Source organism: Vicia villosa, unplaced genomic scaffold (genome assembly GCF_029867415.1).
Source record: "Vicia villosa cultivar HV-30 ecotype Madison, WI unplaced genomic scaffold, Vvil1.0 ctg.003080F_1_1, whole genome shotgun sequence".
NCBI classification, from domain to species: domain Eukaryota; kingdom Viridiplantae; phylum Streptophyta; class Magnoliopsida; order Fabales; family Fabaceae; genus Vicia; species Vicia villosa.
In genome coordinates, this window is record NW_026706109.1 from 108,550 (window position 1) to 180,177 (window position 71,628).

The 71,628-nt window shown below is 35.5% G+C and overlaps 6 protein-coding genes and 1 non-coding gene across 8 annotated transcripts; 3 read left to right on the forward strand and 4 right to left on the reverse strand.

Moving 5' to 3' along the window:
• The first annotated feature begins 10,089 nt into the window (after positions 1–10,089).
• On the forward strand, positions 10,090–12,906 carry LOC131640373 (probable protein phosphatase 2C 49). The gene is made up of 4 exons (XM_058910774.1): positions 10,090–10,461; positions 11,216–11,401; positions 11,482–11,717; positions 12,075–12,906. Exons 1-4 carry the CDS (start codon positions 10,306–10,308, stop codon positions 12,649–12,651), a joined length of 1,155 nt encoding a protein of 384 aa, XP_058766757.1. The 5' UTR covers positions 10,090–10,305; the 3' UTR covers positions 12,652–12,906.
• Positions 12,907–13,053: 147 nt separating this feature from the next.
• Positions 13,054–17,501, reverse strand: LOC131640374 (uncharacterized). Its single transcript, XM_058910775.1, has 7 exons — positions 17,092–17,501; positions 16,402–16,501; positions 15,597–15,692; positions 15,453–15,505; positions 14,342–14,390; positions 13,843–13,890; positions 13,054–13,494 (listed from the first exon to the last, which is right to left on the reverse strand). The coding sequence occupies exons 1-7, from the start codon at positions 17,319–17,321 to the stop codon at positions 13,417–13,419; spliced, it is 654 nt and encodes a 217-aa protein (XP_058766758.1). The 5' UTR covers positions 17,322–17,501; the 3' UTR covers positions 13,054–13,416.
• A 7,222-nt stretch (positions 17,502–24,723) lies between these two features.
• Positions 24,724–26,667, forward strand: LOC131640365 (uncharacterized). The gene is made up of 8 exons (XM_058910766.1): positions 24,724–25,214; positions 25,294–25,327; positions 25,435–25,620; positions 25,699–25,788; positions 25,896–25,961; positions 26,048–26,139; positions 26,225–26,272; positions 26,374–26,667. Exons 1-8 carry the CDS (start codon positions 24,883–24,885, stop codon positions 26,489–26,491), a joined length of 966 nt encoding a protein of 321 aa, XP_058766749.1. The 5' UTR covers positions 24,724–24,882; the 3' UTR covers positions 26,492–26,667.
• A 517-nt stretch (positions 26,668–27,184) lies between these two features.
• Positions 27,185–28,244, reverse strand: LOC131640370 (peroxidase 5-like). The gene has a single exon (XM_058910772.1). The coding sequence runs from the start codon at positions 28,181–28,183 to the stop codon at positions 27,185–27,187; it is 999 nt and encodes a 332-aa protein (XP_058766755.1). The 5' UTR covers positions 28,184–28,244.
• Positions 28,245–38,269: 10,025 nt separating this feature from the next.
• Positions 38,270–39,530, reverse strand: LOC131640369 (autophagy-related protein 8i-like). The gene is made up of 5 exons (XM_058910771.1): positions 39,180–39,530; positions 39,049–39,104; positions 38,892–38,944; positions 38,651–38,769; positions 38,270–38,549 (listed from the first exon to the last, which is right to left on the reverse strand). The coding sequence occupies exons 1-5, from the start codon at positions 39,217–39,219 to the stop codon at positions 38,452–38,454; spliced, it is 366 nt and encodes a 121-aa protein (XP_058766754.1). The 5' UTR covers positions 39,220–39,530; the 3' UTR covers positions 38,270–38,451.
• On the forward strand, positions 39,385–39,457 carry TRNAF-GAA (transfer RNA phenylalanine (anticodon GAA)). The gene has a single exon. It is a non-coding gene; the product is annotated as a tRNA-Phe (tRNA).
• Positions 39,531–40,112: 582 nt separating the features above from the next.
• On the reverse strand, positions 40,113–47,245 carry LOC131640368 (squamosa promoter-binding-like protein 1). Of its 2 annotated transcripts, none has more exons than XM_058910769.1 (12): positions 47,213–47,245; positions 46,661–46,755; positions 45,653–46,577; positions 45,307–45,488; positions 43,580–44,163; positions 43,136–43,210; positions 42,942–43,049; positions 42,721–42,838; positions 42,477–42,618; positions 42,169–42,313; positions 41,240–41,875; positions 40,113–40,806 (listed from the first exon to the last, which is right to left on the reverse strand). In XM_058910769.1, the coding sequence occupies exons 3-12, from the start codon at positions 46,261–46,263 to the stop codon at positions 40,357–40,359; spliced, it is 3,051 nt and encodes a 1,016-aa protein (XP_058766752.1). In that variant the 5' UTR covers positions 46,264–46,577; positions 46,661–46,755; positions 47,213–47,245; the 3' UTR covers positions 40,113–40,356. The 2 variants fall into 2 exon arrangements, with proteins under 2 accessions (XP_058766752.1, XP_058766753.1); XM_058910770.1 differs by lacking the exon at positions 47,213–47,245 and adding an exon at positions 46,976–47,158.
• Positions 47,246–71,628: the final 24,383 nt, after the last annotated feature.

Here is a 71,628-nt window from a genome sequence, read left to right on the forward strand (position 1 = left end):
ACCCAATTCTCGCTTCTTAAATCTTCCCGCTTCATGAATCTTCCCGCTTCAATAATATGGTCCAAGTCTTCATGTGTATCAATCATACTTGATCCCACTGATTTCTTGAATGATGAATTGTCCAAAGATTAAGAAGAACTCATATACCTTGTCTATAGGCTTCCACACATCACAACCAGGGTTAGCTTGGAGAGAATTGTTAGAACAAGATTTGTTCTGATCAATTATCTTAGTTTTGATGATAACAATAATATGAATTTTGCTTAAGATAATATGGTACTCTAATCCAATGCAATTTCCTTTTCAGGAAATATATAAAGAGTACGCATAATTCAGCGCTCAGAAGCTTTGTCTCAAAGGGTTCAGCATGCAACATCAGAACATGGTCTGGCAAGACATCAGAAGATGGTCGAAGCAGAATCAGAACATGGGTCTATGGAAGCATCAGAAGAACATGAGATCAGAAGCACTGAAGTTCTGATGGTATCACGCTCAGAAGCACTTCAAGGTCAGAAGATCAGAAGATGCTTTGCACCAAGCTGTTTGACTCTGATGATATTCAAACGTTGTATTCACAAACATCAGATCAGAAGGAAGTACAAGTGGCAAGCTACGCTGACTGACAAAAGGAACGTTAAAAGCTATTATAGGCAACGTCAGTAGACACAGCGTGAACAAGGCTCGAGGTAGTTGACAAAAGCGTATAACATTAAATGCGATGCTGTACGGAACACGCAAAGCATAAAATGCACTCAACGGTCATCTTCTCCAACGCCTATAAATATGAAGTTCTGATGAGAAGCAAGGTTAACGATTCTGCACAAAACAACTCATATTAACTTGCTGAAACTCTGTTCTATTCAAAGCTCAGAATCTTCATCTTCATCAAAGCTCACTACATTGCTGTTGTAATATATTAGTGAGATTAAGCTTAAACGTTAAGAGAAATATCACAGTTTGTGATTATAGCTTTTAAGAAGCAATTGTAATACTCTTAGAATTGATTACATTAAGTTGTAAGGAACTAGAGTGATCGTGTGGATCAGAATACTCTAGGAAGTCTTAGAGGTTATCTAAGCAGGTTGTAACTAGAGTGATCGTGTGGATCAGAATACTCTAGAAAGTCTTAGAGGGTATCTAAGCAGTTGTTCCTGGAGTGATCAGTGTGTGATCAGAAGACTCTGGAAGACTTAGTTGCTGACTAAGTGGAGAACCATTGTAATCCGTGCGATTAGTGGATTAAATCCTCAGTTGAGGTAAATCATCTCTGCGGGGGTGGACTGGAGTAGTTTAGTTAACAACGAACCAGGATAAAAATAACTGTGCAATTTATTTTTATCTGTCAAGTTTTTAAAGCTACACTTATTCAAACCCCCCCCCCCCTTTCTAAGTGTTTTTCTATCCTTCAAGAATAACATCTTTCTTTTCACTGAAATTTGTCACTACCAATCACAATAACCATAATCTTGCAAGCTTCCTAAAATCTTTACCAAACCTTCAAGAACGTTTAGTTTTAAGACACGTCTCCCTCAACAACTACAAATCTCCATGATCAAGATCTGAAATCAAACTAGTGGTTGAAGGTGAAAGAAATTTCATTTGCAAGAGTTTTTTAGTTTAAAAAAATGAGAGGTTGTTGATTTCAAAAAATCACAATATTGATTATGAAATTACTTTTAAAATTAAGATTACAAAATGAATTTATGTGTTGGAGATTGTGAATAAAAATAGGTGAAAATGGTTATTAGATTCGAGTCAAGAGCATTTCTGATTTTAGTCAAATGAGTAAATAGAGTGGAACGAGATCAACATAAATAAAAATGACCCATTTCCTTTCATCCGAGTCATGTTGTATCTATGAATCGAGTCATGAAGGCTCATGATTTGAGTCATTTACAAAGCTTGACTCGAGTCAAATTGGTCAAAACCAAACAGGAAAAAGTGAAACAACTTGTGATTCGAGTCATGTGGGATGTGTGATTTGAGTGAAATGAGGCAGTGGCTAACCTGGGATATTTGATTTAAATCATGTGCAACTTGTGATTTGAGTCACAGTGTTGTGTAATTTGAATCATGTGCAAATTGTGAATTGAGTCACGAACACCAGAGTTTTCATGTTCTCCTCTATTTGATTTGATTCGAATCATAGATTTTGAGTGACTCGAGTCACACACAATAAATCAAATTTTCAAGTTTTTCAAAATAGCTTGAGATTTCACTTCCCACACAACTTGAACCAACCTCAAATATGGTTCTTATTTCATTAACTCAAGCAATTGGCTGAAAACATAATGATCATACTCAAATACAAACAATTTAACTATGTATGCTAAAACAAATGATGTGCAATTGTGAAGGAGACTCAATAAACAATGATAAACGATAAGAAATCTTAGAAGACAAACAACAAAATGGTATTAGAGTTCTCCCCTGAATATAATAGAGACATGCAACTTCAAATTATACTTGTAATTAGAAAATTAAATGACATAATCTAATTGATTTTCTTATTAGATTTCCTACACATTCATTTTACATTCATGAAGTTTTACTATTGTTCACAAACCAACTATATAATGTGTATCCTTAGTAAAGTCATTAGTTGTTGTGGCGGGAACAATTGAGGGTTGCTCGGAAAATAATAAAGTCGCCATCAAAGTTTGTTAAAAGAGGAAAAACGTTGATAAAACCCTTTTAAAATAAAAAATGGCCTTTGAAACCAAATTTAGGTTCGAAAATTGATTATGCGTATGGAAGTTATTAGCACCCTACAACAGTTGTTTTAAGAAAATAGTTACCTCTAATTGATTTTTCAAGAAGATATTGTTAACCTTATTATATTTATTTTCTCCTACTCATCGAATAAGAAATATAACATATTGTTTGTTGACTGATTTTAAAGAAAAAAGGTTTGATCGCATAAAAGAGGAAAAATTGTCGATTTGTTGTGATTGTTTTTAGGAGGAAGACAAGTGTTAGAACAAGAAAGCGGTGCAACTTGTGTCTGAACACTCGAGGATAAAAAAAAGATGTACATCAAGTTAACCCCTTTTTAATACAATTTTATTTTAAAGAGAAATGACTTAAAACGAATCGAGTTGTGATATTTTAAAGAAAGATAACCATAAGAAAAAGCAAATTTTACGACTTCTGTTCGAACACTTGAGGATAAAAAGGATGTACATCAGCTTAATCATTTTTTTATCTAATAAAAGGATGAGCTCAAAATGATCAAGTTGTTATATTTTAGAAAGCAAGACAAGCGTTAGAACAAGCAAGCAGTACAACTTGTGTCTATACACTTTATGATAAAAAAGATGTACATCTGATTAATATCTTTTTAAACCAATTTTGTTTATGAAAAGATGAGATTCAAAGCGATCAAGTTATACAACTTACGTCTTGAAAACTCGATGATTAAGATAGATGTACATATATTTAACCATTTTCCAAAGGTTTTTGGTTTTATTATTTTCCTAAAGAACGAAATTTAAAAATGGCCAAATTATTGTTGGAACAAGTTTGGTTCGTCAACTAATCCTCGAACTTTTGATGATAACAAGTGCTTTGTATGAAGAAAAATTTTGTACTCTGAAGGTTTGTTTAAAGTGTGCAGATTTTACTCACAGATTCTGGACTCTGAGTATGCAAGTTATAGACTCTGGACAAGTGGAGTTCTAGATTATGAACAAAGCAACTCTCGACTACTGGCAATCAAAACGCATTCTGAACCATTGAAGAAAGAAGTGTTTACCGCGACACATCTGCTTCTACAAAGCATCCAGTCATCTACTGAACAGATATTATCCAGATCGACTCTGATAGCTCAAGTCTAGACATTTCTCAAAACACAAAAGACTTACTCTATCTAAACTTCACCAAATTCTATTAGAAGCCTCTGTCTGAAAGAGATTACTATGAAGGAAGATATTGTAAAAATATTAAAATAATACAAATCATCATCATTTCCACTACCTTGTAAAAGAGGACAAAATGACTATTGTTAGTACCATCTTTTGCAAAACGTCCCATCCCCATCTTCCATTATGCTGCTACCGCCACTCTACTATTGTAATACCCAACGTCTCCATGCAAATTGTGGTTTATGAAATTCCAACTTCACCCTCCAACAGATCTATTCTCATCTATTTAAGGGAGTGTTTGAAGCCATGGAAAAATGACGAATTAATTTGAAGTAGAACAATAACGTGAAATGCAAAAATTATATTTAAAGAAGTTAAGAGAAACTCTTAGAAAACGTCGAGCATCAACATAAAGAAGAAAGCTGTTATTTCATTGAAAGCTTCATAACTTTCATTCTTTGTAAATCTAATTGTATTATAATTGTGTGTATCAACTTTTCAAGAAGCACTTTTTAAACACATCACTTTGTAACTTAACCAGGTTGGTTAATATTCCTTGGGGGACTACAGGTTTATTCAAGATCCTCGAGAAGTCTTTGACGGGTAGTCATTGAGGTTGTAATCAAAGGGTATTTGATTAGTGGATTAAGTTCTTGTTGATAAGGAAAAATCACCGGGGTAGGGTGGACTAGAGTTAGCCTACTTAACGGTGAACTAGAATAAAATCTTGTGTTCTTTATCCTTCTGCCATTTTTCAGTTTATGTTTGGGTGTTCGAAAAAGCTTTCAATATTGAAATCCATACCAATCCCCCATTTCTTGTGTTTCATTGAACCTTCAATTTGCATCAGAACTCCGGTTCTAGTATTAATTATTATCAAAACAATTGTGTCAGATAAAGATCTGGTACTTAAAGCACAATGGAAAAAGTTCCACCAGTAAATACCAACAACAGCAAAAATCATTTTGCAGTTAAACCACCAGTCTTTGATGGTTAAAAGTTTGACTATTAGAAGGATAGAATTGAAACTTTATTCCTTGGATTTGTTATTGATATATGGGATATGGTAACTGATGGTTACACACATCCTGTGAATGTCAATAGTGTCAAACTCGATAGTTATGAATGATCAAAAAAAATGGATAACAAAATCCATCAGAGATCTAGAACCATTATGTTAAATGTCGTCTCATACACTGAGTATGAAAAGATAACAAATAGAGACTTTGCGAAGTCTATATTTGATTCTCTTAGGATGATTCATGAAGGAAATGAGCAACTCAAAGAAACCAAGGCCTTAGCCTTGATTCAGAAGTATGAATCATTCAAGATGAAAGATGATGAAACTATTGAGAGAATGTTCTCCATTCCAAGGGAAGACCATCCTCTTTAGTTTGATTTTCATCCTTTTTATTTTTAGAGTCGTTGGCTTCCTCTTCGTCAGATTTTATCAATTCAGGTTGATCAATTCCTTCTTCGGCATCATTGAGTATGTCTTTTGAAGATACACTTACATCATGAAAAGGAGTACCTTTTCCAACATTTCTCGGATAAGACTAATCAAAAGTGACATGTACCGACTCTTCAAAAATAATTAATCTCTTATTAAACACTCTATAGGCTTTGCTTGATTGAGAGTATCCAAGGAAGATACCTTCATCAGCTTTCGCGTCAAATTTTCCAAGGTTATCCTTACCATTGTTAAAGAGAAAACATGTGCATTCGAAAACATGAAGATGTGATAAATTTGGTTTTCTATCTTTTAAAAGTGCATAGGGTGTTTTGTTTAAGATATGATGTATAAGTATCCTATTTAAAACTTAACATGTCGTTCCAATGGCATCGGCCCAAAAATACTTAGGTAGACAATTATCATTGAGCATAGTTCTTGCCAACTCCTCAAAAATACGGTTTTTGCGCTCCACAACATTGTTTTGTTGTGGAGTCCTTGGAGCAGAAAAATTTATGTTCAATACCATATTTATCACAACATTCCTCAAAGAGGTGGTTTTCAAATTCACCTCCATGATCGCTTCGAATAGCAACTATATTTGAATTCAACTTGTTTTGAGATAACTTTGCAAAACGTGTGAAAACCAAAAAGGTCTCATCTTTACTACGCAAGAAGATAGTCCAACAAAATCTAGAGTAATTGTCTACAATAACAAAACCGTAGTAGTTACCATCTATGCTTTTGGTCTCTGAGGGACCAAGGTGATCCATATGGAGAAGCTCAAGAGGTCTCGTAATTGAAACAATGTTTTTAGACTTAAAAGAGACTCTTGTTTGCTTACCCATTCGGCATGCATCACTGAGGTGGTCTTTTGAAAACTTTATTTTAGGTAGACCAATTATTAGATCTTTAGAGACCACTTTGTTTATTAAATTAAAGTTGACATGGGCCAAGCGTCTATGCCATAACCATGAGGCTTCACTCATTGTTACTAAACACTTAGGACTAGTCAAATACACATGATTCAAGTCAAGCATATAGATGTTGTTTACCCTTAAGCCATTAAACATGTAATCCTTCTTTTCATTATGTATAATAATGCAACTAGTTTTTGCAAAAGAAACTTTAAATCCATTGTCGCATAGCTGACTAATGCTAAGAAGATTATGTTTAAGACCTTCAACTAACATAACATCAAAGGTAATAGTAGATGAGAGATTACCTAAGCTACCTTTTCCAAGTATTGCACCTTTATTGTTGTCTCCATAGGATACACAACCTTTTTTCTTCGCCACAAAGTTGATGAATAGGAAAATGTCGCCCATCATATTCCTTGAGCATCCACTATCGAGAATCCATATTCTCTCCATGGAGCCAAGACATTCAATCTACAAGATTAAACAAAAGTGATAGGTACCCAATTTTCATTGGGTCCTTGAGACTGAGTGAAAACATGGTTGTATTTGGGAAACCTTTGAAAAGCATCTTTATAAATCAAATGACTCTTAAATTTTCATTTTTCAAAGGTATGACCTTTCTTGAAACAATAGCGACAAGTCAAAGTATGAGAAGATTTTCTTTTTCTATTTGTATCCTTCTTAACAAAGTTATACTTTTGGATAGTTTATTTGAAGAATTTTTTAATAAAATTTGAGGGATCGATAACAAATGTAGCCTTGAGTTGTAATGTCTTGTCCAATTTTGCATTAGGAGAGATAACCTTATTTTGCCGAATGTGACAAGTTTCACAACCGAACCATGATTGTTCTTCATTCTCATTCTTAAATTTTTAAACATGCACTATATATTGCTTTAGAGCTTCCATTTTTAAATACTGGCACTAGCAATACATGTCACTACTGATGTCCCAACATCAGAACCTGATGTCAAGAAAGATGTTACAACATCTATTGATAGACAGAACATAATAAACCACACCATACTGTAGATATGTAGATTTAAACTACATAATGATGAACATCACAGAGACAAGTTCAGACATATGTCTCAATACAAAACCATAATGTCAGGACAAATGTCTTGACATCATCTGCTGACATAACACATTTAACCAAACAGAAATCATGCAGAATTACTTTGTAGAATGGTAAATAACACAGTTAATTGTTAACCCAATTCAGTGCAACACCACCTAATTTGGGGGCTACCAAGCCAAGAAAGAAATCCACTATAATAGTATTAGTTCAAAGACTAAGCAGTCACAGTTTACAACTTCTCTCTTAATCACTATCCCATGCAACTTCTACCTAGAAATCACTATCTAGATATGAGAAATCACCATCTTACTTCCAATCACCATAGTGAAAAACTTAGCCATAAACCTTATGACAGGAATCAAAAGAACCCAATAGAAAGATTACACTTTCAAATATACAGTACTTAGTTTTGCTTCAAAGCTTCAACTAAGAACAATACTTAATTTTGCTTAAAAATTTCAACCAAGAACAATACTCAACTCTATGCTTAAAAGTTTTAAGAGTGAGAACAACAACTTTACAATCAGTCAAGTGACAAATAGTCTTCCACACTGTATCAAAAGATACGTGAGTGACTTAAAACACAAGAGACTCTCAAAACCTAAGACTTATAACTTTCCCCCATAAATTCATATAATTATTTAATATTCAGCAAAGTTCTCCATATCTAAAATAATGTCATGATATCAATCATATTATTTATTTGACGATCTCTTAACCTCATGAACACTACGATAATATTATCATATATGAATGCAAGTTTAACAATAAGACAAATTATAATATATTTTGCACAAAAACATCTCAATAGAGTCAAATATGAGAAACGTGAGTTTACCACTAATTCAACATGTCTAAATTTCAAACCGCGACTCTTAAATGAATTCAAGGTTAAAGATAAAATGAATAACTTATGCATCCATCAATCTAAAATCTAATTCACCTAAATTTTCTCTAACCGGAAAAATACTTCCATGAAACACAAGTTTACCATTAATTCAACCTTCAATTCAACCTTTTATTAATGTGACCATTATTCAATTTACCATTTACTCTATCGGTGGCCCTCATGGGAGGCTGCCATGACGGTGTTTGGGCGTGGGGTAACTTTGGCATCTCGCGTTCCTTCCCGAACAGTCAAACATCGCCTGCTGTTTTGCCCATTGCATCGGCTCAAACGCAGCATGGCTTGTCCGCGAGCAGCATCTTTGCTGATATGCTGGAGCGGCTGAAGCAGGATCTTCTTGGTGTTGAACTCGACCCAAACAGTGTCGACAAGGTGATTTGGCTTCATGAGCAGGATGGTAAGTTTTCAGTTAAAAGTTGTTATAGTATTTTAAACACAATGTGCATTCCCTGCGGTCCGTCGGGTAAGTTTGATATAGCTTTAGCGATTATTTGGAAGACGGAGGTTCCGATGAAAATTATAGCTTTTGGATGGCGTAGCTTTATTAATAAACTTCCGACGAGAGACGCACTATTTCATAAAGGTATTTTTCCTTATTCCAATTCTTCTTGTGTCTACTGCTGCTGTAAAGAAGAAGATTTGGCCCATAAGTTTCTGTTATATCAAAATGTTAATTTAGTTTGGAGGGATATAGCCGATTGGATTGGATTCGACAACTATAAAGCAGGGGACATCAAGGAAAGCTTTATGAGGTGGTACAATTTCGGAAAGAAGGCTAAATTCGAAAGGGAAAGGAGGGTGTGGTGTGGTTGGCGGTGATTTGGCAACTATGAACGGTTCGTAATGGTATCATTTTTAGGGGGATACATGGAATATCTCTGACATTGTTTGGGGGCAAAAGCCTTGGTTTAGCGTTGGTCTTTTGTTGGGAAAATTATACAATCCAATTGTAATTTTTACGAATTTAGTAGGAATCCTCTTCTCTATTTGTCTTAAGGCCCAATTGGCGTATAATTTTCTTCTGACAGTACTCAATCTGTGTTTTTTGTAACAAATTTTGAAAACTTGAATTCTCTTTTCAATATACCTCTTTGCTTAAAAAAAAAAATTACGAAGTGTTATACTTTCCTATTCTATTTACATCTTTTTTATTACGATTTAAACTCATTTTAATACCCGTATAAAAAACCATTTTAGTAAATACTAAATACCCACTCCAAAATAATTTTGATCTAAATGATTCAAACACTATAAATTATAAAAAAAATCATTTTTTAATTAAAATATTAAAATATAAACCCTATTACATTTAATTAATTTTATACTAAAATTCATTCATGCAAATTTTATTTTTATCATTACATAACAAAAATAATCTTATTGAATTGAAATCAACTATACACTCATTAAACTTCCCACTTTACTTTTACCACTAAAATTGAAAAAAAAAAAAAAGAAAAAAGAAATAAGAATAAATTAAAGCGTAGGTGAAGCCATGTCACACGTCACCAGTAGTGGTGAAAATGAGAAACGCGTCAGCAAGTCTGAACACAAGAGCAGATTAAGATCCTCGGTCGGCGCCATTCCAATTCCCATATTACCCCTATCTCATCTTTAACCTAACCCTACACAAAGTCAAATCTCCAACATACACCTATAAGGGCAATTCCGTCTTTCCATCATAACAACTTCCAACACGTCAAAAGTCACGCGTCAGCCTGAAAGTACATCCACGCGTCACCTCATCGCGTGCATGACAAACGCTTCTCAAGAATCCTATGGTTCACAAAACTACACGTGTCCCACATCCGAAGAAGTTTACCGGTAGCCGCCAGTACCTACCATAGCCACTTATATTGTTTTTCAACACAAGCGTTGTGGAAACTATTGATCATTATTTTTCCATCGAAATAGAAACCGCGAGAAAATTCGCAAGAAAACCTCAACAGAAAAAAAAAACAAGATAATAAAAATCGTTAGCGTCGAATCTTTTCTACAATTGACAGCATTCAGCTCTGTGAAACGTTGAAAATTCAATCGGTTTTCGTTTGGTAAAGAACACGGAGGTTGTTAGAAGAAGAGAAAATGGTGGCTGAAGCAGAGGTTGTGTGTCAACAAAGCGTGGGGGTGTTGGATGTGAAGTATTTTCCGAATAAAGGAAGCAATATTCATGAGATCGGTGATGCAGATCGAGTTCGTGCTTCTGAATCAGTTTCCGCTGAGTTGCTTACTACAAAAGAAGTTAGTTTTTTTATTTAGACCCTTTTGATGATTTCTTCTTTTTCTCGTGATTTTGTGTTGTTGGGTTGTGTAGATGCTGATTGGGTTTGATGGGTTTCTTTTTTTCTTCGGTTGTGATGTGAATTCTTTGACTTCTCTTTCGGATCGAGGTTCTAAGTTCTAACAGAAATAAAAAGAAGCAAAATTGAATTTTTTTTTTTGGATCAGTAATCTGCTTATGTATTGAATTATTGATTGATTGATCTTAGGAGATGCCTGATTTTTATAATTCTTATGGTTTGTTTACTTTTTTGTTACTTGTTTTTGATTTGGGAAGTTTTAGTCCAATCGGTTTTTATGATGATCCCAATTTTTTGTGAAACTCTCTTTCAATTGTGTGTGATTGATCTTATAGTCGTTGATACCGAGAATTGACCAAATCGTCCATTAAGATGTTAGTGATTTTGCATTAAACTTTAGAAATTGTGATTTTGATACGATTGTGCCTTCACTGTTGAGATTATGTGCAGTCAAAATGTTTGTAATTGTTCATGCATGGAAAACTAACTGCTCTGCAATGTCTCTTGAGAGCTTAAGGATAGCCATTCTTATTGAATAAGAACTCTGTTAGTTGTATAGCTTGCATCAAACATCTCATGTGGTAGTTTGAGTATTGTTTTTTCTGTGTATTGGCCAAGTTATACAGTATAGTGCATTTAGTCTTTTGATACACTGGTTCTCGTTTTCTGATTTGTATTTTGTTGTTCTGGTGTAGGATGTTAAGACTGCAGACATAATCTCAGAAGCCGCAGTTCTGCAATTTGTACCCTGCATACGTTCTGGTAGTTTTTCCGACATTGGGCCACGAAGATACATGGAAGATGAACATATAAGGATAGATGATTTGACTTCTCATCTAGGATCACTATATAAATTTCCTAAGCCAAGTGCCTTTTATGGGGTAATTATCTTTTTCTCCTAGGTTCCTTGTTTTTAGTTAATCTCATTCTAAATCTAATTGAGCTTTGGCAAATATCTCAGGTGTTTGATGGTCATGGAGGACCTGAAGCAGCAGCTTATATAAGAAAAAATGTTATAAAATTCTTCTTTGAGGATGTCAATTTCCCTCAGACATCTGAAGTTGATAACATATTTTTACAAGACGTAGAGAATTCCCTCAGAAAGGCTTTTCTTTTGGCGGACTCGGCTATGGCTGATGATTGCAGTGTGAACACTTCTTCAGGGACCACAGCTCTTACTGCTATGATATTTGGAAGGTAGGTCCATCTATCTTTTCAATCCACTATCTTATGTTTGTCTCTTTTCTACATTTGTTATAGCTCTAATGTATGGTTGCTATTAGCTTGATATGTTGGTGCAAGAATTTGGAAGTTGAAAGAGGATAGCAAAAGCTATATCTCAAACCTTTAAGAAGAATTTGAGTTTAATGAATTTCACTACACTAAACATGTTTCATTAGATATGATTCATGTAGGATATTATGACATTGTATGACCTAGGTAGTAAATCCCACTTAATCGAAAAAGAACAAAATTTTATTGTTGCATTAGCTATGGAGACGAGACAGCCTTCCTGAATATTTGCTTGACTGATTTCTAATATGTTTTTTTCAGACTTCTAATGGTGGCTAATGCTGGTGACTGTCGAGCAGTTCTCAGTCGAAAAGGAGAGGCCATTGATATGTCTCAAGATCACCGGCCTATTTATCCATCAGAGCGGAGACGAGTTGAAGAATTGGGCGGCTATGTAGAAGATGGTTACCTAAATGGTGTTTTATCAGTTACCAGAGCATTAGGGGACTGGGACATGAAGTTACCTAGGGGTGTTCCCTCACCATTGATTGCAGAGCCCGAGTTCCGTCAAATGGTTCTAACAGACGACGACGAATTCCTCATCATAGGATGTGATGGCATCTGGGATGTGATGTCAAGCCAGCATGCCGTTAGCCTTGTACGTAAAGGTTTGAGGAGGCACGATGACCCAGATAAGTGCGCCAGGGATCTAGTTATGGAGGCATTACGACTCAATACATTTGACAATCTTACAGTGATCATAATATGTCTCTCTTCCATTGACCATGGGGAGTCAGACCCATCCCCACCCCCCCAACGGAAACTGAGATGCTGCAGCCTCTCTGCAGAGGCTCTTTGTAGCTTGAGAAATTTGCTGGAAGGAAGTGCTAGCAAGTGAATGTATATACAGTTCATTAAATAAAGTGTTGTGGAGGTTACATACGCTGTTTTCGACTGCTTCAGTTTAGGCGTAGGAAAAAGCAGCCATCATTTTTTCACGTTGTCTGTTGATGTACATAGCTCAGGGTTAGAGGATGGTGGTGTAGATATGTTGTAATATTTTTACATTATTATTTTGTACTAGTCATTTTTTCCCACTATGACCGCCACATTCATATCATATTCTTGTGTCTCAATAAAATTTTGTTCTGAATATATTAGTCTATATCGCATTCTTTATATTTACAGCCATTGCATGATAAAAGGGTATTTATTAAGATTCATTTGCATTATTGTATAGAAAAACATGATGTACAATTAGTATGGGCACATGACTTAAAGGAGCTGACAAAGGTAGATCTAAATCTAAAAAGTGTAAGAAATGCATGCATTACTAAGTACAAAAAATACAGAGAAATAACCCTACCCCTTGAAGGGTAGCAGATCCAGATAGTGTATCTGAATTTATAGCAGTACCACGAGGTTGGGGGAATTGTAAGGTTTAAGAACAGCTCATCTGCATTATGTTGATGTGTTTGTTTTGTGCATCAAGACCATGATTTCCATCAGAGCTGTGAGGAACTAACATTTAAAAATAGGATAACCAACACTGGCATGATATCCGTGCCCAAATCTTTGTGAAATTCAATCAGTGTTTGGACAGAAATAATTGCATATGATCACTTTCCGAAATGTAGTCCTATAGTCCTAAAAATCAGGACAATCATTTGTAGCTTTTTGCGAAATTAGCAAATCTTTCCAGACCACGTTGAAGTAAACTTTCAAGAAAAGGCTGCAGTGCCTGCAGATTAAACCATTACAAAGGGTTCTTAAAGCTGAAACACAGATAAGAATCCATTATAACCGGGAGTAAAGTTGGATAAATGAATGACTTAACTTCTTTAAAGTGAGCAGTTAATAAAGTGAAAAAAATCAAAACTATATTTTTAACAACCACTTATTTGTTTATCAATGTTTGGTATTTTAAAGTGAGCATCTCACTTTAGATGAGCATGATCCCAAGTGAAAAAACTAGGAAAGTATCTACCACTTGTCTACTAATTAATAATGAAAAATGGGAATTCTTTTACTGTTTTTGTCAACTAAAGTTATCAAGAACTTTACATTTTATAAAGTTTAGATTACTTACGGATGCCACTGGAGATAAAAGTTGAGGAACCTCATAAGAAACCGTCAGCTGTAATGGCAAAAATACAAAAAAGTAATAGTTAGTGCTTGACTTAAAGGCTGAATGGGGACCCGGGAGGAAAAAAAGGAGAAAACACTATGTACTATTACTTTTAAGTTTTCCTAATTTCATGTTAGAAGTTAAAAGGGTGGAAAAAACGGTTGATGGGACTGATATAAAGAGTTATTCCTTAGTGTGGATACATGTGATGTGCCACCTAGTCATGCACTGGATTGATAAAGATAGACAATTATTTGGCCCAACAGGAACATGTAGTGAATCAGTGGTGCAGCTAGTTGAACAAATACTACATTGAGAAACTTACAATTGGTATTGATTTAACCCAATTTTCCCCCTAAATATGGGATCAAAGTAAGTCGGCAACAGTTGTACAAGAAAGATTGAATTGTTATCAATATATAAAAGGTGAAACTAGTAAAAAATGTATGAAAGGCCTTACTTCAACTATGCATGAAGAGGGACCTTTTGGAAAGAATCGTACAGCGCCCCTGCCACATGAGAAATTGAGATTAGATTAAGAGTAGTGCTAAGCATGCTTATGCAGAATGTGTTTTCTAGCCACTAAATGGCTTGAACAAAGATACAGCTAGGAATTCTTTAATCATGGTTGAAGCATTACATTTTGCAAACATTGCTAGAATCAGTTATAGATTTCTAGTCCTAGCACAGGTGTTAGTGACAACACAACACAATCATATGTTAAATGGCACACTAAAATGCTACCTTTTGAATTTTGATTACTAATTGAAACATTTCACTGCTATAAGGATAAAGGCCTTTTATTTCCTCAAGACAAGAGATTCTGCAGTATTTATAGTGTAGAAACTTACACATATCAAGTCAAACTCTAAGACTAGAAACCTCAAAATGTTTATTCTTAGGGCATAAACAATGGATACTGCTATAAGAACCTGCCAAGGACTATGGTGTTCAATTCCTAGCATATATATTGGAACAAACTACTTTTAAGTGACCTTCACTGCTACTCAAATACTAAATCTTCAGCTTTTTTACTTAGGGCACCAGTTTCGTTCTTTTTCGTTACTCAGCAGAAAAACAGCACAAATATTATACTTCGTGAAGTAAATTCAGCCAATTAAACATAATCAAGTGTAAGCGTAACCTAATAGTATCTTTGTAAGAAAGGGATGCATGGCAACAATTACAATGAATGAGAAACATTCATATCACAGTTTATAGTTAATCAACTTAACTCCCCCCCTCTCTACTCTTTTTAGCCTTTTCTTGTTCACAAAACAAAGGTTAACGGCAAATGTAAAATTTTGTAAATTCTTTTAATTTTGTAAATCCCTTGAGCACAGCATCAAGTTCACTTCTTGTATCAGGTTTAAATACGAAGCTTAACAATTGACAAGCCAAACTACAGTAATGCTTGGACAGATCAATATAATGTTGAAATGTGTATGGATATTTTTCTTCAGTGTCTTACAGGTCAATTGTCTCCATAATGTTGAACTATCAAAAATTCCCACAGAAAAGGAAATTAACCTCATGATATTCACTTATAAAAAAATGTCTTTGTCAGTTACCTGTTGGGGAGACCTTCCAGAGATCGCCAATGAATTTTCTGATTTGGAGTGGGCTGCAAGAAGGTGATAAAATATGAATACAAAATATTAATTTTAAAGAATATTTTCAAAAAAGAAGCAAAAGTATTAGGTAGCAATCTTTTCCTGCATATTACGAGCAAGCCAAGAGAACTCAATATTTTGACCAAATGCCTTATACTTCAAGGACCATCGCGATAGGTCAGGTTTGTCTGGCAATATCTGCAAAACGGATCCAACGTTATGCACAAAAATAAAATTTTATTTATTTACTACATTTTATATTTGAATGAAGGTTGCATGTTTATGATACCTTGAACAGTTGAAAGCAGATATAATTTGAAAGTTGTATTCATTAATCAAAACATAAAGAGCATAAATTTCAAGCTAAATATTTGATTTACAAAAGAGAAACAAGCAGAAGCAATATTTTTGTGTTTCTTCATGTTATAAATAGCCTATAACAACAATGAAGCTTTATCCCTCTAAGCAGGGTCGGCTACATGGATCAACTTCCACTATAATGTTCTATCCAGGACCATGCTTTTATCCAAATCGTAAATCTCAAAATCTTTCTTAATAACTTCTCTTATAGTTTTTCTAGGTCTTCTTCTATCTCTAGCTATTTTACTCCTCTCCATCTGACCTAGTCTACTTACCACAGAATCTATAGGTCTTCCCTTTACATGCTCAAACCACCTAAGTCTTATTTTCCACATAATCTACATGTTTTCACTCTACTTATCCAAATCGCTATAAATAGCCTACACAATTTAATACTGTCTAATGTGAATTGAGATATCCTCATTAATGCACTTGATCTAGCCTGACAGGAAAAAAAGGCAAGGTTGCATCTTGCATGCAGCATGCCATGATTCCATAAGGTAAAGGGCTTGATTTCGTTCATAAATTAGAAGGAGAGAAAGCACACCTTAACAGTGGAAATAAAGGGCATCCATTCTGGGATGGCTTCACGATCAGAATAACAGGCATATGCTACAGAGACCGGCACATCAACCTCCTTCTTAACCCTGCAGTTGGCAATGTTCTTTTTTCATTGAAAGCAACCTTATCAAATATCTACCATGACAACTCTATGGCAGTTATACATGACCGTTTTTGGGCTCGCCGGAATGGTAAAAATTGGGCAGCATTGCAGGTTATTATTCCATAAACCCCGCAAAGAGGCTAGTATGGTGGGATAACATAGATTAAAAGTGGGAAGCTGTGATTGGGCCAGCTTAAGAAAATCAAACATAAGTGCTAAAAACTGACACCAATTGAGAAATATACAACATTAATAACACAAACTGTTAAGAGTTAATCATATTGATGCAATAGCCCCATCATAAGCCGGAATCCAAATATCAGCGAGAATCGGGTCACAATTTGTATGATTAAACAAATTGTTGGAACTTCAACAAAGATTATGGTCATAGATTGTTCTTACAATGTTGGGGTCAAATTCTAAAAGAAACAAAATCGAAAAACCACGAACAAAACACAATCCCTAGTAGAGGACTATGAAACAGTAACTATAAACGAACATCAAAACGCATGTAGCAATTAAGTGATTACTGAAATAAGTGATTAAGAAGTGAAAAGGAAAGGAATTAGTTACGTGCAATCCTGCCACTGCATGACAGGAGAAAAACGCTTGAAGTGACGGGAAGTTGGGGGTCGCTTAAGAGAAGTTTGAGGGAGCTTGTAGAAGAAGTGATTGGAAGAGAGTGGAGTTGCGAGGAAGGTTCTGGAAGTAAAATTGGCGCAAAATATGCGCCTGGCTGTGCGATTCAAAGCTGGAGTTGTTGAAAAAGAGCCTATGACCGTTGCGGTAGCAATCGAAGACATGGTCCAGTTTTTCAGAATTCACGCTTCTTCTCGTTGCACTGTTGCGACTTGCAACTGGGTCTTTTCTCTTCCCTACGACCGTGATGATTCATTCGTGGTGAAATTGTGAGTCACACAATAATCCACGTGCGGATGATCGATCCGAGACACTCAATTGTGTTTTATTTTCCTTAAATTTAATACAGGATATTTTACAGGATTTAACCCCCCAAAGCCAAAATTATACCTCAGCACCCCATAAAGAATTATTTTAACGCCCTTTTATGGAGTGGACAAAATTTTCGAACCAAAGAGATAAAAATTGTCAATAATATTTTTGAAATTTTTGATATTTGTAAACTATGGAAAATCTTAATTTTATCATAGAATAGTTTTCTCATATATTTCTGTTATGCTAAATTTTTCGGTAATTTTCTCATTTGTATTTTTTTAACGATCAGGATTTTGCTGACATATTTAGAGGATTCTGAATGCACAGACAAATGTGTGTGGTCTAGAATCAATCTTCATTTGTATAAATACGGGCATATGTTATAGAAAAACACATCTAAAAAAATGTCTCTTTCTGAATTTCTGATTAAGGCGAAAGTATTTCAAAGGAAACAACCCTCCTATTGAATTCAAGCTTCCAGATGGCGTCGTAACCCTCGCAAACTCGAGTTTCGCGAAGATTGGATTGATAGTAACGAAAGGGTGAAATACAACATAATTGAGTAGAATACCGACGAAGATGTCAAGGCCATGTGCAAATCATTTCGCCATAGGATAACTAAAGGTCCGATCGAGTTGGACACGCAGATAACAAGATCCGTCGACGACATAATGAAGGATGTTGAAACGTCCAAAATCATTTGCTAGTATCTAGGTTTTCATGTTTAGTGTTTTTTAATTTATGTTTGTTGTACTGTTTTATGTTGTGTTCATCTTTGAATCATGTAATTCTCAAAAATATTATGCAATAAATAAGTACGGTGATAAGAAGTCGGCTACATATAATACAAACAAAATATAATACACTTACATAGGCCCCCACGGGCTATGTCGACTATCCTAGATAAACATGTAAAAACCTCACCATCCGGGTTTACCAAACCCGTGAGTTTATCTACAAGAACAACAATCAACTAGAGGCGACTATCCGGGTTCCCGGCGGAAGGTGAAGGTGGTGGTGGCCGCATGTCGTCAGCCCGTTCCTCAGTACCAGAAGGCCCTGGAACATTAGAAGACTTTGTAGTCGGTGTTATGAGACGAGGGTGTGATATACTGCTATACTACTCCAAGTAACCATCCTCGCATTATGAAGGATGTTGTACCAAAACTGCGCTAGCTCTCATCTCACGAGCAGAGTTAACGATGTGACTCTAAAACCATTTGTCAATCCCATCAGGTGGAGCCTCAGGTATTCGACGAGAAATGCCATGAACAAAACCAAATTGTCACAGACACCTCTCAGGCAGGTGTCTAGCCACGTGGTTATTCCACCTCATATGCCCTAAATACAATGTTGAGTCGTCAAATGGGCGATGGGGACGTTGCGCTGTGTATAGTGTCCATACAACATTATCTTCTGTCAACGCATCAATCCTTCTTCCGTACTCCATAACACCACCTCGAACCGCCTGCCCTTCCATCTCCTCGCCAATGGAGCACTTGGTGAGACACACTGCAGTCTTCTATCATAGATGTCGGGGAAATGCTCGTATATTTATCACTGAATAAATAAAAACTGATTAATATAACTTTTAACAAATAGACTCAAGTTACAACTATAAAATAAATAAATGTTAGTATACTTGTAATAGACTCAAGTAACCAACTAGCTGTTTGGTATCAGGCTGGAAACCAATTCCAACGGTCGTGTATAACATAGTCAACGCTGTCACTCCCCAAGCTCAATTTGGAGTGTCTATGCTACTAAACAACCAAAGGTAGTGAACATTCTATATAAATTCCAGACTTGTTCACAAAGAGAGTACATGCCATCAGATGTAGCATGTACGCCCTAGTGGCAGCCTCATACCTCTTCGCCGCCACAAACTCCTCATAAATGTACCTCAACAAAGAAATTCTAAGGTGCAAACCTATATTAATGGAAAAATCCTCGAGCCTCTCACTCTCATCTACCTCAAAATCATGTACAACCTGTACCAGCGCAGTCGCCTAGTTAATATGAGAAGCAATGAAGAATGTACCAGCAATGAGAATATGAAACAAAGATGAGATATCATCTAATGTAATAGTCATCTCCCTAAATGGAAGATGAAAGCATGATGTCTCAGGGTGCCACCGCTCAATAAAAGCCGACAAGAGGGAGGTGTCATGCTTAGCACGGTCTAGCGCGCGCAGAAAATTCTGCCTTCCTTGCTTTGTGCCAGTGTAAACACTTGACCCTTTTTTTTCCACTTTCACCAATGTTATTTAGTAATAGATAATATTATTATTATTTTAATTCTTTTGTTGGTTATTTAAACTCAAATTTTGGTTCGTTATCGAAGATTTTTAGGTGATTTTTTAAGATTGAGTGTTTCAACCAGTAGATGTATGGTAATGATGTTTTTGAAGTTGTATCATTCAAGGTACTCATTTATCGCTTTCTATAGCATAACATGTTTAGGAAAATTTTCATTTGTACAATTATCATGTCATTCATTCTTTTGCATTATTTACTTGTTGATTGAATCACTTTAGTTCCTAAATCCCAAACGTGAGGAAGTTTTCCATTGTTTATATATGCTGGAGGCCACAATCTTTGTTTTAACTGGATTTTATTATGTTTAATTTGTTATTTATATTTATTTTATGAAATCATGTAAAGGATCAAGACATTTTGTTTCACTTTGAGCACAACCACCTAACCAAATAGTCAATTCACCTTATGAGTGTGTGATCATGTGTTAACCCGTTTGAGATTTTTGTGAATCTCCATGTGGCTTTTGAACTTGATGCTTGTCTATGAGTATTTAGTTCTCCTTTTTGCATGGATTTTGATCTTTGTTTTCATGAACCCTCAACCATGATTTTTGGTTTGATTTTTTACCTTGCCTTAGAAAGTATGGAGTATTTACACTTTTATGTTGGTTGAATTTAAGTTGGGGAGAGAAATGCTTGCTACTTATTTGGTTGTTGCTATGAGGCTGAGAAAATAAAAGAAAAATGAGAAAAATAAATAAAATATAAAATAAAGATAAAAGATAAAAGTTTTAAAAGAAAAAAAAGAAGTGTCGAATAATTGTGCAAATAAGTAGTATGATTGGTGGGACAATTTGGGAATGTAGAAGAAGTTTGTTTGAAATTTTGGTGCTTGAAATTTTGTGGATTGATCACTCCTTTAGGTTTAGGCAAGTTTTTGTTTCAATTAGATTTAGAAATTGCCCCTTGTTTGTTAACCAAACCATATTATAATCTTGAAAAGCCCTTGTGATTCTTGCTTTTGTATTTTTGATATGATTTTTGGATAAATGCTTAATTTAGTCCATTGTTTGCAAGATTGTTGGATGAGTGTCAAAGTCCCTCATTTTTTGTGTGTTTCTTCATCCCTTGATAAATTTTTGCTAGGTGTGATTCATGATTGAACTTGTTTTGTTTTAGAATTCTTGATATGATTTTAGTACTTATAATTCGTTTTGTTTACATGTTGTCGTTGTAGGATTGTGGTAAGTATTACTTTGTTAATGCATTTTTGTGTTAAACATACATTTGTTTTTGTTTTTCAAAACTTATTGATTCATGATTCTTTGATTTTTTACTTTTGATTCTTTGAGTTAATTGTTTTTTGATTGAGGACAAACAAGTTGAAGAGAGTTTGATAAGTGCCAAATTGTAGTTATTTTTGTATATAGTTTTGCGGCACTTATCAACTCTTTTTCCTCAACTTGTGCGTGAACGTGCACGTTTTCGTTATATTTGTACATAATACATTTTATTTGAGTTTTGATTCGTTTATGTACCGTTTGACCTTTTTTATTCATTTCAGAGTTATTGGAGAAAATAATGTTTGAGCCGGCTAAGCCCCGTATTTAGTGAGCTGTAACTTTCATGGCAGAGGCAAAGCCAACTTCGCAAGCCCGCTAAGTGCGCTCCCTTTTCTTGTGCCAGATGTTTTTGTAATAAGTGGCAGCGCTCGCTAAGTGGCATAAATTTTGCCTATATCTTTCTCATTTCAGCATAGTTAGGGTTTATGGTTTTCGGGAATTTTCGTCCCAACTCCATTAATTTCATTCTTAGGTTAGTTAACTTAGAAAACAACAATCGGCTCTTGCATTTCGATGATCAGAGGTAGATTTCTCATCAATTGTAGCTGATAACCCGTGAGATGTTTGGTTTATCTCTCTCTCTCTCTCTCTCTCTCTGTATTTCTCTTTTGTTGGGTTTTGTTTGTATATTTACACTGAACATATGTATATTTGTTGATCATGGTATTGCGTAAAATATGCTTTACAAATGAATCTTGTTGTTTTCCTTGATCTTTTTGCATATATGTTTAGATTTGAGATGTTGTAGAAATAGACATCACAAGTCTCAATTAGGGAAGGAAATATGTTAGTGTCTCGATTCTAGAGATAGGGTTAGAGCTAACAATCACTATTGGTATCAAAGCTTAATGCTTCGTGTTTGAGTTTCATGCGAGAGATCGCCCATGCGAGAATACGAATGATTTTTAAATGTGATTCCTTAGGAGTCAATTGATAATGAGCGCATATACAGACGCTAAACATAATGTCAGGCCTAGATGAAGTAAGATATAAAAAGAGATCAAATCATACATCTATACTTCTTGACACATACATCCTTACCATTCTCATCCTTATCCAAGTTTCTATTTATGGGCATTAGAGTGTCAATTGATTTTGCGTCATCCATACTGAATCGCTTTAACAATTCGTAACAGTATTTTGTTTGACATACAAAGGTTCCTTCATTGATATGTTTGATTTGGAGTCCACGAAAGTAATTTAACTCCCCCATAAAACTCATTTCAAACTCATTATGCATAAGCTTAGACAACTCCTTAACCAATTGCATGTTAGTAGAGTCAAATATGATATCTTTAACATAAATTTGAACTAAAAGTAAGTGTTTTTCTTGAAGCTTAATGAAAACTGTTGTATCTACATTCCCTCCAGAATATCCTTAATCAAGTAAGAATTTTCTAAGTCACTCATATCAAGCCCTATGGGCTTGTTTTGAGACCAAACAAAGTGTATTTTAGTTTGTAAACATGATTAGGATACTCATGATTTTTAAAACCGGAAGGTTATGAAACATACACTTCCTCATTAATATGTCCATTAAGGAAAGCACTTTTTACGTCCGTTTGAAATAATTTGAAATTCTTAAGGCATGCAAAGGCTAGCAAAACACGTATATCCTCAAGGAGGGAAACTGAAGCATATGTTTCCTCATAATCAATGCTTTCCTCTTGGTTATGACCTTGAGCCACTATTCGGCCTTTGTTCCTAGTTATCACTCCATTTTTGTCTAGTTTATTTCTAAAAACCCACCTAGTGCATATTACTTGATGATCAAGTGGACGAGGGACGAGGTCCCAAACATCATTTCTTTTAAAGTGGTTTAACTAATCTTGCACGGCCATAAGTCAATGCTCATCAAGTATAGCATCTTTTTCATTCTTAGGTTCAACTTGAGATACAAACCAAAGTGAAAACAGAATTTACTTATCTTAGAGCATGTAGTCACGTCTTTGGTGATGTCTCTGAGAATTTTGTCGATTGGATGATCCTTGGATGTTCTCCATTCTAAGGGAATACCATAATCTTTAGTTTGACTTTCATCCTTTTTTTAGAGTCGTCATCTTCCTCCTCGTCCTTAGGTTTCGCCAATTCAGGTTGATCAATTCCTTCTTCGGCATCATTGAGTATGTCTTTTGAAGATACACTTACATCATGAAAAGAAGTACCTTTTCCGACATTTCTCGAGCAACATAAGCTCTTCTAAACTTTCTAGATTTCTTGTGTTGACCCTTTTTCCTGTCTTTGTCAAGCAGTGGACAATTCGACTTATAACGACCGATTTTGCCACAATTGTAACATGAACTTTTTTATTTTCCTTTCTTATTATCGTCTTCCTTTGAAGAGATTGATTGTCTTCTGAATTTGATGAGGTTTTTGCCGGAGTTCCTTACATAATTTCTTTTGATGTACCTATTGTACCTCTTCACAAACAACCTTATCTCTTGATCATCCGAATTTTCATAGTCACTAGCATCACTATCACTTTACTCAATTATTGAGGACCTCAAACTATAAGTCTTTAAAGCAATACAATTCTTTTCTACCTCTTTATCCTTGTCTTTCTCCTTCTTTAGCTTCTTCTCGTGCTTTTTCTCATGTTTCTCTAAGCAAGTGAGTTCTTACTTATGTTCTTTAAGCTTACCAACCAATATAGTGAGGTCTAGGGTCGTAAGATAATTAGCTTTCTTGATCGCAGTGACCTTTGGTTGTCATTCCCTATTAAAACACCTCAAAACTTTATTAGTAGCAATTTCATTGGAAACTGGCTTACCAACTGCATTCAAATGATTTATGAGATGAGTGAACCTCTTTTGCATCTCGGCAATGGTTTCACCATGCTTCGTGCGAAGTAATTCAAACTCTTGGTTTAATGTATTGACTCTAGCTTGTTTGACTTCATTAGTTCCCTCATGGACAACTTGTAATGCGTCCCACATAGCTTTTGCGGTTTCACAATGAGAAACACGATAATATTCATCAACACCAAATGCGGATATGAGAATATTTTGCTTTCAATCGAAAGACCACTTTTTCTTATCATTATCATCTCATTGTGCTTCCGGTTTAGGTACGATAACACCATTATTATTGGTCATTGTAATTTTGCTAGGACCATTGATAATAGTGTTCCATACACCCTTATCAACTGAGTTGATATGAATACACATACAAGCTTTCCAATAACTATAGTTTACACATGTGAAAATAGTCGCTCTATCGTACGCCCCTTTGGTCCGATAGCCATTATCTAATAAGCATTTTTGAAGCACAGAATGAACCAGAAATCTTAATACCACTTATTAGAAGACGACAACTTATCTAACGGAGTGAATAGATCCCCAAATTACAAAATTATTAAATGATGATGAGGTGATCCTTCTTGATAACTGTGTCCTATTTATAGTAGAAGAATTAAAAATGATTCATAATTAACTAGAGACATTAAAACTGATGGTTATGAAAGGTTAAGGTTAACACAACGATATTATACCATGCATGCAACATATAATTAAAAATAAAATAAAACAGAAAATATTTTGTCTAGTAAACTTGTTAAGTTTCCATTCTACAATTTGATATCTTTTATTGCATCCCTATTGACGTTTCATTTCATTCTCTAACTATATTAGTAGGTAATAACATGTATTCAAACTTGAAGTAGAAAATCTCAAACCTAACAGTCAAAACTACCCGTCTCATACTACCTTCCTTCTCTACCCTCATACATACCAAAACTATTTTCATAGAGAGCTTCTCCATTTTAACACACACACACACACTCTTTAGTTGCAGTGACTCATCTCATCCATATGATGTTAGAGTGGTATGACTTTGTATGTATTGGCATCGTTGGATGTTCCATCCTCAGTGCCTTATATGTACTATGGATAAACGAAGGACCCTCTTCCTCTCAGTCCGATTTTGATATTTTGGTTAACACCCTTCTGGAGGCTTCACCCTCACCAGACAATAGAGTGATCATAGGTCATGTCACCACTTCCCAACTATGGACAAGCTGTTGGAGAGGAGTTCATCCTCTGGTGTTGTTAGCTACACGTTTCATTTCTCTTGTCAGCATGGTTGTGCTATTATCATTCGATCTTCACGAATACGACGCAACCATCTTTTACTACTATACAGAGTATCTCATCTTTCTTCCTTCCAATTCTCATTACTATATTTCTAATTACTAGCCAGATAATTATCTTGTTTATATGCAGGTGGACTTTCACATTAGTAATGATTTATTTTGCAGTGAGTTTTCATCTCAGTTTTTTCACATGATTTGTAAAAATATGTATATATTGTTTTATCTATCTAATTAGCTATGCATTTGTATATTGTTTTTGGAATTAATGTAGTTGGGGACAACAGTATCTGCATATGGATGTTGGAAGTTGTTGAACAAATCTCCTCCGGTTCAAAATGGATTTCTGAGAAGAGATTTGGAAACAAAAAGTTTCACCAGTTTGCAAAGCAGGTATGTTGATGAGAAGTTTGAACAAGCAGCAGGTTTCTGGGGTTACCTCATGCAAATTACCTACCAGGTAATCATGTTTCCTTTGGAAAATTATGATAACCAATATTGTAATCAACTTGAACTGATCATATTCTGCATTTGACAGACTAGTGCAGGAGCTGTGATCTTAACAGACATTGTATTTTGGTGTGTAATTGTCCCATTCTTGTCCATTTCTCGTTTTAAATTAAACATGGTAAGTGCATTATATCTTCCATATTAGTAATTGACCAATTGATATGAATGAATTGAACAAAAAATTGTATTATAAATTGATTTTTGTTGGTCTGTACTTGTTTACAGTTGATGGGTTGCATGCATACTTTGAATGTAGTTTTCCTTCTTTTGGATACAATGCTGAATAATCTTGTAAGTAACACACTCACTTGAATTATAATGCTAGGTATACATACCAAAAGCTAATGGTTTCAATTTTTGTATGTATTATTTTTCAGTCTTTTCCATGGTTTAGAATTGCATACTTTGTGCTATGGAGCTGCTCATATGTTATATTCCAATGGGTTATACATGCATGTGGTTTCAGATGGTAAGATATGTAAATGTAACTCTATTAATTTTCACATTCTTTTCTTCATCAATCATCATCACCTAAAACTTTCTTGTCATAACAGGTGGCCTTATCCATTTCTCGAGCTTAATACGCCATGGTGTTCCCTATGGTAAAATATTCTATTAACACTACAAGTTCATGTCTTCTACAACTTGATTTCTACATACCAATTACTTATTATTTTTACTAATGCATCCATGTTGTCTACAGGTATATCTGCATGGCGATAGCTCACATACCCTGCTACGGCATCTATTCATTGATAGTGAAAGCGAAAATTGATATTCTTCCGAGATTCTTCCCTCATGCCTTCTTGAAGTCATACTAGTTTAGTTGTCGCTATAGTTTTAAATTTCAATTTGCAAAATGCGGACAAATGGAGTCATAATTAAGATTGTGATGCCGTTGCAAAGAAATGCAAAACTGTTATAACTTATAACTATAGTGGGCATGTGAAATAGAAGAAAAGTACAAATGGCTTGTTCACATCTATTGGAAAACCAATATCTGGCCTCACAATCCATGCACACAAGTATTTCCTCTAAAAGTGTTCTTCCAGTTAGTTGGACTAGTACTACTGCTAATTCTGAATGGTTTTTATACTTCAAGAAATTTCTGATCAAATTAGAATCACGTTAATTTGATAGGGAAAAGTAGAGGCTGCTTTTAGTAAGAACCCAATTTTAATTATTTTGTTTTTCAACAAAATTCTCATTGAAGATACAAAGTAAACAACAAAACCTGATCAACAACTTGCAATTTGACTATCATATCTAATAACACACCAATTCTGTAAGCAGTAAAATTTGATTGATTCCAACATATATTTAATTAAAATATAGAAGTAGTTCACTACTTTTCTCATTTTGTTACACTAGATTGCACATATACACTTGAATTAATATAAAGATTACAAATAGTCACACAAATAAAGAATGATTCCAAAGAATAAACAAATATCAAAGAATGAACAAATAAATGAAGAAATTTTTTTGTAGGAAGATGAAGAAATCTGGTGCTGTTAATGAAAATTAACAACGCTGCAGCGTTCTCTAATCTCGCCTTGAGAACCTGTCAAGACTTGTATGGAACCCATATGCACCATGGCCTTTGCAAACTTCACTCTCCATATTGCATTATGTCTGGCATTTTTTAACACCATTCTTTTCGTTAAGTCACTATCAGCCAATGTTTGATCTGAAGTTAATAAACCACGCTTATTCTTCAACTTCGTATAGTACATGTTGTCCAAATCATTAGGCGTTGAACCATCAAGCACCACCGTTGGGTCTCTTGTCTGTGATTGTGGTGGTGGACACTTGGATTTCAACATCATAGCAAAGTTAGGGTCCATTGAAGGATCTTGAGAAAACGTAGCATTGAAAGAGTATAACCGGTTTGAGAAAGAGGAACAATGTGAGACACCAACAGAATGAGCTCCAGAAAGTGTAACCATTTCATCTGCTGATAAACCTTTTATGGAAAAACGTTGGATAAGTTCCTCCGCTTTGAAAGTTGGTGGTGGTAGATTTTGTGTGACTTCGGCCATGATAGACATTCGACCATCTCTGCGTCCTGATGGTACTGAGTAGTCTATGCCTCCACTAACTTTGCGAGTACTGTCTCTAGCCGCAAAAGCAAGAATGTCTGCACATGACACAGTTTTAGGACATACGGCTTCTATTTGTGCCTTAGCTTCGTTGATGACCTCGAAGCCGTGTAAACTTGGATTGTTTGCAGGATGGTCTCTCTCAGATGGGTTACCTGGTGTGGATTCTAATAATACGGAACCATCGCATCCTCTTACAAAACAGTCATGAAAATGCATTCTAATCAAACCAGCAGCTATGCCTGGGTTGAGTGAGACAGCTTTGTTTACCGCTCTTCTAACAATTGCTTCAGCGGATGGACATGTTGTTTTATAGAAACCAAACTTCAAAGATGAAGATGATGCCAATGTTGAAACTGAGAGAATAAGTAGAACCAAAGTAGAGATCAGTAATGCATGGATTCTAACCATTGTTATCTCTCAATATATTGATGTAGTATGTACGTATTGTAATGTATTTTTGTTTTCAGTATTGGTGATGTGCTAATTAAGTAAGTAGTGTGAGTAGAGAGATGAAGGAAGGGATATATGTTGTTGTTGAATGGTGATTAATGTTGAGATGGATAACATATATGGCTCATCATGAGTATATATATACAAAAAGGGGAGAGGAGGTGAGAGTAGATAGGTCTTACTTTGGAAACAAAAGCGTGTTTGACTGTAGCCTTTCAGTATATTGGTCATAAGTTGAAGCAATCTATTTTTGAAAACTTCTTATGGTTTTGGAGGCTATGTTAAATTAGATAGGGAGAGCGCGGTGAATGTTGGCTGCTACACCAACTTCATCATATACACATTCTTACAAGCAAACATAGTGCCCTGTGATTGATTACCAGGTCGTCCTGCCTTTTGTTATAACAAATATGCCAACTTATATGAGTTATAAAATTCATTATGTAACTATCAAACATTAGAAAATTTTATTAAAACAGGGTTGATTCAACTAGGAGAAATTATATTATCAAATATAAGCTTTTCAAATTTATATTGTTGGATATTAATGATAAATAAGTTTCGTGTTACAACCGGCTTATAAGGTTAAGGATGTCACTCTATATATAAATTGTTTGTGGACTCTATCTTTAATCGATGTGGAATTTAATTTTTTTTCCAATACACCCTCACGCCAAACACTATTGGGTTAGGTGAACATATAAACGGCGGGTGGCCCGAATCGATTGGCTCGTGATATACCGTGATAGAATTAGAATTTGGTCTAACTCATTCTTGCAAAACCGACTTTTAATGTAAGATGTGTCTTTTTATGTAAATCTTTTGTGAACTATATCTTTAACCAATATGAGTGAAACTTAAATTTTTCTCGATAAAACTAATAACAATTTTTTAAAAAAAAAAAAAAGAAGACTATAACACTGTTAGCCAAGAATTTTCCACCAGAATATGAAAATACGGGCAGCTTAAGTAAAAGCTCTAGGGGGCGCAAGCAAAAGAATTGAGAGATATAAGTGGTAGGCCGATAGGGCATAGGTCGAAGGACAATTGAATCCATAAAATCAGCCATACTGGTCGAGAGATGGATGAGGGGACTTGGCCAAATTGCTTATCAAGTGAGATTAGTGAGATAGTGGAAAAAGGCATGGCAAGCAGTTGTCAGAAGACGTGGGAAAGTGGCCAAGAGCAGTTTTGCGTGGAATAATGATGTGGCCATTTGTGATTGGTCAACCAGGAATAACAGTTATTTTTATTTCAGTCTTTATGTTTAAGTGTTCATTTCAATTTGTCAAATTGCTATACTTATTTCATTTTGTCATATTGTTTTACTTTATTGTGTTTTTTCTGCATCCTTTTGATTCTTCACTCAGTTTCGATACTCAATTCAAACACCAAAACTCTTCCAAACTTAACACTAGGTTCTAGGATTTTGTAGCTGATCCTGCAAGTAAACTTTAATAAGAAGTTAGAGACTGTTTGCCAGAAATCTGTCCAACCAAATTGGCACACCCAATGCGACACGTTTTTGTTAAGTTTACATATTTTGTGAGATTAAGGAGTGGTAGGAGAATGGTAGAACCTAAAAACACGAGTTCAAATCCAATAGGGAACAACCCTCAGGAGGAACCACAATGACGTCACATGCATCCGCCATTAGTACGTCTACGTCAAACACTATGGAGGCGTCTTCTACCATACAAAGTGGGACAATAATCTCACCGAACCAGTCGGGGATTCCAATAGTGACTAGCGCAAGTGAGTCTGGTGCATACACGCCCAGTTTTACAATGCCCTTATATGGAGGTGGTCGACTCTATGGGATGCCATCATCGATGATGGCAGGTATACATAGTAGTGTTTCGATATTTGCTGATAATACATCATCACTATTTTCACCTTATCATGGGTCAGGGCCTCTGGGGAACCAGTTTGGTCGTCCCACAAGGATGTGCTTTTCGTCCCAATAAATTCCGACTTTCACCACCAATTCTGTCGCGGTTATGAGACAGTAGATGGACGAAAGCAATCATGAAATGGTCCACATGCTCACTCAACAAATGGGTACCATACTTAGACCATTAATACAGAATTCGACTTAGAGTTACCAAAAATTTGCAACTCAAATAGGGGATATTCTTGGTGCCCCTAGGGCGCCAGTTCGACAGAATGGACACCCTCAACCAGAGGTACAAGTTCGAGCTAAAGAAGTAGTTGAAGAAACAGTCAACAAGGAACAAGAGATTCCTCAGGTTGTCGAACAGATACCTAGGGTGGTCAAACGACCTTCCATCATGGTATTTAATAGAAACTAGAATGCTGACCAAGTGGTCAGGCAAGTTCGACAAGACGCATTGGCTGGAAAGCAAAATCAAGAGACCATTATCGAACAAATTATGGTTCGAAATGACATGAATACTGGTCTTCAAAGACCCACTTATTCGTCTCCATTGCCAATTTTGTTTTACAAACATAATTACCTAGGGGATGGAAGGTCCCAAAGTTCACTAAGTTTGTTAGTAACACCAATGAGTCTACTGTCGAACATGTAGCTAGATATCATACTGAGGCTAGTGACATAGCCAACAATAAGGATTTAAAAATGAAATATTTCCCAAATTCCCTCACAAAAAATGCATTCACTTGGTTTACAATGCTACCTCCACAATCTATCCACACGTGGACCCAGATGGAAAGATTTTTCCATGAGCAATTTTATATGGGACAGTCTAAAATAAGTTTGAAGGAATTGGCCAGTGTTAAACGAAAGGTCGCTGAGTCAATCTACAAATATCTTAACAGATTCAGATTTTTGAAAGCAAAATGCTTTACTCAAGTCCCTAAACACAAACTAGTCAAAATGGCCGCAGGAGGTTTAGACTATTCTATCAGGAAGAAATTAGATACTCAATATCTTAGGGTATGTCACAGTTCACTGACAGGGTTCGCCAAATCGAGCGACTCAAGGCCGAAAAAGGCTAGAACTAGCAAATATCATAAGAAAGAGAAAGTTACTTAAGTAGCAGCTGACGAGTATTCTTCAGACTTTGAAGATTTAGTCAAAGAAAATGAGATTAATGTAGCTGAACTTAATCCATGACTTCCTTACTCTTGCAAATTATTAAAACCATCGAATGGGAAAAATCTCGTCGGAACTGATAAAAATGATAAATTTACCACAAAGACTTACACTTTTGATATAATTAAGTGTGATGAAATGTTCTATTTATTAGTAACGGATGGTTAAATTATTGTTCCTCAAGGACTGAAGAATCCCCCATTAGAACATAAGAGAAAAAGGGGATCCTATAAGTTTCATGATTTTCTTGCTCATAAAACATATCAATGTGTCTTTTTCAAGGATTTAGTGCATATAAAGCTTTGAAAGAGGGCATGCTTCACTTTGGCGAAAAGTCAAGAATGCAGGTGGACACATATCCTTTGAAAGTTGAAGAGGCCCTATATGCTGAACCTCTTGAGATTATGATGGTCGAAGCTACTGAGGGTTTCGACAAGGAAGAAGGGCTACAAGCTGTTTATCCTCAAGTTGGTGAGGATTTAGTTGACTTTTTAGAGAAGTGTAGAGTAAGAGAGTCTAAGGTTAAATTGTGCCCAAAGTGTAATGTTGTATATGATGAGAAGGGTGCTGAGGAATATGAGGTTGTGAGAAGGAAGAATTTTGAAAGAGAGAAATTCTTCATCCCAAGGTTTGTGTTCGACAAGAGGGGGTTCCTCAATGCAACGAGGAGTACAAGAAGCAGTTCCAACAGCCTCGACCAAAGACCTTTTGTCCTCCATCACACACCCCTCAAGAAAAGTGGGTGAAACCAGTGAGAAAAACATGTGGGAAAAGGGTTGATTTTCTTTAGTTGATTTCTGATCATCATCATCAGAATCAAAGCCAAATCCTCTTTTATATTATAACTTAAATCATAGATCATGGAAACCATCTTGCTTCTGTCTATGCTTCTGTTTAAGAATTTTTGAAATACCTTATCATATTTATAAAAGACAGTTTCAGAAGATGGACGTGCTTTAGAAGGAGTTTCTTCAAGTTTTAAACATTTTTTGTTCAAAAAAATATTTTCCTTTTCTAAAATAAAATTGTTTCCTTTTTGTTTAGAAACTTCTTTCTCTAGCTTACCATATTCTTCAATTTCATATTCATGAACCTTCTGAAGGGTCTTGAGTTTTCGTTGAAGATTCTGATACCTATTCGGAGATTCAGATAAGCATAACTCTAATTCAGCACTTGAAACTTCAGAAAATACATGTTCTGAATCAAACTCAATTTCTGTTACACATCATTCTGATGTTGTAGCCATGAATGTTATGTTGGCATTCTCCTCATCAGAATTAGATCCTGATACTTCATAGTCATCCCATGTTGCCACAAGACCTTTCTTTTTTCCATTGAAACTTCCTTTTCTAAAGCTTTATTTTCTGGTGCTTTCTTTCTTGAGCTTTGACATTCATTTCTGTAGTGTCCAGGCTCCTTACACTCATAGCACGTAATTTCTTTGATTGATCTTCCTTTACCAGATGTTTCTGGACGATCTCTTCTACTTCTGGATCCTCAGAAGTTGGTTTGTCTTTTCGTCCAGAGTTGCTTTACTTTTTGGACAAAAATGACAATTCATCTTCATCATTAGAAACTTCATTGTCATAATCTTCCACTTCTTCAGCTTGGAAGAATTTGTTCTTTTCTGACTTGGTTCTTTCTGATCTGGACTTTGGAGCAAAAAAAATTCCTCTTTATTGAGGTTCATCTTCTTCTAGCTCTATTTATGACTTTTGAGAGAGCTAACCGGCTCCTCTAGAGTTATGTTGTTCAAATCCTTTGATAGCTTCAGCGCAGTAACCATTGGTCTCTATCTTTTTGGTAGACTTTTGATGATCTTCTTAGCATGATCATCAGTAGTGTAACCTTTGTCCAGAACTTTAAGTCCTGCTACCAAGGTTTGAAACCTTAAGAATATATTCTCAAAAGTTTCTTCTTCTTCCATCTTGAAAGCCTCATATTTCTAAATTAAGGCCAAGGCCTTAGTTTCTTTGACTTGAGCATTGCCTTCGTGTGTCATTTTTAAAGAATCAAGAATGTCCTTTGTTGTATCTCTACGTGTAATTTTCTCGTACTCATTATAAGATATAGCATTAAGAATGATGGTTCTAGCTTTGTGATGATTCCTGGACATATATTTATGTTCATCATTCATTCTGCTTTTGGGAATGGGAATGCCAATAGCAGAAAAGGTGCTTCATAACCATTTGTGAAAATCTCCCAGAGATCAATATCATATCCTAAAAAGAAACTTTCTAGTTTATCTTTTCATTAGTCAAATCTCTCTCCATCAAATATAGGAGGTTTAACATTGTACCTATCTCTTTCATTTGTGTTAGCAGCGACATCCATAGAATTTTTTCTCACACTGAACCTCTCTACACGGTTAAGTGTTTGATTAGAAAATCAACAATAGAGTCGGAGCTCTATGCCTATTGAAGGTTGAGAAAAACACAAGAAAAGGGGGGGTTGAATTTGGTTTTCTAAAACTTAAATTCTGGTAAGACAGAACTCAGATGTCATATATGGATGTCATGACATCTGATCTGACATTATAAAAACAGACAAGATAGGAATACAAATAACAGTGCAGACGATAAATAACACACAGAATTGTTCACCCAGTTCGGTTTAACTACCTACTCTAGGGGCTACCAAGTCATGGATGAAGTTCACTATTAGCAGTATCAATTCAAAGCTAAACTCCCCCCTTTATAACTTCTCACTTAATCACTACCCAATGACCCTTCTACCTAGGTTCTCCCTAGATATGGAATATCTCTATTCCAGTCCCAATCATAGCAATGATGTCTAGCAGTCAACACCTCAGCCATTGCATCAACAGCCCTTCACCAACATTCTAAGCACATATACAAAGTTAACTTGAAGTTGCTTACAAGCTTTCTCCAAGAACAAAACTTCACTCGTTGCTTCACAGCTTCTGAGTGAGTAAAACAAACCTCTTACTTACAGGCTTCGAGGCACAAATCAGTGACCATCCCACAACCCGGGTGGTTCACTTACACGGCTAACCCTAAAAACTACATCTTGTCAATACTCGGCTAGCTTCTTCAAACTAGGTTACAAAGGTTTCTATTTATAACCTATTCCCTATTGGACTTGGGCTTACAAATCGCAACATTCCTCGCTGTTACAAATCAGCAGATATCTTCTGCTACAATCAAGGTCTTTTAATCATAAGTTTCCTAATTTATCTCCTAAATTAGAAACTGCTTAATATTCAATCTTTTGATTTTATTCTTCAATATTCCGACTTGATTCTTTTGACCTTTAAATTTGTGCCACATAGGATTACAAAATATTCCAAGAATATTCGGTATCTGTTGAGTATCAGACTGAATCTTCATTCCAGTTCTGCAGGCGCGATGTCATGGTTAAAGTCATGACATTCCATATAACATCTTGCTTGTACTTGTTTTGTTCTTTTATATTTGCAAGACTTATACATTGTATTATATTTTGCTGCTATTATGTTTTAGCCAAACATAGATGCTAATCAGCCAATAAAAACATCAACAAAAACAATTTCTTCTAGAAAAACTATTCACCAAAATCAATAAGATAGAAATGAAAGAGGCTAACATGTTTGCTTTATACAAGTTCACCATAGAAAAGGCTAATTTAGTCCACCCGCCAAGGTGATTTCTCCTTAGAAAAGGACTTAATCCCCTAATTTTGAAAGATTACAAACAACCTCTAAGAGTCTAAAAAGACACCTTAGCCCTCTCAAGTATTCATACTAATAACCTAGTCACTTGAAGAAAACAAATATCAATAGATTACAATAGAAAGTGTTTACAACAAATGCTTTTAAATAAGCAGAATGAAACAAAGTTTAAGAACAAAAGATAACACAAATCCTAGGCAGCAGCTCTTGTGTTCCTAGAGATTTTACTAGAAATAGATTTCTCACAATGGAGTGTTTAGAACAAACTAATCTCTTTGATTTCTTTCTTTTTCTTTTCTTTTACGTTGAAGTTTGTATGTTGTAGTTGAAATAGTCTGAGCAGCTTGAGCAGATTCACAGTAAAAATATGAGCGACATTAGCAACTTTCTTCAATGGTAAGTGTCTCTATAAATAGTCCCAAAAAGAAGACCATTGAGAAGGACAAGACGTCGATTTCTTTGCCAGCTAACATAACAGATCAAATATGATTGTGGGAAACAAAGAGCATATAAAAATTGGGTTCGTACATACGTCCTTGCAGTAGTGGAGAAGGTAGTGTACTATTATACCATTAAGCTTCTAGCGCAAGTTTTTGATCTTTCCTTTTAGAATATACTTCTGATTCTGAAGTAACGAGAGCATGGAAGAGATCAAGTAACGTGAACATCCCAAGAGAATTTTAGTCTTCACAGTCAGAACATGGTCTTCAGAGTTGAACGCAACAACTTATCTAAACGATACATCTTGATTTCTAAACTGGAACCAAAGCCTATATGAGCTTCGAAATATGGACTTCTGATCTGTAAGAGTAGCTTATCTTAGAAACACTTGATGATCATTTTCTAACACACATTCAACATTTTTCAGAACTATTGATGTTACTTCATAAATGGATGACTAATTCTTCTGAGGTGTGTCAGCGCTGATTCTGATGACCTTTTAGATAGCAATCCATAATCAACCAAAATGCTATATCTGTGCAAAAATATTTCATATGAAATATATGTAAGTTATCATCAAAACTAAAGATTGAGTGCATAATCAAATCTTGTTCTAGCAGTTATGAATGAAAAAAAATCACGTATTTAGAGTATTTTTATAATTTTATCTCTAATATTTTCTACAATGAGTAGTTCTTAATTATTGGACTTTATTATAATTGATCAATGCAAAAAAATCACATATTTAGAGAGCAATTTAAGAGACACCATGATCATAGAACCAAAAAAAAAAAAGAAAAAAGAATTACCATGAACTTTTGTATTGCGTATAGCTGGTCATCCATTATGTCAAAATGAATAGATCAATCCAATACAAATATTAGCAATTTCTCATTGCACTCCTACTATTTCTTTCAGGCTCTATGCGAAAATACTAAATTGTCTCTTGTTTCTGAATATATATCTTCAGACGCACCAAATCTCATTTATTTGTTCATTTTAGTTCGGAGATATATATCCGAATAAACTTAAGGTTAATTCGGAGATGTATCTCTGAAAATGCCCTTTGTTCCAATAAATATAAAAGAAAGAATAATAATTTTTGTATTTATTATTTAATTTTATATCATAAACCTATATTAGTGCTTAGTTTGACAATTTAAGTTATTTTTTACTGATAATACTTCCCTTCAATTACATTATAATATATTTTAAATTGAATATATTTTAAATTAAATTTAACAAATATTTATCAAGTTAACAATAAAAACTAAAAAGAAGTTTAAGTAAAAATTAAAGTTTTATTTTCTTGTCAAATTGTAAAAAAAAAAACAGTTTTAAATATATAAAAAAATGTAAATTTGTGATAAAAATATTACGTTTAAATACTACATTTATCATATATGATAATATTATAAGCACTTAAATATTGATTTCTCTTTAATAATAGACATTTAAAAGGCAATTGTATTTCATTACTATTATTATTATTATTATTATTATTATTATTATTATTATTATTATTATTATTATTATTATTATTATTATTATTATCAGAAAATAACTTCATTTAATAGATTCAAAATACAATACAAAGCAAATGATCCCTATGGATCCAACAAACAAAACTACTCAGAGAACCAACAAAACATTCCTCATTACGGCATGAGCAACATGCTTAGGTACGGTCTAAGTTGGACACAAGTCAAACATCTATAAACCACATTATAAATAATTTTTGGCCCAACACTGTCATAACTAACTCTGTCACCAAAGCAATTCTTGTTCATGAATAGTCAACATTCAAGATTTCTAGCCATCTTTCTATGGAGATACTCCATCACCAAGACAAGTAAAAGACGTGACAAGGGATCACCTTGTCTTAAACCACGTTCAGCTTGTATATTTCTAGTGATAGAATTATTGACCTTGTACCTATAGGAAATCGATCTCACCATGATGATGAACTTCTTAGGAAAGCTAAGCTCAATGAGGATGTCTTCGAGAGCACTTCATTCCACACTATCATACGTTTTTTGGATGTCCATCTGAATTATACACGTTTTTTGGATGTCCATCTGAATTATACACCTAGGAACCCCACTTTTAGCACTATAGCCCTTGATCAACTGATACGCAAGGAGAATGTGATCCTGAATGTGTTGGCCTGGAACAAAAGCAGTCTGACTCGCATCCACAATACTACCTATGATCTTGCCCAATCTATTAGCCATAACTTTAGAGATCAACTTGTATACAATTGTACAGCAGGATATAGGGTGAAAGTCCTTAACAAGACTGGCAGAATTAGATTTAAGAATAATTGTCACCAAAGTATTGTTAACAGCTTTGTAAAGCCTCCCTCGAGCGAAGAAGTGAAGAAGTCTCTAACAATAGCCATCACATCACTCCTATTAATATTATTATTACTATTAAACTTGACTAATTGTATGATTTTATACCATAAATTTATATTGATATATATCTTTTAATTATTTTAGGCAAGATTGTATTTTCTTCTAATAATTCATAAATAATTATAATTAAAATGCATAGTTAATATTACAACAAATGGTATTTTCGGAGATACATCTTTGAATTAACCTTGAATTTATTCGGAGATGTATTTCCACATACGTGCTGGGAAAGTAGGAGAAAAATGTTTTCTTCCTAGGATTTAGCCCAAGAATTCGACTATTAATATTAAAGCTCCAAGGATTGAAAGATCATTCACTAATTCTGTGAAATCCAGCATACAGAGTCTATTGCAACCAAATAGGTGAGCAGACTCTCCTCTTATTGTATTTCAATAGTACACACTTATTGTGTTTTCCTATATGGGAGGAAGATACAGATATAGTAAAAGGCTGGCTAGTAAAGAGGAGTTTCATATAGATCATCAACAGTCATGAATTCTCAAAGATAGCCCAAATGGTTCAATGTTATTGGGAAGGTACATAAATAAGAACACAATACAATACAGGAATATTTACAGTGAGTTTAATAGTTGACATTATGTGCAGTATCCAACAGATGACATTATGAGCAGCATCCAAAGGTTTTCTCAGTACTATAATACATGTAAAGAAACCCATCCTCATGCCTGAACGATCTATAAACAGAGTCCATCACACTGGCTGCAAAAACAATCACAAACACAACAACACAATGAAACAATAACAAACAAAAAACGAAAAACATTAGAATAAGATTAGGAATCATAGTGCAAGTTTATTACCAGTTTGAGGTAAAGTATTCCTGACAAACACAAAAAGAGCTTTCCCAGCAGGTAAACTAAGTCTGGAACTCAAAATATGAATGAAATGCCCAACAGACAAGTCTCTTGGAACAAGATATCTATCACAATTATAACAAATTCTAAAATTATTGATACAGTTTTTTTATTCATTTATCAAATATATGTAAAATCATGTTTGAACTAATTTTTATTTATACAGCTATAGTGATTTTGATCTTACTTTTTCTTCTCCAATTCAGGTAGATCGCATTTGGAATACCGTTCCACAATCACCTGCAGAAGAAGATGATTATCATTATTATCAACAAAGAGCGAAAATTGAAATTCAATTGGGGGAAAACTGAAATCGAGATTTATTTAAGAGGAAAGGGACTAACGGGGATTCGATCTGGGAATTTGGCGATGATATCACGCGATTCTTCAAGTCTTTGTTCTGCAGAAACCAAAACGAGTGTTAAAATTGATGATTAATTTGGAGAATTTAAAAAGAGTTAAGAATTGAACGAACTGAAAGTATACTCGTCCTGGAAACAAGAGGTTCTTCCCATTTTGGAAATTTCTTCTTCAAATTTCAGTTCAGTTCTATTAATAGATCTGGTATTATTTGGTCAAGATAAAAAACCTTATAAAAATGATGATTGTTGTGGATAAGCACAAACTTGAAAGTAATTGTTCTAGTGATATATTGGATTTATTGAAAAAAGTGTTCACAAGCGGGGATAGCTCAGTTGGGAGAGCGTCAGACTGAAGATCTGAAGGTCGCGTGTTCGATCCACGCTCACCGCAAATTCCTTATTTTAACGTTTTGGGCTTGTATGAGAGGTAACGTGTTTGATTAACATTTTTGCCGTTTCGTGTCTCTTATTGTTACTTTCATAGCATCGTTTATCAACATCACTTTCATCTCTGGCAAGAGGTCAGACACCACACGTGCTTTCTAGTTTAGGTTTTAATATATGGGGTCCTTTTTCACGTTAATACATTCTTTCTATCATAGTAAAGATATTCACACCAAACCTCTTGAGTTGAAACACCTCGACAAAACTGTTGGACATAAACATCAACGCATCCTAAATATTGCTCGTGGTCTATTATTTCAATCTAATCTTCCCATTGTTTTTTTAGAATCATAATGTAACTTATGTTGTTTTTATCATGAATTTACTTCCTTCAAAAATCTTGGACAATAAACACTCATAATTGATTTTGCACAACAAAAATCCTGATTTATCTGGTTTAAGGGTTTTTGGTTCTCTGTTATGCTTCAACACTCACTGCTCATAGAACTTAATTTCAATCCAGAGCTAGAAAACCATACACTTAGGACATAAAGATGGTGTTAAAAGCTACATTAATTATGACTTGCATACTCATGATTTATTTCTTTCAAGACATATTTTTATGAGAATGTTTTTTTTTTCCTTTCATGAATACTACTGAATAATCCATACAAATATTACACTTAAATTACGAAGGATCTAACAAATTGAGTTTTAACAACAGAGTTTTTCACATTCATTTTACAAGTATGTCCACAAAAGGATAATAAATAGGAGTATGTAAATAATATTTGCACAATTTACCCAATACAAAGAAAAGAACCAGTCCTAAATCTTGGTCATTTAGTTTATGAACACATCCATACATGACCTATCAAGTTTTATTAGTTGCGGATCGATGAAACCTTAACTAGTCCCGAACTCCAATGATTCCCATCTGAAGGGACGGAACATGTATAGAACTTCAGGTGAGCTTTTGAACAGAAGAGCCACACAAACACAGACTGCTGCTATGGCCACCATAGAGAGCATTGCAGGTCTGTATACCATAGACCTCCCTACTGCAGTTCTACAAGAAATTTTAGTATCACAAAGTTTACAATGCCCTTGACCACGTTTTACTTCAGCTTTTCCAATCTCAAATCCAGTGACAGACTCGATTTGCTTCTGTTTCTGGTTTGTATTGCCCTCTGTCTGATTGCTAGGGATCTCGACTACCACGTGAGCTGCTACTTGTCTCTTGTTAATTTTTCTCTGTACCAAGTGAATGTAAGTATAATGGCCACGTAATCGGGCATAATCTTCAGGTGTGGAGCCTGTGCTGTCACGGGCATTCTTCCATGCTTCAATTCCCACCTGTAATGAAAAAACCGTTATCAATGCTGCGCTATGGAATGCATGATGTACTATATTTCCAAGAGGAAAAAATTAGGGGGGAATGGGGTTGAGGGGTTCATAATTCTGCTCATTCACACAAGACACGGTACTGTATCGAACATGAGAAGTCAGACAGTTTTAGTCATCAAAATAGTTTGGCAGGTCATCCAGCAATTTAAAAATGATTCAAATGTTCCTAGCAGTAGATAAATGTGACAATAAGTCAAATAATTGAAGTTGTACAAGTTATAAGCTGGATTCAGATATGATAACTCATGGAGTAAACCAGAGTTAAATGCAGCTTTGTAAATATAAAAAAAGAGCTAGATGGAGCGAAGATCCAAATAAAACCAACAAGAAAATCTCCAACATATTCTTATAGTGATATAAGTTACAGTGGCAGAAATTTTACCATGCTAGGATCATTAGTAAGAGCATCCAGTACATCCTCAGAACCATCTTTTCCCGCTGCTATATGGAGTGGTGTCAAACCAGCAGGACCAACAGCATTCGGTCTAAACAAGAAGCTAAGAGTCTCTCCATCACCTAGTGCCTTGACTTTGGGTCTTAGTTCATCAGATGTATTTTTAGGAACATATCTCAAAAGCAACTCCACTAACTGCTTGCTATTTCTCCTTACGGCTCTATGAAGGAGGCCCATCTCTGTAAGTGCTTGATACATGGTAGGGTGATCTCCTTTGTTCACAGTTTCATCAAGCAGTATGTTCAACAGTTTTTTCACCACTGCACACCAATCATGGTCCATGGAAAACTCCATAAGCCAAGTGAACCGTTCTAATGGAAAGAGATCTACATCAGAGTTCAAGTGAACCACCCTATATTTCAATTGACTTCTGTGAAGAAGCCATCCCATTTCATGAATGAAATCCATAGCTTGACTTTTGGCTTTAATTTTTCCAGTCCCTTCAATATCTGGCGCAGTTTCACTTAGTTCTAGTAAAGGCTCAAGCACACGAATCTCTGAGCAAACATCCTCCTCTGCAACTATGAAAGGAAAAAAGCTGCTACTCAAACCCTGGTCCTCAATCTAACAAATAAAAAAATGAAGTAGAAAGCTTAGGCTCAGCAACATAGAATTGGGGCAGGAGTGCTTATCTTCTATAAAAAAAATACGACACTAAAAAATGGATGCATTCAAATTTAAAGACAACTTATAAGTTAGGATATCCCTGACACTCAGCAGTAATCAACGTGTGAAAGTGTACCATAAAAGTTTAAAATGGGTAAAAGAGGAAATTATCCCCTCACTTAATAACAACTGGCCTGTATTCCCTGCCTACTTTTTCTCTGTAGATAATTTGTGAGAGTGAAGAAAAGCACCTCAATAAATCCTCTTCCATTCGTCACAGGGACTGAACAAGAAAATTGAATGCACTGAAGTTCATCGAGCTCCTTGGCGTATTGATCTGTTGACTCTTGAGTATCTTCACACACCAGATAGTTTCCTTCTAAAGCACACATTAACCTAAGGACAAGTGTAAGGATCATATGAACACTAGTCCAACAACAAATGCATATATTTAAACAAAATCCTGGAACTCAGTAGATCCAAGTCACTTTACAAGTTAGCATTTAATTTAACTACCAACAAGCAAAGGATTGACAAGTCACAAAGCAACAGAGACTACCTTGTGGCAGGGCGCATTAGGTTGACACCTTTAACTGAAAATTGAGCTCTCTTTGATGCTGGTACAGCAATTGGACTAACAGTCCAAATCTTGCTGTAATTTCTGCTTCTAAAAGGCAGTGATGTATCTATTACAACTTGACCTGCACCATAAAAATAGAAGTAAGAAACCTAGCCATATAAATAAATTTTTGACTCATGTTAATTTGACCCCTAAGAACTACAGCAGAGACATGAGAAGAGACCATTGAAAATGAATGCCATTTGATGCTGCACCCTGAAATGAACCCATCCACTTCTCCAAAATGCATCATCTGAGACATCCAGCAGCTTACTCAAACTGGAAGTCAAATCACAGCACAGCTGCAAAAAAGTAATCAAGTCATCTAAGGTAAGGATTGTTACAAGTTAGCAGAAATAACTGCCGACGTATACAAGTTAATAGTCTTAGAAGGAAAACACTTACATCATCCCACACAACCTCAGCCTGACGCAGATATATAGTCAAAACAATACAACCAGGTCGTATGTAGCTTTCAATATCGGTAGGACTGTGGGATAACCAATCAAGAATCTGCCAATTGAAACCCTCAGTATGATTAAATTTCAGAAAAATAAAATGAGAAGTTACTCTTAGCTGCTGTAGAAAACTTAAAGTACCTGTGTTCTAAGTACAAGAGGAAATTCATTTGGCTCTTTACCAAAGAGCTTAAAAACAATCCGGTCTGTACGGCTCTGAATGGAGGAAACAAAAAACTAACAGTTAAATGACGGTAGTCTCAAATGCTCGATTTATATAGATATAATGTAAAAAGTATTGTTCAAGAGCAAGGCTAGAAACGGGAAATGATCACTAATTTTTGTTGATTTATTCTAGAGTATTTTCCACTAAATATCCTATTTTATTTACATATTTGGCACGCGGTTTGAGTTTGATCAAAAGAATAAAAGGAGCAAGTGCTTAAATTTCACAACAATGAAAGAAGGAATAGAGCAAGCAATTGAGAAGAAACCATAGGACTCATGCAAACAAACCAATCAAAGATAATAGAGAAAAGCATGACTAAATAGCAAATTTAAAATAATGCAGCAAAACAAACACACCTGAGGTTCTCCACTAGAACTAGAAGGGGACTGGGCAGATGCAGAATCTGAATTTCCACTTGCTTGAGGTGGACTTGACTGATGAGAATCGTGTTGTGTCCATGGATAATCAACAGAGCTAGTGCCAATATTTGTAGAGACTGGTAATATTTCTAGATCTTCCATGCCATCATCTGAGTCAATATATATGTCATTCAAATCAAAATTATTCATCTTTATTTGTGCACTACTATCTCTAACTTCTGAGTAAATCGGAGGACTGTTTGAAATGCTGGGCTTTATTGAAGATACGAGCTGATGATCAACGGTGCTAACATCATGAGCATGCATCATTTCTTGTTGCCTTTTATTCATAGATAAAGTTTGGTGTTGTGCTATAACAGTTGGAGAGCCTTGAGAACCATTGGAGAATAAAGCTGACACCATCTCTGACTTCCTAGAAGAATCCCGTTCTCTCAACAAAATCTCTTGTTCCTGCAAAAGGTTTGACAAATTCTTGCTCCCTTGCTCATCATTCTGACTAGCAAGACTCCTTAGAAGATGAGTTAGAAGATCATGATCTGTAGGCTGTTCTGACCTGTCAGCTGTAATTAATTTAAAATGTCAATATATATCCCAAGAAAACCTCCGTCATAACATAAATAGCAATCAAAGGAAATGTGAGAATATTCTTATTAAGCAAACCTACATATCATCATTCGATCCCAAATGTCATTCTATTCTAGCCGTATGATGCAATAACTAAGTGCCTCGTTGTTATAAAAATAATCAGGCTCATAAAGCATAAGTTTGCCACATCACATAAGATTGACTCTTACTCGTGAAATTTTTACAATTCCTAAAAATTGATTGCATGTCACTTGCTGAAACATGTGTATTATTCTTGAAAGGAAGAGAACAAAATTTATATTATTATTTTCAGTATAAGAGCCCATTAACATTGTAACCCCCATATCCTCTTTAGAGGCCAGTCGTTGATCTGTCAGGCCAATTTAATGCCCACATAATTAAGAGATGATGATAACTCATGTCAGTTGTTATGAGTCTCAAATTGGATGAGTTAAAGCCTTAATATATGTTTATAAATGGAGTCGGTCTTCACCTTGCATGTTGGTTTTGTAGGGTTTAGACCAAACTCAAATTTTAAGATAATATCCGACTCTATCCAAGATATGTTGGACCACCTACTATCAGGTTACCGTTATCAGTTCACACGTGTTACGCGCCAGATTTCCAGTCTAAGACATGAGGAGTGGTCTCATGTGAGGGCATTTTCCTTGCCCTCTTCGAAACTGTTATTTCAAGCCTTTTCGTCTTGGAGACTAAAATATGCTATGATATAAACCATTCTAGGCATCCTATTTTATAATTCTTTAGAACCGACATTAGAAAAAGGGATGGACAAAAATTGAAACTAACTCTTTGTACCCGTCCTGTTTTCCATTTGACACGCTATTTTTCATAGAAATCAAGTGAACAACCTAAATCAAATTCTTTAACATGATATGAAATAGAAACTTGAGGAAGAAGATAATTTCTTCCATGCATTTTAATGAAGAAGCAATGTGTTGGCCTAGTTTGACCTTATAATTGGTTTTGTGTGAAAAAACATACAAACTACTATATGTACAGGTGTAAATTAACACCATGACTATTCTTATTTCAAATCCATTCATCTGGGCTCTAGTTACAAAGATAGTGATTTAAAGAAATCAAGAAATACTTACAATGCATATTTGAAAGTATCTTCAATAAACTTATCAAGAGATAACTACTGGTCTGATCATCATTTGTAGGACTTCCATTAGGAACAGCTTCATGATTTGTTTTCCTTCTCCGTTTATTATGGCCAGCCAAGCGTCTTCGACAGCTTCTCTTTCCTTCATCGAACTCTTGAAGTAAGTGAAACCTATTGAAGGAGTTAAGAATGTCATGCAAAGTGTTATTCACATTTCAGCTATCTGTTACACTTAGGAATTGTAATTTAACTAATAGCAACAGTATTTATTTCTTTTACACATATAATTATCAACTAAAGCAAAAACAGAAAACAATCAATAAGAAAAAAATTACCTACTACACTGTTGACAAAACCTCTGCATTGCATTCCCCACAAGTGCCTTACTAGCCTTAGAATGCATCTCACAAACTTTATGCCGTCTGTGATAATCCTTACCTCTGCTCAGATCTGCACCACAATCTTTAACCTGACAAACAGCTCGATTCGAAGTACCTCCAGCTACTTTGCTTTTCTTTCCACTCATACCATCCCAGCTTGCAATCTCCCTTTCCACCACAGGTGAAGCACGTCCTGCAAGATTTAAGCTAAGGGCACCAGCTTCCTCATTCAAACCATCATCTTCCAAAACAATAACTCTCCTTTTCCTCTCCCCTTCCTTGTTCCTTTTATGATTCTCAACATCTCCTTCCTCAGAGCATGAAGAAGAGGTGTTAGAGGAACCCCCAGCCACGGGGATCCCAGACCCAATAGGGAAAAACTGTTGTCCCACTCTCAGACTATCCACCGGCACCGGATTCACACGGCTAGCTATAAACAAATCACCATCCCATCTCCAATCATTCAAACTCCACTCTCTAGTCCTCTTCCCCATACTACTCAAATCAGATGAACCACCAACAACACCATAAAAATTATAACCCTCAGCACCCAATCTAGCTTCCATGATCACAATTCACAACTAAAAACTCTCAATCTTAATTCTTAACCTAATTATTACTCCTCATCACAAACAATCAACCCTAAATTCAGTTAAAAGTACAAAATCAATTAATTCAACAATACAAATCAAAGTCACCAAGCTTCAATTCATCCCCAACAGTCCAAAAAGAGCACACGCACGCAACCATGATTCCAATTAAGAGCAATCCACATAATCAAGTACAACTCTACAAGCAACAAATCATCAACTCTTCCAATTTCTCAAATCAAATACTCTGTAACAGAAACCTAGCTGAGGTCAAATCAAGCTCTTCCTTCCTATATTCAAAAAGAATAATTAAAAAAAAAAAAGATTAAGATAAAATTGAACAACAAATTGATGAAAACATAAAGTCTCATACTGAGCAAGATGTACGTCAGAGAGGTAAAGCTAGAAGCAAGCAGATCGGCGGCAAGTGAATGTCGAAAATTGCAGTACGTAAATGGCCAACAGGTTCTGTGAACGGAAACGGCGTTATTGTTGATGATGACGAATTAGTACGTTTCAAATGTTAGTTTATTTTTTATTTTCGTTTAGAGAGAAAGAAAGAAAGAAAAGAACGGTGTGATGGTATATTCTGTTATAGAGCACTACTTACACAAAAGATAGGTGCACAAATTAAAAGAAACTTACAAAAAAAATTTAGAAAAATATTAAATAGTAGAAATTGACTAACTAATTCTGTTAAAGTTGTTAACCGCTGTGTTTCAGAAATTCAGTTGATAATTATGCAGAGATATTGCAGTATCATTCAGTAAAATCAACTCAGTTGTTAATTGTACAGAAAAGTTTATTGCAGGAGCGCGGGTTCAAATACGTGAACTTCTTCGAGGTTAAGGATTGGAAATAGTACACCCCACCGGCTTGAAAGTGGTGGGGCAGTAGAGCACACTGCGTGTCTGTAGCACTTTACCTTATGGGATGAGGACCCAAATAAAAGATGCCATTTGTTGGCGTAGATCCACACATTGCTCAAACTTACACTACAAATTCTCTGTATCTTAGGTTAGATTACTCACACCGCGTTTTCGTTAAGTAAACGTCACATTCCTCCACTTCTTTCTTTGCTCTGTTTTTTTCCCTATCACCACATGCATATTGCCAACCCCAACCCAACCGCGTGTGACCACAACACGACACTATCTTTTACTCTCATTATTAAATTGGTTGTATATCATATGATGACACTTTTCATCACAAGCTATGTAGACTGTAATGTGATTTTTTTTAGGCTAATGGAATTGTATTAGGCGACATATAAATCTTAGTTATTGAGATTAATGTTTTCCTAATAATACTTTAATAAAGTTTCTCTTCATTGTGTCATTATTAGCAATCTTTCACATGCTTTGATACTACTTACCGTCCAATGCTCTTTGACACTACTTTTACCTTACAGACAATCAACGTCTATGTGGATTTGGTCATCGATTATGGCCAAGAGATTCGTGTATAAGAGGCGAAAATAACGGTAACTGATTAGAAATAACACAAACTAGTTTAATAAAGAAAAAAGTGAATATTTATGTAACCTTTGAATATGTTGGGTACATGTGCACAATACTATTGAATAGTATATTTATTTATTTACACTGGCAATATAATAAAAAGAAATTTTAAAAAATCATTGATTTATAATTTTTTATTTTAATACATAAATATAAATAAATATTATTAAATTAAATTAAATATCAATACTTAACAGTCATTTAATTCAACTGATACATACAAGTTGAAGTATCAAATATAAATATTTTCTAGTTGTTAATTAATCCTTATTTTGTATTGGTTAAATTATTTTTTTGATCTTTTTATTCTAATATATTTATAAAATTAATTTCTCTATTTCAATATCAAGCCATTTAGCGATTTTTTTTATATAGATCTAAAAATAGTGATATGTCATATTTCAAACATGACATACGATTGTTGGTGCACAATGAATAAAGATGATGACAAAGAGAATAAAGAATAACGGCGCAACAGAGATGAGAGAATAAGTGTTGTATTCTACTTGCGTTATATAAATGATAGCTATTACAAGGCTATTTATACAAAGAAATTAAACTTGACACATCAGCCCTAATAGAGTAAACTTAGTGAACAAGTCTAAAGGTACACATAATACAAAACCAACAAATACTAAAGTACCCTTACTACTAAACAGCTAATGGGACCCAGACAGCATCTTCTGGTCAATACTATCTTCTGAGTAACCATCAGAAGATCAGTCCATCTTCTGAATATTGAATTACTCTTCAATACCATCCCTTAATTCATATTCTTCAATCAAAGCTGACAACGCCAATTCCATCCCTCAAGAGCAGAAATTGATCTGTCTTGATCGCCTTCGTCAGAACATCTGCCACTTGCTTCTGAGTGCTACAGTGCACAACTTCTAATGTTCCATTCTGGACTTGGCTTCTCAAGAAATGATACTTAGTCTCAATATGCTTGCTTCTTCCGTGCAACACCGGATTCTTGGCAAGATTGATTGCAGACTTGTTATCAATCATCAGCTTCAGAGGCTTCTTCACTCTAATCTTCAGATCTTCTAATAGATTCAGAAGCCACACAGCTTGACATGCAGCTACAGCGCCTGCGATGTACTCAGCTTCACAGGTTGATAGAGCAACAACAGGTTGCTTCTTGGAACTCCAAGAGATAGGGCCTCCCAGAAACATGAACAAATATCCAGAAGTACTCCTTCTATCAACTCTGTCTCCACACCAATCAGAATCAGAATAACTCAATAACTCTGATTCTTCCTTTCTCGCAGAAGGAAACAATATGCCAAACTTCAGAGTTCCCTTGACATATCTCAAGACTCTGACAGCAGCTTGGTAATGGGACCACTTAGGTTTATTCATGAACCTACTAACCAATCCAACTGCATAGCATATATCAGGCCTGGTATTACACAAATACCTTAAAGAACCAACCAGCTGTTTGAATACCGTAGCATCAACATCTTCACCTTCAAAATCAGAGTCCAACTTCTGATTCACTTCTGACGGTGTAACAGCTGCTTTGCAATTCTCCAACTTGAATTTCTTCAGAAGTTCTAACTCATACTTCAACTGATGCAGAATGATACCATCTTCTGAGTACAGAATCTCCATCCCTAGAAAATATGACATTTTCCCAAGGTCTGTAATCTCAAACTCATTCATCAGCACCTTCTTGAACTTCATCAGATCTTCTGGACAACTCCCCGTAAGCAATATGTCATCAACATAAAGACACAACAGAATCATATTGCTTCCAGAATGTTGCACATAAACTCCATATTCCATCTCACACTTCTGAAACCCTTGCTTCTTGAAAAATGAATCAATCTTCAAATTCCAAGCTCTGGGTGCTTGCTTCAATCCATACAGAGCTTTGTGTAATTTGTACACCATCCCTTCCTTATTCTTTTTCACAAAGCCAGGGGGTTGTGACACGTATACCTCCTCTTGTAATGGACCGTTCAGAAATGCAGACTTTACATCCAGATGCATCAAGGACCATCCTCTGTTCGCAGCTAACGCAATCACCAGCCTGATTGTTTCATGTCTAGCTACAGGAGCAAACACTTCAAAGTAATCTAGTACAGGTTTCTGAAGAAAACCTCTAGCCACTAGCCTCGCTTTGTGTTTACCAACTGATCCATCTGGCTTCAGCTTTACCTTGAAAACCCATCTGACGCTGATGGCTTTCTTCTTCTTTGGAAGTTCTGTCAGCTTCCAAGTCTTGTTTCTTTCTATAGCCTCAAGTTCTTCTTTCATGGCATTCAGCCAGACCTTCTTCTTGAGCGCTTCTTCTATACTCACTGGTTCAGAGTCTACTAACATGGCGCACTGAATGACCTCTCCTTCTGAGTCAACTTCTGTGTCGTGCAACATGTCAAAATCTGCAAACCTTCTTGGTATAGTTCTGACTCTTTGTGGTCGCTGAGCTACTTCAGAGTCAGCTACTCCTGAGTCACCACATTCATGATCATCTCCAGAAGCTTGTCCTCCAGACCCTATGTCTTCAGAGTTTTCCCTTCCAGAATCATGACTAGCACCAGAATCTGGATCATCATCAGAATCTGGATCAGAATCAGATTCTCCTTCTGACTCATCTACAGAAGATGCTTCATCTTCTGACTCGTCTTCAGAAGATTCATCTTCTGACTCTAACTTTTCTTCAAAAGTTATCTCTACATCAGAAGTTGGTTGAGACTTTCTCCAATCCCAAGCTTCTGATTCCTTCACAATGACGTCTCTGCTGACTTCAACTTTGTTAGTCTCTGGACAATAGAGCTTGTATGCACCTGTACTGTGGTACCCCACCAATAACATCACTTTGCTTCTATCATCCAGCTTCTTCCTTCTAGCTTCTGGAACGTGTTTGTAACACACAGAACCAAAAACCTTCAGATGACTAACACTCTGCTTCTCTTTAGTCCACTTCTCTAAAGGAACAATTTCCTTCAGCCTCTTCGTTGGACACCTGTTGAGCACATATGCTGCAGTAGCAACAGCTTCTCCCCATAGATTATGAGGAAGCTTTTTCTCTTTAAGCATACTTCTCGTCATATCAATCAAAGTACGGTTTCTACGTTCAGCAAGACCATTGTGTTGAGGAGTATAAGGAGCAGTAACTTCATGCTCAATTCCATTATCATCACAGAACTTCTGGAATTCTGTAGAGTTATACTCGCCTCCACCATCCGTTCTGAGAATCTTTATCTTCTGACCACTCTGCTTCTCAGCCTTCACCTTGAACTTCTGGAATTCTGTAAACACCTCATTCTTAAACTTAATGAGAGTTACCCACGTCATTCTTGTGAACTCATCCACAAAAGACACAAAATACCTATTTCCTCCAAGTGAAGGTTCTGGAAATGGTCCACACACATCAGAGTGCACTACTCCCAGAGCATGCTTTGCTCTTGGAGCAACTTCTGATACAAATGGCAATCTGGGTTGTTTGCCTTTCATGCATACCTCACATGACTTCTCAGGCTTTACAATCTTGGGAATGCCACGTACGAGCTTCTTAGAACTTAGATGCCCCAGACTTCTATAGTTCAAGTGCCCCAACCTCTTGTGCCACAGCTTACTATCACCTTCTGAGCCTTCAGCACTCAGACACTCTGTTTCAGCTGTTTCTACATTCACCTTGAATGTTCTGTTGATCCCTGTTCAGATTGCATAATCAACTTCTGATTAGAATCATACAACTTCAAGAGGTTGTTCTTCATAACAACTGAGAAACCTTTCTCAATGAGCTGACCCACACTCATCAGATTGCTTCTGATTCCAGGAACATACCACACGTCTTTGATCAGAACAATCTTTCCATTCTTCACTTTGACTTTGACATTTCCCATACCTTCTGCATATAAGTACTTATCATCAGCACATCTGATCTTTGTCCTCCTTTCAGAGTCAAAGTCTATCAGCCATTGTTTGTTTCCAGTCAAGTGATTTGAACACCCAGTGTCCATATACCACCATTCTGACGAACATCTTTTGTCCGATTCTGAAGCCATCAATAGCACAGGTTCATCATCTGATCCTCCTCTGGCTATATTTGCTTCTTCTGATCTCCTTCCTTTGTTTGCCAAACAGTCTCTAGCAAAATGGCCAAACTGTTTGCAACAGTAACATTGAACTTTCTTCTTATCCTTTCCCTTCTGATATTTCTTCTCATCAGAAGTTGAGGCTTCCTTCTGGAATCTATCACCACGTCTATGCTTCTGGTCCTTCTTGACAAAAGAAGCCTTCAGAGCTTGCTCAACTTCTCTCTCAGAAGTTCTCTCAGTCAGACGCAACTCTTGTGCTTCTAAACTGCTTTGCAACTCTTCAATTCTCATGGTTTCCAGATCTTTAGAATGTTCAATGGATACAACAATATAATCAAATTGAGGAGTAAGTGACCTCAATATCTTCTCTATGATTACTTGTTCAGAAAGGGTTTCTCCACAAGCCTTCATCTCATTAGTGATCACAATCACTCTAGAGATATACTCAGAGACTTTCTCATTGTTCTTCATGTTGAGATTCTCATATTGCTTTCTCAGGGATTGAAGCTTCACCTTCTTCACTGATACGTCACCACCGTAACACCTGACCAGTATATCCCACGCCTCTTTTGACGTCATAGAATCAGCAATCTTCTCAAACACATTCACATCCACACACTGATGGATGAAGAACAACGCCTTTTGGTCTCTCTTCTTCGTCTCTCTCTGCGCTTCTCTTTGTTCTTCCGTTGCATCGGCTGCAACCGGAATATATCCTCCAGTGACAAGATCTAGAACATCTTGAGCACCAAATAATACACGCATTTGAATCATCCATCTATTCCAGTTTTTACCATCAAGAACTGGAAGTTTGGTATTCAAGTTGCTTCCACTCATCTTTAAACTTGTGCAGACAAAAACAGATTTCACTCACACTCACACAGTGTTTCCCAACCCACAAACAACTAAGAAAAAATGTGATTCAACACAACTTTGTTTCCCAGAAACAAAATCAATCACACAGTCACACAAACTCACGTTCACTCGTGTTTCCCTGTGTTTGGAACCGGAGCTCTGATACCAATTGTTGGTGCACAATGAATAAAGATGATGACAAAGAGAATAAAGAATAACGGCGCAACAGAGATGAGAGAATAAGTGTTGTATTCTACTTGCGTTATATAAATGATAGCTATTACAAGGCTATTTATACAAAGAAATTAAACTTGACACATCAGCCCTAATAGAGTAAACTTAGTGAACAAGTCTAAAGGTACACATAATACAAAACCAACAAATACTAAAGTACCCTTACTACTAAACAGCTAATGGGACCCAGACAGCATCTTCTGGTCAATACTATCTTCTGAGTAACCATCAGAAGATCAGTCCATCTTCTGAATATTGAATTACTCTTCAATATCTCATGATCAACATCAAGAAAAATGCAAGAAAATTTTGTATGTAATTTGTTTTTAATTTTAATTTTTTTAAATTTAATTAATAATATGTAAATGATTAATTCATGTGAATGATTAAAGAAAAATCCAAGTAGCTTAAATATATTTTTGGTGCCTGTAAGTTAGCGAGTTTTTAATTTGTGTACACGTAAGTTTATTCTTTTGTCTAAGTCCCTATATTTTACTTACGCGTTCGTTTTAGTCCCTAAAATCAAAATCCGTAAAAATTTCGTAGGAAAATCCGCATGAAACTTGCAGATTTTCCTACAAATTTTGACTTTAAGGATTAAACCGCGAGCAAAAAGTAAAATAAACTTACAAGGACGAAAATCAAAAACTCGCTAACTTACCGGGACTAAAAATGCATTTAAGCCAACCCAAAATTATGTAATTTTAAAATGGAGTTTCCATAAATTATAACTAAATATAAAATATTTTTTGAAAAATTCAAAATTATTATTTTTAAAATGATGATTACATCTATATATCTATAATAATTATATTCATTTAAAAAGTCTCAATTATTTCATTGTTAAAATTATTATTTTTCTTTATATACTAATATCCTTACTTTTATTATTTACTCTTTATAATGTTTTCTCTCACTTTTTTCTCCGTCATTAAAATAAGAATGTTAAAACATATAGACAAAGAAAATAAAGATGTTAATTCTCTGCTTTTATGATTGTCATTAATTTTATTAAACAAATTAGGCAACAATATGTTAAGTAGGATGTTCTAACTTGCAGAAAATATATGTTAAATAAAACTGGTATAATATGTCGAGTGAGATGTCCTATGCAGGATCATCCAACATTGTGACGGTGTGTTAAGCTAGGCGTTTTGGAATCCGTTGTGCTTGTTACAGATGTAGAATATTTTGGGAATATTATGCAATCCAATATGGCGCTTAATTTAAGGATAAAAAAATTTTATTTGTTTTTCATGATGTATTCACAGTCTTTAAATAAGGAGATTATTTAAGAAACTATCGATTGAAGACCTATTTTTATGGAGAAGCTTTTGTAGATTTTTACCAGTCTCCTTGTTGCATTTTGAAGCCCAAATCCAGATCAGATGTGTGCTTTAAATAGAAGATAACAAACCTAATTGAAGAGTAGAACTTACAGTGTAATGGTTAGGGTTTGTGTGTTAATTGTGAGTCTTTCTAATACCATTCTTGATAAAAAAAAGTGGGACTATTTTTGAGTTGTAAATTTTGTCATTCATTCATAATTTTTTAAGTATTGAATGTTTGTATGTAACTTAGGCATCGTTGATACATTGTTATAAGTGTGTGTTGCTTGAGTCTCAAGATATTGTTCTTGATCGAAGCTTTTAAGCAAGATCAAGTATTATTCTTGATTAAGTGGTTCTTAATCTAGTATTTCTTGTAATTGCAGATTGAGGTAAAGGGATGTTAATATCAGTAACTGGGATTGATACTGTGAGACATCACTGTGGTGATTGGAAGTGAGAGGGGTTTCTCATATCTAGGAGGTTTCTAGGTAGAAGTTGCACTAGCTAGGGATTAAGTGAGAAGTTGTAAACCGGAGGTTGTTTAGTTTCGAATTCATAGTTCTAATTATGGATTTCCTTCCTAACTTGGTAGCCTCCATAGTAGGTGTTATTGTATACTGAACTGGATTAACAATTATGTGTGTTTATTTACTTTTCAGCATTGCTTTAAGTCATGTTTACCTTGTCATTGTATATTGTTCAGAGATTAATGTCTCGACATCTCTTAGGACATCTGAGATCTGAATACCAGAATCTTAAAAGGGACGCAGCCTCGTACATTTTTCTCACAAATTGTTTTGCTCTTTGACTCGGGTACTCAAGTTATATAGGAAGATGTATGAATTTTACGACCTCAAATACAATGTAAGAGTCCACTATTTATAGTACTTCAAAGATAACTGTCGACAACGGTTAATCCCTAAAAGTTCGGACACGATTTCCACTACTTGAACCTTCATGTTCTGACTTGCTTTCCCGCGTCTTCAGAGAGGTGACTGTTAAGGAACTAGACATCATGTTGATAAACGTACTTCAACATGCTTTAAACTTCCTAACCGCCTTCAAGCCTAACTGACTCTGCTCACACAGCATTTTTTGAAGTGCTTCCTTACTTGCCTGATACTGGGACTCATAAAGTTATTTTAAGTCCTTGTCAACTGGTGACCTTGTCGAATCTAACCATTATGTCGAAAATCCCTTTTTTCAAAATTTCGGACATGTTTAAAGGAGAGAGTTATCATAATCTTATGGATCTATTCTTGAGATTCTTCCGAACCAAGCCTACCAAGTTTCGACGAACGCTTCTGGGTCGACGTATCTGATAAGTTAAAGCTCCTTTTATTGAAACTCCTCGATACTTGTCATCTTTCAATGTAATTATCTACTCTTATTCATTAACCTTATAGCATTCTTTGTTAACGTTCTTTAGATGGAATTTTCATACTACCACCAGCACCTTCTAGGGCTATTCCGGTGTCGCTCCCTTTTATGTTGGACGAGCATTCTATAAATAACACTCACTCTATGAGTGTCTCTCTGTCTATATGTGAGCTGAGTTTTTCCATGAAATTTTCCAGAACTTTTGACTTTATGCTTCCCATCGGGACATATTGGATATTGTATTGCGAGAGTTCCATCGCCCATGATACCACCATTTCTGGTAGATCGGGCTTCTTCAAGACTTTCCAAATAGGATATTTGGTTTTTACGAGGATTTTGTGACCTTGAAGTACGGTCTCAGATTTCTCACCGCCATGACGAAAGATAGCGCCAACTTCTTGATCTTTTGGTAGCATACCTCGGTGTCTCTAAACACTTTGCATAAGAAATACATATGTTATTTGAAATTCTGGCCCTTTTAAAACATGTCACTATTGATGTCCCAACATCAAAACATGATGTCAAGACAGATGTTACAACATCTGTTGACAAACATAACATAATAGAATAAACCAAACTAGACTATAAAATATGCAGAAATAAATCGCAAAATGGTAAATTACACAGTCAATTGTTAACCCAATTCGGTGTAACATCACCTACTTTGGAGGCTGCCCGGTCAAGAAGGAAATTTACTATGATAGTATTAGTTCAAAGCCTAAAGAGTCCCAACTTAAAACTTCTCGCTTAATCCCTACCTTGTGCAACTTCTACCTAGGAACCTCCTAGATGTAAGATCCCCCTCTCACTTTCCACAATCACCTAAGTGATAAAACAAACCCAATCCCAATTACTGTTTCAAAACAATCACAATCTTAGTGACTAGTAACCAAAACAAAGAACCAAAACAGAAGATTACACTTTCAATACAAAATAATACTTAGTCAAGAACCTTAACTAAGAACAATACTTGATCTTGCTTAAAAGCTTCAACCAAGAATAATACTAAACTTTATGCTTAAAAGCTTCAAGAGTGAGAACAATATCTTGACAAACAGTCAAGTAAGAATCAGTTTACCACATGGTATCAAAAGCTACATGGGTGACTTAAAACACAAGAGACTCTGAAAACCTAAGACTTCTAACCTTCCCCTAATTTTATAATTGTAAAAGACTTAGTTTCATTAGGTTTAGGTTCCTCTTTAAATACTACTCAGCAGTCTATGGGCTTCAAAATCTTTACCCAAATATTACTTGATCCTCAAGTTGAGAGCTGCACCAATTATGCAGAAAATCTCCTTAAATTTTGGAACAAAACATTAAGTTTCTTAAATTGTCTCAATATCTAATTTTTAGAAACTTATGCACAGCCGGAGATTAGATCACTTGTTCTAGATTAAATCTTCTTGACCTGCGAAAATTATTGAGATATATCTAAAATAAATATCACAAAATCAAATCAAATCTATCAAGATTTAAAATAGATTGTACTGATGTTCTGGTTCGGCATGTCACAACATTTGTCACAACATTTGTCTTTAGTGTAACCTTCACACTCCACTGTATCAACTTGATCAAGATGTTATGAAATCTTGCTCATCATCTTTCATGAACCATGTTTTAGAAAAATTGTTGCCAATCCTAAAATCATGGATGTAACATTATTTCTCCCTATTTATTTCTTAGACAAGGATTGAGCTTATCTCCTGATTAGTGACCAAGAGATAGAGTAATAATGGTGACCCCTCTCTCGAGTGAGTCAGGAAGGGGGCGAAGTGAGGAAGTTATTTATTTTGGTGAAAGCCTCTTCGCGGTAGTAAGTCCACTCAAACCTCTCCTTATTCTTTAAGGAGGCGAAAAAGAAGAAGGCCTTGTCGCTTGCGCAGGAGAGGAAGCGAGACTAGGCTACGAGGCGACCTGTAAGCTATTCCACTTCCTTTACGTTAGTGGGGCTCCTCATTGCGATGGTTGTAACTAGGGATGGCAAAACGGGCCCGGCCCGCGGGGAAAGCATATTTTACCCGCACTTTTGCGCGGGGCGGGGGGAGATTTTAGGCCCGCTCCCTTTAGTGTGTCCGCCCCGCCCCGTTTTTTTGCGGGCATGAGCTTTTTCATACAATTTTACTATTTTCAGGCCTAAAAGGTTCAGTGTCCGCGGGCTTTCCCCGCTCCGCCCTCACTTTTTTGCGAGACGGGGCAAAGTTTTAGACCCGCACCTCTCATATGCCCGCCTCGCCTTTCCCCGTTTTTTCGCGGGCTTTTGCGGGGCGGGCATGCCCGTTTGCCACCCTTAGTTGTAACACCATATTCCCTGTATATTAAAAAAAATTAAAAATTCACACTTAGGATGTTACTTCATCAAAATATTCATGCAGAAAAATATTCAACATCAAAATTCACAACAAAAGATTAAAGGAAAATGTAATAATAAGTCTGAATAAAAACATTTATGAAAAACTCGACGAAGGAGAAGTACAATCCAATACAACAAAACATAAGCGTCTAAATTCCCGATGTTACAAATCAAAGTATTTATTTGACTAAATGGAAATAAAATAGAAAATGCTAATAGGGCATCCATTTATCCCACGGTAATCACGAATATATCACTCCTACTGATCACAAGCACAAAATTTGCACAAAAACACCAAACAAAACAAGAAAGGGGTGATAATACACTTACATATGATAACGGTGAAATTTTAGCAACATGATGATAGTACGAATACAACATTATATTTATATATGACACAAATACCAACATCATTTTCAACATATGCAATATTATTATGCAACAACTTCTTAAGCATCAACATATGCAATATTACATATGATAAAGGTAGAGATTGTTGAAGTATGTCTTAAAACCTTTGTTGATGAAGAGAAAGAAAACATGTTTCGAGATTGCCAAAAATTAGAAATCCGAAAAGTAATCTAATTCGAGCAATTTACGGTATCTAATTCGGTCGATTTGATTCATTGATCCATTCATTAACGTTAGAATATTTTATATTAATTTGGAGATCATATAAATTAATATAAAAAAGATATTATAAGATATTTATAATATTCTAAAAGATATTATAAGATATATACTTATAATAGGGGTTAATAGTAATTTATCCCCTGTAATATGAGCGTGTTTCGGTTTACCCCCCACCGTTGCCAAAGGCAAGTTTTGGCAACGGTTTTTCTGTAATATGAGCGTGTTTTGGTTTACCCCCACCGTTGCCAAAGGCAAGTTTTGGCAACGATTTTTTTGGAAAAACCGTTACCAAAAGGTAGAGAGGGGAGAAAAGCAAAATTCGCTAAAATTATAGGGGGTGAATTACTATTAACCCTTTATAATATTCTATAAGATATATATTTATAATAGTTAAAGAAATATTATAGGATATTTATAATACTTGAGAGATATTATAAGATTATGATAATATTTTTTATTCTAACAATTAAGGAGATATGTTTTGAGATTTGTTATGGATTTGTTGGGATTTTCTATTCTCAAGGAAATCTTAGAAAGACAAGGTTTTTGAGAAATCTTTGTAGTTATCTAAGGGAATTGGAAAACACTTGTTTACACATTGGGTTTGGGTTATTCATATATGGAATATTGAAGAGGTTTAGAAACACTTGGGTAGAAAATAAGGTTAATTTTTGGATGCCATAGTTGTTCTTGGGAACGTGAAGTCAAATGTTATTTTCTTGTAACTCATGAAATCTCTTCTTGTAATAACTTTTTGAGTATAGTGAATTAAAGAGCTGCTCTCTCTCCAAAGTAGATAGTTTGATCGAGCTGAGTAAATAAAACTTCGTCTTTTTCTCGCCTTATTATGTTATATTACTTGTGTACAAATTAATATTACTCTAGAACATTTATTTTTATTGCTACTATTCTTTGTCTCGCAAATTAATATTGAATTTTGTCGTAATTCACAACAAGATTTACAATAAAATATTTGAAATTAGATTAAAAGAAATACATTCTTTACTAAATTCAAAGGAAAGATTAACTCAAGTCGTATTTTCAAGGTGGACAATGATAGTGATGTCCCTTGAATAAATAGAGGTCTTAAAATTAGTGGGAAAATCCGGTCACTAAACAAATTGTGACCTTTTTTTTTGGATTTCTTTCTTTTAGATTGATATCTGCTCGTGCTAGCTAACAGATTTACACCAGAGCCATCACAAATGAGCAACTTTAATAGGCTTTATTAATTATATTTTGTTTTGGGAGTATAATAATGATGATCAATTTTAGATTTCACATTTTGAAATTTTATTTTATGTTAAGAGTTAAGTTTGTGTTTGGGTATATTGGGTTTGTTCTTCTAGATTTTATTAAAGAATATGAATAACAATAATTAAAATATTAATTTTATTTATTTATTTGTTCATTTGTTTTAAGACAAGTGTGTTTTATATTTAAAAGTTTAAATTTTTACATTTTCTAGATGTAACACCACATCACATTCTGTTTGTGATATTTAGTTATAGGGACTAAAATTTCATATGAGAAAATAAGAGAGGTCAAGAAGTAAGGAGCACAAAAACAACTTTGATTTCTCGGTTGAAAATGGTGGCCGAATATGGAAAGAAAAGGGAGGGTGGCGACATTTATGGTTTGTTTGGATTATAAAAGAAAATGAAAGAAAAGAAAATAAAAGAAAAGAATGTTAAAGGAAAGAAAATTAATAGAAAATAAAGGGAAAGTGAGATAATTTTTTAGATGTTTGGTATGAATGAAGGTAAGAATAAAGTGAAAGGAAAGAAAGTTTTGATTTTATTAAATGACCAAAATATCCATGTATATTATATTTATCAAATTACTCAAAAAAAAAAAAGATTTATACAAATTTGTAGGAAATATAATGCCGTGATGATTTATGATAAAGGCATATATGATAAATTATTAAAAAAAACATATTAATTTATGAAGTAAAAAAAATAAACATTAATAAGTAGGTAATGCAAGTTTAAAAAGAAAAAGGATAGTAATAAAAGTTTTCAAAAAGTGAAGGGTAGGGGTGTTCATGGGTCAATTTGGGTTGAATTTAACCAAAACCATAACCCAATCCGTATATGGTACATGGTTGGAGTGAGGAAAAATAACCACCCGCAATATCATTGGGTTGGTTTGGGTAAAATCACAAATTTGTGGGTTGGATTGGGTTGGGTAATGGATTACTCAATATTATTTTTTCTTATATAATTATTAATGATATGTTACATTTTTTCTTAATAAATAGTTTAACATATTACTGCTATTTTTTAAAACATCAAATGTCAAAATGTATAATGAAATTTATTATAAACATATATTTGTAAGAACCAAAGTTACATTACAGTAAAACCTAAAATTACATAAATTACTTGCAATTTATTAGAATTAACATCAAAATAATCAAAATGTGGCATCCTAAACTGAAGGATAGAAAAACACTTAGAAAGGGGGGGTTTGAATAAGTGTAGCTTTAAAACTTGACAGATAAAAATAAATTGCACAGTTATTTTTATCCTGGTTCGTTGTTAACTAAACTACTCCAGTCCACCCCCGCAGAGATGATTTACCTCAACTGAGGATTTAATCCACTAATCGCACGGATTACAATGGTTTTCCACTTAGTCAGCAACTAAGTCTTCCAGAGTCTTCTGATCACACACTGATCACTCCAGGAACAACTGCTTAGATACCCTCTAAGACTTTCTAGAGTATACAGATCAACACGATCACTCTAGTTACAACCTGCATAGAAAACTTCTAAGACTTCCTAGAGTATACAGATCAACACGATCACTCTAGTTCCTTACAACTTAATGTAATCAATTCTAAGAGTATTACAATTGCTTCTTGAAAGCTATAATCACAAACTGTGATATTTCTCTTAACGTTTAAGCTTAATCTCACTAACATATTACAACAGCAATGTAGTGAGCTTTGATGAAGATGAAGATTCTGAGCTTTGAGTTTAACAGCGTTTCAGCAAGTGTTTTTGAATAATCTTGTTCAGAGTTGTTCAGGATTCGTAACCTTGCTTCTCATCAGAACTTCATATTTATAGGCGTTGAGAAGATGACCGTTGAGTGCATTTAATGCTTTGCGTGTTCCGTACAGCATCGCATTTAATGTTATACGCTTTTGTCAACTACCTCGAGCCTTGTTCACGCTGTGTCTACTGACGTTGCCTTTAATAGCTTCTAACGTTCCTTTTGTCAGTCAGCGTAGCCTGCCACTTGTACTTCCTTCTGATTTGATGTTTGTGAATAAAACGTTTGAATATCATCAGAGTCAAACAGCTTGGTGCAAAGCATCTTCTGATCTTCTGACCTTGAAGTGCTTCTGTGCGTGATACCATTAGAACTTCAGTCACTTCTGCTTCTGATCTCTAGTTCCTTCTGATGCTTCCATAGACCCATGTTCTGATTCTGCTTCGACCATCTTCTGATGTCTTGCCAGACCATGTTCTGATGTTGCATGCTGAACCCTTTGAGACAAAGCTTCTGAGCGCTGAATTATGCATACTCTTTATATATTTCCTGAAAAGGAAATTGCATTGGATTAGAGTACCATATTATCTTAAGCAAAATTCATATTATTGTTATCATCAAAACTAAGATAATTGATCAGAACAAATCTTGTTCTAACAATCTCCCCCTTTTTGATGATGACAAAAACATATATAAATGATATGAATTTGCGATCAGAAAGAGCAGACGGCAAAAGACAAATTACACAGCTATAGCATAAGCATATGAATATGTCTCCCCCTGAGATTAACAATCTCCCCCTGAGATAAATAATCTCCCCCTGAAATAAATACTCGAAGAACTTTAATAAAAGACTTCCCTGATTATTTCGGTAGAGACGATCATATAGGCTTCTGTCTTCAGAGAATTCATAGCTTCTGACTTCTGCTTCCATTGGACAGCTTCAGAACTAGAATTTCTTTGGATCCTTAGAACACTCACAGCTTCTGATTCCTGCTTCCATCTAGGACAGCTTCAGAACTTGAATTTCTTTGATCTTCAGAACATTCACAGCTTCTGATTTCTGCTTCCATTTAGGACAGCTTCAGAACTTGAATTTCTTTGATCCTCAGAACATTCACAGCTTCTGATTTCTGCTTCCATTTAGGACAGCTTCAGAACTTGAGTTTCCTGGATCTTTTAGAACATTCTCAGCTTCTGATTTCTGCTTCCCTCGGATAGCTTCAGAGCTTTGAATTTCTACCAACATCACTTCATGCTAGATTTGTATCAGAACATTGTTGAATGTACCAGAGCATCATCAGAGCATCTCTACATCCTGAAATGTTACAGAACAAAAACTAAACGACAAAAGTCAGCATGAGCGAGTTAGAACATAAAATGTATGTTAGAACACATGATATGTATCAGAGCCATATAGGCTAAAATAATGTATCAGAGCAAATAGAATTTTGTCAGAGTAAATAGACAAATATGGATCAAATTCTATTATCAGTGCTTCTGATTCATTCTTCTTTCTAACTTCTGATCTTCTGAGGCTTGACAGCACTCAGCTTGCTTCAGTTTCCATGAGCTTATTCTTTTTACAGAATAACACTTCTTATGGTTTTGCTTCTTGTGTTTGCTTTGAAGATTCTCTTCAATTCTTTATACCTGCAAAGCACTTAAACCATATAGAACTTGCAGTTCTTGTTAGTAATGCAACTGATTAAATCAAATCATTTATCACATATTTCTCCCCTTTTTTGTCATATCATCAAAAACAGAAAAGATTCAGAGACAAAAATAACGAAACACACGGAGGAAGAAGATGATTTCATTGAAGTTCAAACAGCAGGCACAGAAGTACATGAAGACAAGTAAGATCAGATGCACAGAAACAAAACAGATGCAGCTAAAAGAAAGAAACAACACAGACTCAATCTAAGATGGCCCTAGTCTTGGCAAGATCGTGGCCAGCATCTCTTTAACCTCATTGTTGTGTCCTTCTTGCCTCACCATGAAAGCGTTATACTTATCATTGAGTGAGCTTTGCTCATCCTGTCTCTTTTGAATTTCTTCTAGAGTCCTTGCAAGACGAGAAGATTCATCAGAAGAAGCTTCACAGCTTCTATCCACAGGAATGACATGTTGATCTGCAGCTTCCATAGATAGATCATTTGCCGGGATTTCCTCAACAGGGACTGATTCAGCAACATGATCTTCAGCATCTGCTTCTTGCATAGAAGCATCTCCATATTCTGCAGCAGGAATTTCACAGTCTCCATTCTCAAGTGCCTGAAGAATGGCAGCTAGATTCCTAGGAGCAGAAGGACCTTCAACTTCTGGTGGGTCAACAACTTCTGGAATGACCAAGCTTGGGTCTTTCTCAGAGGGGTTTTCCCTCAGAAAGTCAAATAGGGTCTTGAAGTCTCCAAGCAGAACAGGATAATCAGGAATCCAGAGAACCATATCCCTGCATGGATTTGCCTCCATTTCAGCAGCCAGTCTTAATTGTTCCATCTCGTCCAAGAAGGGCTTCTCTTCCAAAAGATGTCTTCCTCTAAGACGAACAAACCAGAAGTCTTCATAGTTTCTCAGAATTCCACGAGGACGTGGGGCAGCAGCTGCACAGGCTTCCTGAAGTTCTAGAAACAGAGCATCTGATTCTCTGCGAAAGATCCTCCAGAAGTTTTGCATAGCAACATCATTCAATCCAGAACTTTCAACAATTCTGAGAGTATCAAAGATACTTCTGAGATTCCTCTTTATTCTTTCAAAAACTACACCAATAGGGTCTACAGGGCGGAATTTTATTTGGGTTTTTGAAAAGGCAGGGTTGGAAATGAAGTACGGATGAGGTTCTCTATCCAACCTATAAGAAGATTCTGCTTCAGTATCAGAATCTAACACTACCACTTCAGCTTCAGGTCGAGGCTTGGGAGTGTAGTTGCAATCACGGAGCAGCTGCTCATGTGATGCAGAGGTTGGAGAAATAGAGTCACCATGGTTATTTAGAGTGGTGGAAGGAAAAGATTCAAAGTTGGCATGGGGAGGTGGTTGAGAGATGGAGATATTTGTTTGTGGTGGAAAGAGAGTTTGAATGGGTGGTATATTCAGAACAGGATTGATGGTAGGTGGAGAGGAAGGAATGGTTATAGGAGAAGATGGTGGTGTAAGAACATGGACAGAAACAGGTGATTCTGTTGTGGCTTTTTCTGGTTCAGGTGTAGGGACAACCGCTATTGGTGCAGCTTCTGAACAAACAGCAGGAACAGAATTATGTTCAGAAATGCATATACCTTTGGAACCTCTCAGAAGAGCTTTGGCCACATCCTCAGTCTTCTTCTGCTTCTTACTCTTCGGCTCCTCAATAATCTTTGCTTTGCCTCTAGAGATTTCTTTCCTTCTGACATATGCCTGAACTTCTTGTTGATTTTCAGCCTCTTGAGGGACATTTTCTTCATTAGAGCTTTGAATAATCATCTTCCTTTTTCTGGTTATCTTCTTCTCAACAACTTCAACAATCTCATCATTGTTGTTTGACTTCTTCTTCTTTTTCTTCTTCTCAAAATCATCAGATACGGCCTTAACAACTTTTGCAATCACCTCTTTAGAAACATCTTGTTTCTTAGAGACAGCAGAAGGATAATCATGCTTTCTTTTAGTCCTTTCTTCCTTCTTGCAATTTACTTTAAAAGGAGCACCTTTGTCTTGATCTTTAAGACTCTTATTCTCTTTTAGAGACTTCAGATACTTAGTTCTGACTTCAGGTACCTCACTATTGAAAAAGGTTTCAAAGTCAGCTAGAACTGGTTCTCTTCTGATTCTTGTTCCATCTAGAGGTTGAGGAACTTTGAGGATAGTGTCAATTATTTTCATCTTCTTTAGAGAAAAAGCATTCAGACAGGCTCCAGAGGTGACAGCAAGATCCTTGATGATACCTTCAGACTCCAGACTCTCAACAGTCTTGGAATGCACCAGAAGGTTTGTAATAATCCTTCCAAAAGGAATGATTGTTCCACTATTTTCTTTTCTGAAAGCATTTCTGGAATCCTTCACTGCTTTCCACAAATGATTGAAGATGATGTAGATCACATCAACCTTCTTCTTAGTGGCAATGCAATAAAGAATATACCTTTGATCATTGTTGATGAAATCCGAGGCATGTGTTCCTTTCCTATGGTAGAAGCACCCAAGAAGGATCTTTGTCCAGATTCTGTAGACATCTCTCAAATTCTTGACGTATTTTGTTTCCTTGACATTTGGATAGAGAGTGGATAGAACATCTCCCAAATCTGCCCTTTGATCAAACTCAAAAGCCCCTTCAGGGTTTTTCAGATCAAACATCACTCTTAGGATGTTTTCAGTAATAACAACAAACTTTCCATGGACGAAAGAAAGAATAGCTTTTGGAGCAACCACAGCATGTGCCCAGAACTCCTTGACAAGATCCGGATAAACTGGGCCAACGAACTCAGCAAACAACGAGGTCCATCCTTGAAAGATGATGTCTTCTTTAAGGTGAAATAGGTTTTCTTCAATGTTGTCAAAGTCAACCATGAGTTCACACAGAACTTCCATTTCATCTTTAGGAATGGAGCATGCAACGACAGGGGTGAGTTCCTGGTGTGTTTCATCATGCATATGGAGAAGAGTAGATGAACCAACAATTTTAGATGAAGAAGCAGCCATTGAAACAGAACTAACAACTAAGAGGAACAAATTCTGGGTTTGGTTAGGGATTTAGAAACGGCTAGGAAGATTTCAAAAGAGAGTATGCAAGAAGAAGGAGAGACACGGAGCGAAAAAAAATATGAGATGATTTGAAAAGAATATATAGAGACGGATTTGAAAAAAAATAATAAAAAATATAAACTGAACAGTTCCAGAATCAAAAGAAATCAATTTTATTAAATGATGAGCGACGTAAGGAGAGAGAACGTGGTAAATGAAATGATTTAGAACAGTTACCTAGGTCGGCGTCTTTTAAACTGCACGCTTTGTACTAACCGTACAGACACGTGTTCATCATCAGATAATAGATGACAGCTGTGAAATATTCAATAGGTTTTACGCCTTCTGATTCCGATCACTGCTTCTGAATTGATCAAGTTTCTCTTCTGGAAACACTCCTTCTGAAGTGTGCTGATATAAATCTTAATGATCTTCTGATCCATTACTTCTGATATACACAGCTTCTGGAGATTTATTTTTTTGTTCTGCAGCTTCTGATAAGACAAAATTGTATCTGCAGAAATTCTTAAGCTGCTTTGTTTCATCAGAAACAAGTTTATCATCAAACCAGATATTTATTGATTCGTCTACAATCAATGTTTCAATATTGTATATTCTGTAGCATTTAGAGCATTCAGAATAATCAAGAATGAAACACCATTGCTTTAGAAACAAACAAGACAAATGGTTTCAAGACTAATGAACTTTCTTTTCTGATCTCCTACGAACATAGTTTCTTCAACAGATTTAAGTACCAGAACTTGGAAGACAGTCCTTCTTCCCTTCAAGTGTTGAGAACATCTTGAGTCCAGGTGTCATGACATGTTGAATGTTGTCTTCTTTGTCACCAAGAGAATCTGCAAAAGAAATAGTCTTTTTCTTTGGTACCCATATCTTCTTGGGTCCTTTCTTGTTAGTTCTCCTCAAGTTCTGATTGAACTTAGGTTTAACATTGTAAGCAATAGGAGGAACAACATGATAATTCTTAATGTGAGTTTCATGATATTTCCTAGGTTGTGTCACATGCTTTTTGGTGTGTGTTATGTGAAAACTTTGAGCATGTGAAGTGTGCCTAATATCATGGGAGTGGCCATACTTGAACTGATCATACAATGGCTTGTATGTGATTTTCATTTCATCAACCGGTTCAAGTTTGTATGGGGTTTCACCCTCAAAACCAATGCCAACTCTTTTGTTTCCAGACACAGCATATATCATAGAAGCTAGCTGACTTCTGCCAATACTTCTAGATAAGAACTTCCTGAAACTTAAATCATATTCTTTCAGAATATGGTTTAGACTAGGAGTGGATTTTTCTGAATCAGAAGGAGATCCAACATTATTGGATAATTTTAAAAGTTTTTCTTTTAATTCAGAATTCTCCAACTCAAGCTTCTTTGTTTCAAATTCAAATAGCTTTTTCAGCTTTTTGTATTTGAGACTAATCTGAGACTTGAGTTCCAGAAGTTCAGTTAACCCGGAAACTAACTCATCTCTAGTAAGTTCAGAAAATACCTCTTCAGAATCTGATTCTGATGTAGATTCTGATCCGTCATCTTCTGTCGCCATCAGCGCACAGTTAGCCTGCTCATCTTCAGAGTCTGAATCATCTTCTGACTCATCCCAGGTTGCCATAAGACCTTTCTTCTTATGAAACTTCTTTTGTTTGTTCTCCCAGAGTTGATTTAGCCTTCTGGAGATCATGGATAGTTCATCTTCTTCTTCAGATTCTGATTCTTCAGGATCTTCTTCTCTAGCCTGAAAAGCGTTAGTGCATTTTTTGATATTTGATTTTAATGCAATAGACTTACCTTTCTTTTGCGGCTCATTTGCATCCAGTTCAATTTCATGACTCCTCAAGGCACTGATAAGCTCTTCCAGAGAAACTTCATTCAGATTCTTTGCAATCTTGAATGCAGTCACCATAGGACCCCATCTTCTGGGTAAGCTTCTGATGATCTTCTTTACATGATCAGCCTTGGTGTATCCCTTGTCAAGAACTCTCAATCCAGCAGTAAGAGTTTGAAATCTTGAAAACATCTTTTCAATGTCTTCATCATCCTCCATCTTGAAGGCTTCATACTTCTGGATTAAAGCAAGAGCTTTAGTCTCCTTGACTTGAGCATTTCCTTCATGAGTCATTTTCAAGGACTCATATATGTCATAGGCCGTTTCCCTGTTAGATATCTTCTCATACTCAGCATGAGAGATAGCGTTCAGCAAGACAGTTCTGCATTTATGATGATTCCTGAAAAGCTTCTTCTGATCATCATTCATTTCTTGCCTTGTCAGCTTTACTCCACTGGCATTTACTGGATGTTCGTAACCATCCATCAGATGATCCCATAGATCACCATCTAGACCAAGAAAGTAACTTTCCAGTTTATCTTTCCAGTATTCAAAGTTTTCACCATCAAATACCGGCGGTCTTGTATAACCATTGTTACCGTTGTTTTGCTCAGCAGAGCCAGATGTAGATGCAGGTGGGTTTGTTGAAATTTCACCAGCCATCTTTTACTGAAGCGTTTTTCTCTTCCTGAATCTTTTCTAAACACGGTTAAGTGCTTGCACCTTAGAACCGGCGCTCTGATGCCAATTGAAGGATAGAAAAACACTTAGAAAGGGGGGTTTGAATAAGTGTAGCTTTAAAACTTGACAGATAAAAATAAATTGCACAGTTATTTTTATCCTGGTTCGTTGTTAACTAAACTACTCCAGTCCACCCCCGCAGAGATGATTTACCTCAACTGAGGATTTAATCCACTAATCGCACGGATTACAATGGTTTTCCACTTAGTCAGCAACTAAGTCTTCCAGAGTCTTCTGATCACACACTGATCACTCCAGGAACAACTGCTTAGATACCCTCTAAGACTTTCTAGAGTATACAGATCAACACGATCACTCTAGTTACAACCTGCTTAGAAAACTTCTAAGACTTCCTAGAGTATACAGATCAACACGATCACTCTAGTTCCTTACAACTTAATGTAATCAATTCTAAGAGTATTACAATTGCTTCTTGAAAGCTATAATCACAAACTGTGATATTTCTCTTAACGTTTAAGCTTAATCTCACTAATATATTACAACAACAATGTAGTGAGCTTTGATGAAGATGAAGATTCTGAGCTTTGAGTTTAACAGCGTTTCAGCAAGTGTTTTTGAATAATCTTGTTCAGAGTTGTTCAGGATTCGTAACCTTGCTTCTCATCAGAACTTCATATTTATAGGCGTTGAGAAGATGACCGTTGAGTGCATTTAATGCTTTGCGTGTTCCGTACAGCATCGCATTTAATGTTATACGCTTTTGTCAACTACCTCGAGCCTTGTTCACGCTGTGTCTACTGACGTTGCCTTTAATAGCTTCTAACGTTCCTTTTGTCAGTCAGCGTAGCCTGCCACTTGTACTTCCTTCTGATTTGATGTTTGTGAATAAAACGTTTGAATATCATCAGAGTCAAACAGCTTGGTGCAAAGCATCTTCTGATCTTCTGACCTTGAAGTGCTTCTGTGCGTGATACCATTAGAACTTCAGTCACTTCTGCTTCTGATCTCTAGTTCCTTCTGATGCTTCCATAGACCCATGTTCTGATTCTGCTTCGACCATCTTCTGATGTCTTGCCAGACCATGTTCTGATGTTGCATGCTGAACCCTTTGAGACAAAGCTTCTGAGCGCTGAATTATGCATACTCTTTATATATTTCCTGAAAAGGAAATTGCATTGGATTAGAGTACCATATTATCTTAAGCAAAATTCATATTATTGTTATCATCAAAACTAAGATAATTGATCAGAACAAATCTTGTTCTAACATAAACAAGTTAAAATCATTACTTATTAAATAAAAGATGTTCAAAAAGTTGAAATTGAAGCAAGCAAAATTAAAAACATCAAAGTCATCACTTGTCAAATTATAAAAAAAAAGAAAAAAATATAGTCACTCAATAACCCATGGATTTTGTGGGTTGGGTGTGGGTTTACCCATAACCCAATTATTTTGAATGGGTTTTCATTTTTGAAAACCGTATTCACCCAATAACCCGACCCAACCCATTTTTTGGATCGGTTTGGGTGGATTTGATTGGGTTTATTGGGTTTACTCAGCCCATGAACACCCCTAGTGAAGGGCACTTTAGTATTTTTAAAAAGTTGAACAGCCAATTCATGTTTTCCTCGCAGATTTGAAGAGGAAGTTTGTGCATGTGGGACCTAGGGTTGGAAATAGGTCAGGCCGATAACAGGGACCTACAGGCTAATCTATAAAGGCTCAGGTCAGGCCACACATTTTTTTAAATAGAGAAAGCTTAGGTTTTTTTATAAGCCTATATAGTTAAAAAGGCTAGGACTCAGGACCTACACAAAGCCTTTTAAGCTTATCAGACCGACCTATTTAAATAAATATGAATAATTTTTTATTTTCATTATGTTATGTTTTGTACTTTGAATTAAAATACATAAACAAAACTTGATTATCTTGAAGATCTTGTGAAAATAAGATAAAAACATGTGATAAACATTGTTTTCATAAGTTCTCTTAAACAAATAGTCTCATAGAATTAATGTTAATAGGTAAGTTAAAATAAGTCAATGCAAACAAATTTTTAGTCTTTTGCTTTTTTAGCTAGTTAGTCTATTTAAACATTATTTTAAATTCTTATTTACATATGTCTAAAACAAATAGGCTTTTATGTAGGCGAACAGGCTAACCAGGCCTTCGAAAAGGCCAGACTCAGGCCTAAAAATAAACCTACGACAGACTACAGGCCAAGCTTAGGCTTCAATTTTTTTTACAGGCCAGGCTTAGGCTTTGCAAAGCCTAGCTCGGCCCAGCCTATTTCCACCCTGGGACCCACCAAAAATCTAGTTTCTTTCCTCTCTAACACTACATCCAAACCGTGGAAACACATATTTCAACAAATTTTCTTTCCTTCTAACTTTCTTTCCACACACTTTACCTAGAACCAAACAATGTGTTAGGATGTGTTTGGTTGTGAAGAGAAAGTAAGAAGAAAGAAAAAGATGAGAAAGAATATGAGAAGAGAGAAAAAAAGATGAGAAATAAAGAAGATTTGATGTATTGTTTGTTATAAGAGAAATAATGAAGAAAGAAATATTAATAATTTGTAAAAGTACAAATATACCCCTTAATTAAAAAACTCATAAAATTTAATATAATTTATACTACATTTTTTTAATGACTTCATGATTATTATTTTTGGTTAATTAAATATATTAATTACTTTTTTATTTTATAAACTAATTT

Bases quoted from the DNA above. Each gene is read 5' to 3' on its own strand.
- LOC131640373 (XM_058910774.1), top strand. From the start codon at position 10,306: ATGGTGGCTGAAGCAGAGGTTGTGTGTCAACAAAGCGTGGGGGTGTTG. The intron at 10,462-11,215 runs GTTAGTTTTTTT...GTTCTGGTGTAG, and splicing joins AGTTGCTTACTACAAAAGAA to GATGTTAAGACTGCAGACAT. The intron at 11,718-12,074 runs GTAGGTCCATCT...TGTTTTTTTCAG, and splicing joins ACTGCTATGATATTTGGAAG to ACTTCTAATGGTGGCTAATG.
- LOC131640374 (XM_058910775.1), bottom strand. From the start codon at position 17,321: ATGTCTTCGATTGCTACCGCAACGGTCATAGGCTCTTTTTCAACAACT. The intron at 15,693-16,401 runs GTGTGCTTTCTC...TCCGTTTTGCAG, and splicing joins CCTTTATTTCCACTGTTAAG to ATATTGCCAGACAAACCTGA. The intron at 13,891-14,341 runs GTAAGGCCTTTC...TTGCCATTACAG, and splicing joins CCTCTTCATGCATAGTTGAA to CTGACGGTTTCTTATGAGGT.
- LOC131640370 (XM_058910772.1), bottom strand. From the start codon at position 28,183: ATGGTTAGAATCCATGCATTACTGATCTCTACTTTGGTTCTACTTATT.
- LOC131640368 (XM_058910769.1), bottom strand. From the start codon at position 46,263: ATGGAAGCTAGATTGGGTGCTGAGGGTTATAATTTTTATGGTGTTGTT. The intron at 43,211-43,579 runs GTGTGTTTGTTT...TCCTCCATTCAG, and splicing joins GTTCTAGTGGAGAACCTCAG to AGCCGTACAGACCGGATTGT. The intron at 42,314-42,476 runs GTAGTCTCTGTT...ACTTGTCCTTAG, and splicing joins CTAATGCGCCCTGCCACAAG to GTTAATGTGTGCTTTAGAAG.
- LOC131640365 (XM_058910766.1), top strand. From the start codon at position 24,883: ATGATGTTAGAGTGGTATGACTTTGTATGTATTGGCATCGTTGGATGT. The intron at 25,789-25,895 runs GTAAGTGCATTA...ACTTGTTTACAG, and splicing joins CTCGTTTTAAATTAAACATG to TTGATGGGTTGCATGCATAC. The intron at 25,962-26,047 runs GTAAGTAACACA...ATTATTTTTCAG, and splicing joins ATACAATGCTGAATAATCTT to TCTTTTCCATGGTTTAGAAT.
- LOC131640369 (XM_058910771.1), bottom strand. From the start codon at position 39,219: ATGGGAAGAACCTCTTGTTTCCAGGACGAGTATACTTTCA. The intron at 38,945-39,048 runs GTTAGTCCCTTT...CTTCTTCTGCAG, and splicing joins AATTCCCAGATCGAATCCCC to GTGATTGTGGAACGGTATTC. The intron at 38,550-38,650 runs GTAATAAACTTG...TTGTTTTTGCAG, and splicing joins GAATACTTTACCTCAAACTG to CCAGTGTGATGGACTCTGTT.